Source organism: Aricia agestis, chromosome 12 (assembly GCF_905147365.1).
Source record: "Aricia agestis chromosome 12, ilAriAges1.1, whole genome shotgun sequence".
In the NCBI taxonomy this organism is placed as follows: Eukaryota; Metazoa; Arthropoda; class Insecta; order Lepidoptera; family Lycaenidae; genus Aricia; species Aricia agestis.
The window spans coordinates 9,910,555-9,982,643 of record NC_056417.1 but is presented as its reverse complement, the minus strand read 5'-3'; the positions used below and the strand labels follow the sequence as shown (position 1 = coordinate 9,982,643).

The 72,089-nt window shown below is 37.4% G+C and overlaps 2 protein-coding genes across 3 annotated transcripts; one reads left to right on the top strand and one right to left on the bottom strand.

Annotated features, from left to right (window-relative positions):
* Window positions 1–25,519: 25,519 nt before the first annotated feature.
* LOC121732381 (keratin, type I cytoskeletal 9-like) lies at window positions 25,520–57,021 on the top strand. Of its 2 annotated transcripts, XM_042122248.1 has the most exons (6): window positions 25,521–25,732; window positions 46,754–46,821; window positions 52,469–52,603; window positions 53,917–54,540; window positions 54,646–54,754; window positions 56,908–57,021. In XM_042122248.1, exons 2-6 carry the CDS (start codon window positions 46,761–46,763, stop codon window positions 56,963–56,965), a joined length of 987 nt encoding a protein of 328 aa, XP_041978182.1. In that variant the 5' UTR covers window positions 25,521–25,732; window positions 46,754–46,760; the 3' UTR covers window positions 56,966–57,021. The 2 variants fall into 2 exon arrangements, with proteins under 2 accessions (XP_041978181.1, XP_041978182.1); XM_042122247.1 differs by having other exon boundaries at window positions 25,520–25,732; window positions 53,917–54,754.
* Window positions 57,022–58,968: 1,947 nt separating this feature from the next.
* Window positions 58,969–71,794, bottom strand: LOC121732187 (lysophospholipid acyltransferase 7). The gene is made up of 7 exons (XM_042121981.1): window positions 71,401–71,794; window positions 70,805–71,163; window positions 65,971–66,122; window positions 62,826–63,037; window positions 62,374–62,547; window positions 61,971–62,109; window positions 58,969–59,827 (listed from the first exon to the last, which is right to left on the bottom strand). Exons 1-7 carry the CDS (start codon window positions 71,628–71,630, stop codon window positions 59,636–59,638), a joined length of 1,458 nt encoding a protein of 485 aa, XP_041977915.1. The 5' UTR covers window positions 71,631–71,794; the 3' UTR covers window positions 58,969–59,635.
* Window positions 71,795–72,089: the final 295 nt, after the last annotated feature.

Below are 72,089 nucleotides of genomic sequence, written 5' to 3'. Positions count from 1 at the left end.
CCCTTTGTGTACGTACGAGTGACTCGTACTTGGACGTTTTTTTTTTAATTTTAAATGTCCACTGAAAACTTTTAAACCCGAACAAAGAATGCACTTTGAATGTATCGTAATGCAAAAAATAATTAATAATTTGAAAAAAAATATTATGCTTTGAGCTCTTTAGTGTCAGTTTCACTTGCTGACAATACTACCTTTGTAGTAACATATTTTTAAATGCTTCGATTGTTTAAAAATTATCATTTTAACAAAATACAGTTATAATTTTCTTTTTTAATAAAAGCATATTTTCTCACTACATAATACAATATATAAAATGGATAAATAGACTTATACACACCCTCAAGTATTATCATTTTATTTAGTTACACTCTGTATACTAAAAAGTGACAAGCGAGATATAAAACGACATAAATTATTATGTATAGACCATAAAGTTAATATACCTAGCGGAATGGAGCAACAATCTCGAGCTGTCAAACGTAACCGAAATTGGTTTTCATGTGTGTGAAAAATATGTGTACGTATACACTTACACAAGCATGATTGAACACGAATTCTATGAGATTAAATTGTCAACTTGCGGCACGTGCCGACTGGACGTCAAAAAAAGAATGCTGCTGTAGTTGTATCACACGTCTCTTTTTACCACGCAGTGTTACTGATAGTGACATCTCTCTTGCTCAGGCCTTTGTTTCTCTATTCCGCTAGGTATATTAACTTTATGGTATAGACATTAGTCTAACAAGTCGTATTCAAAGACTTCTATTCTTTGGTCGTATTAAGTTAATGCTCACGACTGTACTACTCAAGTAAACCAAGCACGAAAATTGAAACACAAGTTTCTAAAATAGAATTTAAGACAGTCACTATTTATGCAATACTGTCTACATTTCTAAACGAGATTTATATGAACTGCATTCAAGATTATTCGTTTTATGAAGAAATTGGCAGCGAGCCAGATGGCTGTGTAATTCGTATCTTCATCAATAACTCTTGTAGTGCTTGAAATTAGGATAAAATATCTGCAGCTATTTCTCGTGAAGTAACTTATTCTTTGTTAGCTGGCCCCTAGACGATCAATTGTGTTGTGCAATATCCGGTTTCAATTTTATTGAACAGTTTACTTGACAATTAGATTGAAGGCGCGCGATGTTCAATATCAAAGAGAAAATATACATTAGAGCAGTCTTTCCCAAAGTGGGCGATAACGCCCCCTTGTGGGCGCTGAAGATCTGAAGGGGGGCGGTGTGGTGCCAGAAAAAAATGGGGGCGTTGCGTAGAGGCTTGAGGGGTGATTTATTTCATCTGGATGCATTTCAAATTGAAACAAGGGGGATGCTAAAACATAATTTGTTCTCTAAGTGAGTGGTAGGCGAAATAAGTTTGGAAACCCCTGCATCAGAGCATAGAGAAAATCAATATCACCGTAGATGGCCAATAGTACTACTCAATACGTGATACTGGGGGCCTATTATGAGCTCTTAAATCCATTCACTTTACGTCCTTATACCGTCAGTATAAGGACGTAAAGTGATTATTGGAATCTCGGAATCGGCCCCAACGATTTTCATGAAATTTAGTATATAGGGGGTTTTGGGGGCGATAAATCGATCTAGCTAGGAATCATTTTTAGAAAATGTCTTTTTATTCGTGTTTTATCGATAATCGATAAACTGAAAAATATGACTCTTCCTGACATCTATTGGCGAATAATAATACTATTTTGTGAGCAACTAATTGCTTTAACGACACAACAACAGCTAAAGCTATTCCAGTAGATGGCGTTGTTAAGTAACACGTTATGCGAGAAAAAGGTACGGTTCCTCGCTATAAACAAATTTTGGCGCAACGGAGTTGCGGGCGTCATTTAGTACTTTTTATACATCAATGATCTAGGAACATTAATAACTTAAGTCCTTTCGGCGGGATTTGAACCCGCGACCTGCGGCCTGGGCCTTGAGACAAGTGTCAAGCGATTATGGTAAACGCCAACAAAATTATGTCAAATCGCATACATTTTGTTGGCGTTTACGATAATCGCTTGCCACTTGTCTAGTAGGGCTGAGCGTCAACACCCTTACCGAATGAGAGGTCGTCACGTAATCCATATCCTTACTTCCATTCTCAAATTATAAATGCGAAAGTGTCTGTCCGTCTATCTGTCTGTCTGTTACCTCTTCAGGCCCAAACCGCTGAATTGATTTGCTGAAAAGTTTGAAGATAATTTGAGTCCCGGGAAAGGACGTAGGACATATTTTTCCTGGAAAAATTACGGTTCCGCGCTATAAACGACTTTTGGCGCAGTTTTGGTCTTTATACAAATAAAGGGCATACGCAACTATTCAAGTACGTGCTTAAAAGAACACTATACTATGTAAAATATTGTAGCAAAAGCGCGAGTTTTTCCGTACCGCCATGGCAACGGACTAAATGGATTAGCGGCTTTGCCGACCAAAGGATACGCCCGCCGCAAGTATGAATCCTAATACATTACATCCCCTTCATTTTCATATCCGTTTTATGTTTTAATATTATAACGTACATTGAGTGAGTTTTATTCGATGAAGATTTCTATAGCAAAGCCTTTATTATCTACTAGATGATGCCCGCAACTCCGCTGCGTCAAAATTTAGTAATCGCGCTGGAACCATACATTTTTCCGGGATAAAATTATATGTTCTTTCCCGGGAATCGAAGTATCTCCATACCAAACAGCAAAAGCGGTTCAGCGGTTTGGGCTTGAAAAGGTTTTTTTTTTATGAAATAAGGGGGCAAACGAGCAAACGGGTCATAAGGGAGGGTAGGGATGGAAAGGGAATAGGGGAGGGTAGGGAAGGGAATAGGGTAGGGGATTGGGCCTGCGGTAAACTTACTCACTCGGCGAAACACAGCGCAAGCGCTGTTTCACGCCGGTTTTCTGTGAGAACTTGGTATTTCTCCGGTCGAGCCGCCTAATTCGTGCCAAAGCATGGCTCTTCCACGTATGAACGGTAACAGACAGACATACTATACACACCTCCACGTTTATGATATTAGTAAGGAATTAACGAGATTTAGAGCTTGTTTTGGATAGGTTATCCGCAACTTAACTTGACAGATAGAGTATAGAGAATCTGTCAAATAAGTTGTGTGTGTTTTACAGAGACATATTATACAGATCCAACACATCACATTTAAAAACGATTCCGCTGATGGTACAAAGTACAAAAGCCATAGAAAATAATTCGATATCCAATACCGACCGCGTCAAATTGTCCGCGAATAAACGTTTTACAATAAAATGTTCCCAGTTTATATGCGACCCTTTAAACCCGTACGATAGCAGCAGATGGAAGAAAAGCGTAGATATGGCAGGAATATATTTTCCGGACCAATACGACCTGCAAACCTTCAAGAAGAGAACGTATTCCCTCTTAAAAGGCACCTGCACCTTTTGATCTTGAGAGTGTGTATGGGCGACGGAAGTTGCTTTCCATCAGGTGACCGTTTTGATTTTCAAATAATTGCAATTTTTTTTCTTTTCTAATTTTAAGCAAATCCCGCCTCATAGATCGCACAGGTGACCAGAGCCAGGCCAGCGATTAAGCCTGGCCTTACAGCAGGACAATGTGGCTAGCATTCTGGGTATCTTCCTAATTTAAAGGCAGCAGTCTGGATGACAACCTTTTTTTATATTTAAACTGTTCTTTTTTTTACTTATTATTACGCTAGTTTTTATTGTAATTTAGTTTTATTGTATTAGTTTATGGTTTTAATATAAATCTTATTTACTATTTAATTTTGTTTGTGTAATTATGACAACATTAATTAAATTATATGGTTAGTATCATAATAAATTTTACGCAGCATGAAATTTAATCATAATCTCCATGCCGTATCTATGTTTATATGACTCTGCACGGCAGGAGTCGGATGGTAGCAGAGATTTTTAATCTCAAAGGAATAGAAGTAATGGCGCCGGCAGAAATGTCTGGAATGTGTGGACTTCCTCACTCGATAGAAGGAAATTCACACATTCAATATAGTAGGTAAGTATACCTATTTCTTAGAAAGTTATAGATAAAGTAAAGTTAACTTGTTCGTCGTTAGGTTTCCGTGGTAGAACCCAATAATATATTGTATTTCTATGGGTAGAGGTAGTACTAACAAAAATGTTTTTGAAGTGAAATTTTGTTAAACTTATTCTTAAGACGAAGAAAGACTAATTGCCACTGTATGTCTTCATTTGATTACTTATCTGTAATTAAATGAAGATTCGAAATAAGCCCCATATTTTGTTAATTTTTTTTTTTATTAAATTGAAGTTTAATCATCATTATACGTCTCTGAGCATCACCGGAATATTAAGATTTGCACCCAGACAAATGAATATAGTTACAAGCAATTTGGGAATCAGTTGGTCATTCTATTTTCAAATTCAAATTAATTACAACTTTTTAGGGTTCCGTAGCCAAATGGCAAAAAACGGAACCCTTATAGATTCGTCATGTCTGTCTGTCTGTCTGTCTGTCCGTCCGTATGTCACAGCCACTTTTCTCCGAAACTATAAGAGCTACACTGTTGAAACTTGGTAAATAGATGTAATCTGTGAACACAAATTCTGTGTACATTACTACAAAAACTACCAACGAAAATTGGTTCAAACGAGATCTAGCCAGTAGTTTTTTTTATACGTCATAAATGGTAAACCTTAATTTAACTTTCATTAAATCAACTGAAATATGAAAATAAATCAAAAATCCCTTAATTTCATAAAAATAAATCTGTTTTCTCTTGTGTTACTATTTTCTCTTTCTGAATATAAAGCGTTCTTTTTTTTAAATAGGCATTGTACATGTCGATTATTGTTTCGATTGCATGAATACATTCGATTCAGCTCGACGCATCCTTTACATTACATCCTCGGACTGACATAGACGAGTTCCCTGTGTAGAAAATGCCAACATGGCTTGCATACACTTTGTTACGATGCGACAACTTGGTACAGTCCAGTCATGAATTGTAAATGAAACATAAAACATATTGGTAAAAATGAAAAGAATTTTGGAATGATTATTTTCGATGCTAAAGAAACGGATCACGACTGATTTTTATACCATTTAACTAATTTCGCTAAATATTCCGAAATGCAGCGCTGTTTTATAGGTACTATTATTAGAATAATGAAAACGGAAACTGGAATGCTCTGAAATGCAATTTTGCAAAAAAAGCGCTGAATTGGATCACTGGATTGGAATGATGTAAACCGGCCATTATAATAATTAATTATAAGTTATTAAGTATTGAGATACGTGGCCCTCCCTCCCTCCTTATGTCTCTTCCAAATTTTAAGCCAATCTTTTCAGTAAGTACGTAAAATATAACATTGTTTCCTAATATTCAGCAATACAATAATCTAAATAAATTAAAAATAACAGAAAGACAAATTTTAACCAAAATCCCAGAAAAAGTCGACCATTTAGAATTCATGCAGACCAAACGTAGGGGTATAATTCTAAATTCAAAGCATATCCATATTACCAGTGTCCCAGTCTTCCAATTGGCAGAAAATTCGAGAAGCACATCTCAAAGAACACCTTTATTTTCCTCCGCAATATGGAGCGAGAATATTTTTCGTTTAGAAACATTTACTACATTTGACGTGTGGGTATTTTCCGTGTTACTGAAATACTTTACGTCCAGTACCTACTGGGTTAATGAAAGGGAACCCGAAACTTCTTTTTTATTTTACCTCCAGCAACACCTTTATTACAACGCCATAAGTGTTGAAATCTGCTAAGTTATGTCACTGTGAACACAGTACACGGAGGTGCCAACTACTGGCTTCATTACGGTTTTTATTGGTCGTTCTTTTTTGGGAGTTTAGCACAAGGTATTTAGGTACCCCACTTATTAGACAAGGTAGTGCATAGCTTAGTTAAATAATATTTAATATTCTTAAAGGTTACAAAAATCTTCATACACGAAAATGTTATGACATCTACGAAAATGAAAATATGTGAACCATTTTTGGGATCATTTTTTTCATTATCGAACTCGATGTAGCGCTATTTCAACATTTCAAAAACTATGAAGTTACTTTAAAGATTTTCTTAGCAACCATTTGAACCTTTATAATTATCGTGTGTACTATAATATTATCCGAAATGTAATGAAAAGACACACATAACGAATTAAAAATAAACGATAACATAAAAAGAGCAAAATATTAATATGATCAAGAGATAAATTAAGTTAAATTTACGTAAGTACATAAAAGTACAACAGAACGGCGAAAGCGTACAAAGTCAACATGAATCTCTTTAGAAGAAAAATCGTTTTATAAAATAAAGTAAGTCCAATAATTCAAGACTTCGCCGCCTCTTAGGAAAATGGAGAAAAACGCCCCTAACTCAGTTTAGTCGGGTAGTCGCTTCAGTGGAAGCGGATATAATATCTATCAATTGATGGAACTTCAATAAACGAGAAGAAATTTTATAATCTTTTTCACAGGCAATTTTTCGTTCAATCAACATCCAATTTGATAGTAACAATATAACTTAATGATCGCACTCAGATATTTTGGATATAATAAGTATAGTTAATTAAACAAAGGTAAGTATAAGAAAATATTGTATGCTCTTTATATTTCAAAAAAATATTACATGTGTAGTTCAGATTAGACGTGGGAGAGCCATGCTTCGGCACGAATGGGCCGGCTCGACCGGAGAAATACCACGCTCTCACAGAAAACCGGCGTTTTCCGAATTAGGCTAAACCTCAACTATTTCTGTACTCAATCTTCATCATTTTGAAGTCGGTACCAGATAGCTGAATCTTTAGTTCTCTGACAGAATATTTGAAACTTTTGGAACTGGCACCGACTTCAAAATTATGAAGATTGAGTACAGAAATAGTTGAGTTTTAGCCGAATTCGGAAAAAGGCACTATTAGATAGGAAAAATTTATTCAATACTTTTTAGTTCATATTATAAGGATGTTATTATTGTTTTTACCTTGGAAGTCGGTTTTAATTTTTTGTTAAAAATAATAATTTCACTCTTTTTAGTTACCTACTAACCATCGCGTAAGAAAATACTTCAACCCCTTTTTTTTATTATTAAATAAGGCGGCAAACGAGCCAACGGGTCACCTGATGGTAAGCAACTATCGTCGCCCATGGACACTCGCAACATCAGAAGAGCTGCAGGTGCGTTGCCGGCCTTTTAAGAGGGAATACGCTCTTTTCTTGAAGGTTTGCAGGTCGTATCGGTCCGGAAATACTGCTGGTGACAGTTCATTCCAGAGTTTAACAGTGCGCGGCAGAAAGTTACGCGAAAAACGCACTGTGGAAGACTGCCACTCATCAAGGTGATGAGGATGGTATGTTTTTCGCGTGGGACGATAGCGAAAAGTTGCAGGTGGTATGATTTCGAACAATTCCTCAGAGCACTCCCCGTGATACAACCGATAGAGGATGCAGAGTGAAGCTACATCTCGGCGTAATTCCAGGGGGTCCAAGCTGTTTGAAACACTATGGCAGTCAACAATTCGAGCAGCCCTTTGCTGGATACGATCCAGAGGGAGCAGTTGGTATTTTGGCGCTCCTGCCAAGAGATGAGAACAATATTCCATATGAGGCCGAACCTGCGCCTTGTAGAGTTGTAGGCGTTGGTCCGGACTGAAGTACTGTCTCGCTCTGTTAAGAACACCAAGCTTCTTCGAGGCTAATTTGGCCTTACCCTCAAGATGATATCGGAACTGGACTTCGCTCGATATGTTGACGCCAAGTATCTTAATGCTAGGGGAGATGGTTAAAGATGTGCCCTCGAAACGAGGATAAACGACCATTGGTGACTTTTTAGTGGTGAACGCGCAGACTTGTGTGACAAGTTCGTTTCGACGACCTTTATGCTTTTGTCTGCTAAGAAACTAGTGACCCACTTACATAATTTCTCGCGCAGCCCATATGATGGAAGCTTTGATAGCAGCGCTTTATGCCAAACCCGATCAATGTCCTTCGCAATGTCCAAACTAACAGCCAATGCCTCTCCCTTCGACTCAATTGCCTGAGCCCAACGATGAGTCAGGTATGCCAAGAGATCACCAGCCGAGCGACCCTTACGGAACCCGTATTGTTTGTCGCTTAGCAATCCCTGGCCGTCCAAGTATCGAAGAAGCTGGCTATTGATAATGGATTCCATTATCTTCGAGAAGAGAGAGGTTATAGCGATTAGTCTGTAGTTGGAAGGATTTGAGCGGTCACCTTTTTTGGGGATCGGGTGCACCAAGGTTGTCTTCCAGGAAGCCGGGACGATGCCATTGGATACGAGAGCCGCAAAAGACGCGTCAAGACCGGAGCCAACTCTGGAGCACACTTTTTCAACACAATTGGCGGGATTCCGTCAGGCCCACTCGACTTTTGGATATCAAGGGAACAGAGGGCTTTTCGCACTGAGCGCTGATGAAACCGAATATCCGACATGATGCTCGTGCATCGCGGTATGATCGGCGGTTTCTGCCCCCCGTCATCCAGGGTCGAGTTTGACGCAAAGAGCTTGCCCAGAAGATCGGCTTTGTCCTTTGCGTCCTGGGCCAACGATCCATTTCCTACGTGTAGGGATGGTAGGGTTGGCTTGCAAAAATTTCCTTCAATAGCTTTGGCCAGAGACCAGAATGCACGGGTTCCCGAGGGGAGGCACTCAAGTCTCTTGCCAATTCTATTGACGTGCTGTTGCTTTGCCCGAGTAATCTCTTTCTTGAGGGACCTAGAGGCAAGGTTGTACTCCTTTTTATATGTGCTGGTATTTAAATCCCGAGCAGACACTGCGTTGGCCCAGGATTGGTAAGCCTCCTGCTTCCGGCGAGAAGCTTTTTTGGGGAATGAACCAAACCAGGGACGAAATCTGCCGCCAGTTGGCACTACAGAGGTCGGAATGAAAAGTTCCATCCCCTGCATCACCACATCGGCAACAGAGTTGGCAGTGTTGTCGGGATCATCCGGCAAGAAGCACACGTGCCCCCAAGGATAGGATGCAAAAAACGACCGCATCCCATCCCAGTCTGCTGACTTGTAGTGCCACACACGACGGTATTTAACAGCGCGCTGTCTTAACACCGTCGTAAGTGGCACAGAACTCCTAACTCCTTAATATTATCTTAATCTTGGTAGATGTTTACAAGCCTACCCCAATTTATTTGACAAACTACTACAAAAGAAAGTCGACGGCTCCTGTATCTGGGTGTTGTGGTCTAAGTTCCAACCTAACCTAACCTACTTTTGGACTTTCTAGATTGTGTTTGTTTTGTTTTGGCGGGGGGCTGCGCCCCACCGTCCCCGTCCCCCCCCCCCCTCCCCTTCGGTATCCGTGGCTGAGTAGTTAAGTAAGACCCACTCATCATAGCCTTGTGATGCCTTAAAAATACTTCGTAAACATCAGAAAACAGATAATCTTATCTGAAGATTACGAAAATCTCAAATGCGAATTTCTTCTAAACGGTTCTTTCTTCTATCGATTGGTATAATAAAAAGGGGTAGTCATAGGGGGTTGTATTTTTGTCGTCAAAATTTTTCTAAGTATTTTCGCCATACTAACGAGGTTCGTATATCGGCCTGTATCTGGCCGGGGGTTGATTTTTGAGAAAAGTTTATTTGAGCTTTCTTACTCCCCTTGGCGCCCCCTATCGATTGGTGTATTCAAAAGGGGTGGTTATAAGAGATTGAATTTTTTCGTCCAAATTTTTTTAAGTATTTTCTCCGTGCTAACGAGGGTCACATTTCGGCCTGTCTTTCGACAGGGGTTGATTTTTGAGAAAAGTTTATCTGAGCTTTTTTGCTCCCCTTGGCCCTATCGATTGGTATATTCAAAAAGGGTAGGTAGTTATAAGAGGTTAAAATTTTGACGAAAAATTTTTCTAAGTATTTTTTCCATAGTGCCCCGTTTCCTTCCAACCCGAATGTGTGCCTTACGCTCTGGAGTAAAGGTTGAATTTGTTACTTATGTTCAATTTTGTGGTACTTGAAATATTATGTATTTTGAAACAACATTAAGTATATTTTTTTTATATTAAAATCGCTTTGAAATATACCAAATAAATAAGGACATAACGTGATGACTGATGATATTTTATGGTGTTGTGTGTATATTGTATCCATATACAACCATGTGAGTTGTGACATTGGAGACCCTAACATGGTAGTGATGATGATGATGATGATGAATGTAATTTGCATAGTAGCATATGCTTTCAGTTCTTAAAACAACGCCTAAACCCCCAAACTTGTATCTATAAGGAATCCCGAGTTCTCTTAGTATCTTCGGAACCATAGTATGCCTTGGTGCAAAATCTTGCGTTTTGGTAGCATATGCTTAGGATGCTTCTCATAAAACTAAAATGACTATATGTTTCCATATAAATTTTGAGGAGTTCCCTCGATTACTCATGGATCCCATCATCAGATCACCACTTTTGTGAAAATGGGACCAAATTGGAGTGAAACCTAATATAACAAAATAAAAATTTTGAAAATCGGTTCACATACGGCGGAGTAGTGGTCGAACATACAAAAATAAAAAAATAAAAATAAAAAAAAATATCCACAGCCGAATATATAAACTCCTTGTTTTTTGGAAGTCGGTTAAAAAGAGGAACTAGGTATAATGATTATAAAAATAAGTATTTTGAGCAAATTTAGGTTTTATCAATGCCTTTTTAAATATTAAAAAATATTAAAGAAAAGACAGCAAACTTCGAAGATCCAAGCAAAAATGTGTCTAAAACAAGGTTTTTTGTAAAAAAGAAATTATCGAGCATTTTTTCAGTAATCGTGTTATCGTCTTGAGCATTTAATGTTCATGAACTGACTTGTGTAAAAAAAAACAGTTTTCTAGACCTTACAGATTTTGAGATCTAGGTTTAAGTATGTAGTCAAGTTAGGGTCAGGTGCATTCTTAACATAATAATTTTGATCTGTAATGTCTGGCACATTTGACCTGAATCATGAATAATAATAATAAAAAAATGAATGATAGAGAAGTAGAGACCGTTAGTTAATAGAACCATGAGGCGTTACTTTGCGGAAATGCATTGCTTAAAATTGAGTATATCATTATTTTTAGCAATATTCCGCGAAAAAAAACCCAACCTTCCTCCTTTTCCACACTGTCTATGCGAAATGATGCGAAAATTGAAAATCGAGAATCAAGAAATTCCGTAACGAAAAACCCCTAACTCAGTTCAGCAGACTTCGGCACGGTGTTTGTGTGCGAGCGACTTGACGTATGCGAATTTTAATTGCATAATGTGGTAAAAAATGCTATGCAATAGCTTTGCCGCGGCAGTCCCCGAGTGCCACACATTTTTAGGGTTTCGTACTCAAAGGGTAAAAACGGGACCCTATTACTAAGACTTCGATGTATCTGTTTGTCTGTCTCCAGGCTGTAACTCAAGAACCGTAATGGCTAGAGAGATTAAATTGTCACAGATTATGTATTTCTGTTGCCGCTATAACAACAAATACTAAAAACAAAATAAATAAAATATTTAAGGGGGGCTCCCATACAACAAACGTGATTTTTAGCCAATTTTGCTCGATATAAATGATGACAATAGATAGGCACCTGAAATATTTACAAAATACTCAATTGTATATAAATAAAATAAATAATAAAGGGGTCTCCCATACAAAAACACAATTTTTTGCATATTTTCCTCTATAACGGTACGGAACCCTTCGTGCGCGAGTCCGACTCACACTTGGCCAATTATTATTTTCTACCTCTAAGGGAGTGCAATAGCGGATCAAAGTTAATGCTATTTTAAAAAACAAAATGTTTGCCCCGATCACACTACCATTTTCATTGACACAAAATATTTTTTGGAATAACGTGGACATTTTTAATAACAAAATGCCGTACATCTGTGAATGCGACAGGCGCCACGCATCAGTGGCACAGTCCAATATGTGCAGGTTATTACGAAAAATGCGGATTTCACGTACTTTTAATACCATAGATCAGTGAACAAACGGACATTTTAAGCATCGACGAAAGAGGAATATATTTTTTTATATAAAATAAGATGGCAAACGAGAAAATGGGTTGCCTGATGGAAAGCAACTAACGTTGCCCATGGACGCTCGCAACATTAGAAGAGCGCGCGCTCTTTTGTAACGGCTGTGGTCGCGCGTAACCTAAAATTTTTATACGTGGGAGAGCCATGCTTCGGCACGAATGGGCCGGCTCGACCGGAGAAATACCACGTTCTCACAGAAAACCGGCGTGAAACAGCGCTTGCGCTGCGTTTCGCCGAGTGAGTGAGTTTACCGGAGGCCCAATTCACTTTCCTATCCTCCCCTATTCCCTTCCCTTCCCATCCCTACCCTCCCCTATTACCCTATTCCCTCTTAAAAGGCCGGCAGCGCACCTGCAGCTCTTCTGATGCTGCGAGTGTCCATGGGCGACGGAAGTTGCTTTTCATCAGGTGACCCGTTTGCCCCCTTCTTTCATTTCAATTCAATTGGAGAAACTAAAGGCTTTTGATTCAACATTATTTATTACTTCATAAATATAACTATTACTCTTTTTAAGAGTAATCAATTCATCCAGAAAATTGAATGCATTTTTGGTAAAAACTTAGTTCCAAAAAACCGTTAACTCAAAGTATCGTGTGTGAACAGCGGCAGAAAGAGTGGTCGGAATTTTCTAATCCTAATTCTGATCTTTTCTTCATCTTGTAATGTATTGCAATAAGTGAAATAATACTTGATGTTATCGGTCATCGAAGACTTAGTTTTATAAAATATTATAACATATAATTAGTCTCAATTATATAAAAACTACATAATATAAAATAATACGAGAGTCGCGTGGAGTCTTTTCGACGCCGGTGCCGCGACCAAAACAATTGAGTTTCATGCTGCAAAGGGGGTGTTGAGCAACTAAGAGAACAAGCTATAGAGAGAATGATACGGATTTAACGAGAAATATCGATAATATCAGCGAAAATGTATTGGAGGGAGACGATTCGATGCCACGCGACCGCTTAAAGGTTAATAGGGAATACGCTCTCTTCTTGAAGGTTGGCAGGTCGTGTGGTTCCAGAAATAATGATTGAAAATGCTCAATCTTTGAAATTGTTATAGTATTGTACCTTGTTTACTATCTAAGAAATAGGGTTTTTTAAGTTTATGACTTGTGCCGGCTGTAGAATACGAAATGCCTTGTTGGACAGGTCTTTCTTACCAACCACCTGCCACCCCCGGTGGAACATACAGGGTGTAACAAAACCAAGTGATAATAATATAATACTCCCCACACCGGTTTCGGTGACGGTGGCCAGTTGCATTGAAGTTAGGCCTGTTACGCAGGAGTAATTTTATAGTGCCCAAGTGTGTGCGCAGTACACAAGAGCACTCTCTATTCCTTTCACTCTCATAACCCAATGGGACGGAAGACCGACACGGCTGGCGAGAGATCAGGCGCAGGACCGACTTTTTACATGCCCGTCCGACGCATGGATCACCTTACTTGTTAGACAATCAGGTGATCAGGCGACGCATTGATACTATGGCGCACACATACAAGCCGCGCGCGGTGCCTTTGTATGAAGATATTAACTTACTTCCCCTCCTTTTACTATAACGGAGGCGTTAAGTTCTCTCAAGCGATAATACTTTAGGGTGTGTATGGGTATAAAGAGTTCGAGTATCAAAGTAACAGCGCTGAAAATGTAACTTTTTTTAAACTTTTGTGTGGAAAAATTCATGATGCTGCACTGGGATTGCCAGTACAAGTTTCAAATTAAATTTGCGCTTTTAGCGCTGCTATTTTCACAGTGAACTCTATACAAGGGACATACACACCCTAAAGTGTCACTTAGTTTTATGTGATCTGTATGCTCCACCTTGGGTGGCAGGTGGTTGGCAGTGACAGATTAACCCTTAATAAAATTAAGCAATTGCCTAGGGCATCACGTCTGAGGGGCACCAGAAAAAAAACTGTACTTAGGGCATCATATAGAATATAGGGGGCTGGGGGGCCCACAGCATTGATTGCTTAGGGCATCAAGTAGTCTTAATCCTTCACTAAGGTAAGAAAGACTCGGAAAATTATTGTCAGTTTTTAAAAACAAGAGCAAAAAAACTTTATAAAAATATTAAAATTGTATGAAATTCTGTGTCCAGTCTCTGCTGTTATTTTTATTATAATAGTCTAACCTACTATACAAAGAATATTTGGCCAGACCCAGACACGTATTTTTGGGCTTGTAAAGGTCTATAATATAATAAACTTGTATTACAGCTCGCCAAAAATGAGCACAATTCTCAAATACTTTTAATATAAGTGTAAATAATGACGCGGCGGGTGAATTAAAAGTAATGGTGCCCTAATTTCTCATGAGGATAGCTGTGTACAGCTTAAACCAGCTATTCCCAACCTGCAATCCGCCGGGACTTTCAGTGGCCCGTGTGTAGTTAAATAATTTTAAATTTCACCCCCACCGGCAAAATAGTGCAAATAGGTCGTGAAAGTCGTGAAAATTATTGCCACTTTTGAATAGCTAATAATTTTAACGAACATTCATATTTTAACCCTAACAATTTTTGGTTGCGGCCCGCGACGCGACGCCAAGATCAAAACGTGTTTGAGGCCCGTGTAAAAAAAGATTGGGTACCCCTGGCTTAAACTATGCCCCGACAGCTCGCACCTCCACAGTTTTATCTCGAAATATGCTTTGTTTTTAATGAATTAAATGTTTCAAATGTAATAAAACTATTTTACGGCAGAATCAAAATGTATTTTAATTAGGTGTTTATCATTTCTACGAGTATTTTTTTTTTTATGAAATAAGGGGTCAAACGAGCAAACGGGTCACCTGATGGAAAGCAACTTCCGTCGCCCATGGACACTCGCAGCATCAGAAGAGCTGCAGGTGCGTTGCCGGCCTTTTAAGAGGGAATAGGTTAATAGGTAAGGGGAGGGTATGGATGGGAAGGGAAGGGAATAGGGGAGGGTAGGGAAGGGAATAGGGTAGGGGATTGGGCCTCCGGTAAACTCACTCACTCAGCGAAACACAGCGCAAGCGCTGTTTCACGCCGGTTTTCTGTGAGGACGTGGTATTTCTCCGGTCGAGCCGGCCCATTCGTGCCGAAGCATGGCTCTCCCACGTCAAAATTACACGTCAAGTCACGTATATTATATATTTTTACTTTAAATATTCGTTTCGTTACGTTCTTTATACATACAATTAAACTAATTAATTAACAATTAAAACTAACTTATGTATCACTAATGCATTACGTAGGTATATAAAAGTAACTAGGCTACTTTTTATAAAATATTTAATATTAAATTATTAAAATAAGTTATATTCCTTGGGAAAAGTGATTGTGTTACTATGAAAGCTTAAAAGTTTCGATAATTTTATTACTATTAAATTATTTTATCATGTACTTATGCTTAGTTTTTGAGGTTTCATAACAGGAGTCCACTAAAGCTTTTGATTGGCTGATACGAACACGAATACGAACCAATCAACAGTACTATTGAAAAGATAAACTCCTGTCAAAATCATCGCTAAGCACACGCAAAGTGTACCCCTGGGAGCCCTGGGGTACCGTAAAGCCTTTTTAGGGGCTCTGCACGAATACTAGCCATAATGAGAAAATAACGTTAATGGAATCAGGCGTTACTTTGCGGAAATCCATAGTTTAAATTTAGTTTGTTATTATTTTTAGCAATATTCCGCGAAAACAACTTCCACCTTTAAGTAAATAAGTGAGTGTACGCATAGGCATGCGTACAGCACCTCCCTCCTCCCACACTGCCTATGCGTACACTCGCATGCAAGAACTTCGCCCCAACACCGGAGCATCCTCAGGATGTGCGGTCACATCCTGAGGATGCTCCGGTGTTGGGGCGAAACGCGCGTCGAGGTTTTCAACCTGCATGGTGGTGAGGGGCCTTGCACGGATTTGCCAACATTATTGCTTGTGTGGTGGTGGTGTTTGCAAGTTCTTGCATGCGAGTGTACGCATAGGCAGTGTGGGAATAGGGAGGTGCTGTACGCATGCCTATGCGTACACTCACTCATTTACTTAAAGGTGGAAGTTGTTTTCGCGGAATATTGCTAAAAATAATAACAAACTAAATTTAGAGAAAATAACGCTTTGCTATGAATCAGTATTCCAATATCTTTTTTATGAAATCCATTACGCATCAAGAAAGTCTACGCATCCATTAAAAATGAACTACGGAATGCACTGGAATGCACAATGCACATACCTTTTTCTTTTTTTTTGGGGTTCCAAATTTTACTTTTCAAAGGGGTTCCAAATAACTAATGGTGGCCCCATCTACCGCATGACAAAAATGTATTCCTAGTGCTTCTGGTGTTTTCTTTTAACTTGTGACGGCACTTACGGCCATTCCCAATATTTGATCTATCTCTGGTTTTGCCCTACTAGAGATAGGAATAGCTCACAATTGACATAAAATATATGTCTCCAATGTCTAATGTGAGCTATTCCTATCTCTAGTAAGGCAAAACCAGAGATAGATCAAATATTGGGAACGGCCTTTAGGCTGGTATAGGTAAATGGTCAGTACTTAAGATGTGACCCGGTCTCAAGACGCGATTAAGCTCTGTGATTGGTCAAAATTTTGACAGCCAACAAATCACAGAGCCAGAACCGTGTCTTGAGACCGAGATGCATCCTGAGTACTGACTATTTATACCGGCCTTAAAAATGCAACCCGTTGTTCTTTTTGTTAGAAGACAGCCAAGTATGAAAAGCCTCCCAAATTTTCCATCACACCACGGTAAACTACAAATATTTTCCCCTACTACAGCCAAAGTTTCAACTTCTAGATACAAATATTACAAGATGAAATAATCGGGACGCGTTCGCGCCACTTTGCATATCAAACACTTTCTTTGTAACAAAGTTCCTCTTGAATAAATGGAAATTGTTTCTGGTAGGAAATTATATGTGGAAAATTACACGTGGCGATCGAATTTGTACTTACGCCGGAGGTGACAAGGGTGGTTTTCGTGGTGCATATTGATGTGGGAGCAATAATATGAGATTGCTCTATCGACACAAGTTGGACGCAGAGTGACGGGCACTTAGATATGCTGCGACAGTGTCCTTACGTATTTTAACGCTACCAGCAGCCTTTATTCCCGAAACTGATATCAAACTGATATCAGATTTTTGACACTTTAGAGTAGACATCTAAAATATGAAGAAATAGAATGTCTAAAGTGTTAAAAATCTGATATCAGATTGATATCGTTTCGTGTTTTGAGAAAGTTTGCGTTTGTGATACGGCAAGACACCTAAACGTTGGCACAATTTATCATTTAAGTAGTAAAAAAACGGGTTTACCGTATACCTTATAGAATTATATTAATAATTACTTAGCTAATTAAAAATTTAAACTGTTTTAGAATCCATACAAATTTTATAAATGCGAAAGTGTGTCTGTCTGTCTGTCTATTACCTATTTGCTGAAATTTGGCATGGAGATACATTGAGACCCGGGAAAGGACATAATATTATAGGATATTTACGGTTTTGACGGTTCCCGCGCGATAAACTAATTTTGGCACAACGGAGTTGCGGGCGTCATCTAGTCAACAATAAATACATTGTAGCATATAGGTACCCACTTTATAACATTATACAGTCAGATGAACAAGATGTAAATCTTATATCTTTAAACGACCAATTCTTGTATATCGGCTCCATCCCCTTTCATGAAATTTAGTATATAGGGGGTTTCGGGGGCGAAAAATCGATCTAGCGAGGAATCATTTTTAGAAAATGTCTTTTTATTCGTGTTTTATCGATAATCGATAAACTGAAAAATATGACTCTTCCTGACATCTATTGACGAATAATAGTACTATTATGTCCGCAACTAATTGTTTTAACGACCAGCAGATGGCGTTATTAAGTAACACGAAGTCAATGAGTGTTTGCTATACCGAGCTAAGCTCGGTCATCCAGGTACTTTATTTAAATTGAGATAAGTACGTGCATCAAATAAATTAAAGTAATTATTAAGTAGAAATACCTAAATAAATAAAGACGCATCCCTATAACATCAAAGAAATTCGAAAGTACCTACTTACCTATCATACGAAAGTTTTACTTTGCGTACTACGAATAATAAAAACTAAGGAATCGTAACTCCCATACTATTACCGTTTTAAATTTGGTTCCTTTTGATCTGTCATGTAACGTCAGCCTAGTACCGCTCAAGGTCACCTAAATATTGGAAATGTATTGAAATGTGTACCTGGTACACTTTTTTGACAAGTATTGTGGAGCATGTTTTTTGACGGAGTTACTTTTCCTTAGTTTTTTTTTTTATTTATTTTTTTTAATGAAATAAGGGGGCAAACGAGCAAACGGGTCACCTGATGGAAAGCAACTTCCGTCGCCCATGGACACTCGCAGCATCAGAAGAGCTGCAAGTGCGTTGCCGGCCTTTTAAGAGGGAATAGGGAAATAGGGGAGGGTAGGGAAGGGAAGGGAAAAGTTGAGGGTAGGGAAGGGAAAAGGGTAGGGGTTAGGGGATTGGGCCTCCGGTAAACTCACTCACTCGGCGAAACACAGCGCAAGCGCTGTTTCACGCCGGTTTTCTATGAGAACGTGGTATTTCTCCGGTCGAGCCGGCCCATTCGTGCCGAAGCATGGCTCTCCCACGTATAATTTCGTTTTCGTAGTTTGCGTAGGTATATTTGCTCTTCAACAGGCATTGAAGTTATTAAAGCGCATTACGTATATAAAAATGTCCACACACCACAGCACTTTATTCTCCATGTTTTTCGTGAGTGTCTCTCCATCGCTGAAAACTTTCATATTTTCCAGTAAAATAATTGCGATTAATGCTTCGTTGCAAGTATATTAAGTTATCAACTTGGATGGCAATGTTGTAATTTCATTCGAGCAAACCCACTGCAGCCGGCGGATGGATTCAGGGTTCCGTATATAAACAATGAATTCAATACTAATATTAACTCTTTACTTTCTTTACACGTAGTAGAAAAATACTCGATCTGTGTCTGAACTCTGAACGTTGTACGATTTCTAAAATTCGCTTACTAATAAAAATATTTCCACAACGCATAACAAAATATAGTAATTACTAGCTGTTGCCCGCGACTTCGTCCGCGTCAGCAAAATGTGATAACAAAGATAGTAAAAAAGAGAAAAAAAAATCCCCTTTTTAAGGTTCCTTTATAAAAAAGTGAAATAATATATCCTCCTCCTTTTCAGAAGTCGGTTAAAAAGTAGCCTAAGTTATCCTTTACTACATCAGCTATGTGCCTAAAAAAGTCCCGTCAAAATCACTCCAGCCATTTCGGAGATTAGCCGGAACAAACAGACAGACAGACAGACAGACAGACAGACAGACAGACAGACAGACAGACAGACAGACAGACAGACAGACATACAGACAAAAATTGTAAAAAATGTTGTTTTGGTGTCTGTACCCTATATACATTCATATGCATTTAGTAAAAAACGGTTCTTTCAATATTACAAACAAACACTCCAATTTTATTTATAAAAAACTAGCTGTCCCGGTGAACTTCGTGTCACTTTAAAACCTTCCCTGGACTTCTACAAATATTTTAAGACTAAAATTAGCCCAACCCGTTCAAGCCATTTTCGAGTTTTAGTGTTACTAACATAATTGAAAATCCATTTTTATATATTTGACTTTTAAGTATTATCACAAATCTTTTGTATGGGAGTATAGAAAAGTGTTGTTTTTAGACTTTTTCAGGAATTTTTTTTTTTACAATTTTTCTCTCCGTAAGAACCATCCTCGTACTTCAAGGAAGGAAAAAATGCCGTCTTCATACCCATACGGATGCCCGAATCGGCAATTTGTATGGGTATGAAGACGGATTTTTTTGAGTTCCCAGCATTGTTCTCATAGAAAAAGTTGTTCATTTTGACGGACTCGTTTGATGGTTTCAAGGATACCTAACGATGTTTACACTAACATCTTGTATAGTTATTCGCTATGCAAATATTTTTATTACACACATTATCATCATCCCGTCATGCAAGATAATAATTATTCCATTTGCCATCAGGCAAAAACTTAGTAGAGTAAATAAAAGTAGAGCTACCTTTTAAAAATTGGTACAACACGTTTACTCAATCGAAACAGTCTATGTAAATACTGTACGACCTATTTTTCGGTAAGTAAATTCAATTTGTCGGGAACTTTTTACGTAAAATCGTTAAATCTTATTCTCATTGTGTTTTTACCTTTATTACAAAAATAGATAATTTACAAGAGCGTCATGGTTACTAGAATAAAAAACTAGGCTGTGTAGCCCGTGGCCTAGGGTGGCAGATATCGTACATGGGGCTGCGGATTTCCGCAAAAAAAAATGTTCTACGGAACCCTAACTATTTAGTAAGGGTTCCCTAGAACAATTTTTTTTATTACTATCATGCTCATTTTTGTGGGTAGCTTCAATTTGATAAGACGAACAACATCTTTATCTGCAAAAAATCTCGAAAGTGGTAGCTAACAGAGATAGAAAGGATTTCATACTTTGTACTATTAACCTATCAATATACAAAAAATCTGCTGGCTATGGGTTCTGTTTTAGGGTTGGTTGACTACGGAACCCTACAACGGAACCCTAACCAGCTGTTTTTTTGTATACAGATACGTTAATAGTTACATTAAAAAGTAACATTGTCCTACAAATACAGCAATCCATATTTTAGGACCATCAAGTCAAAGTATGAAATACTTTTATATCTCTGTTAGCTACCACTTTCAAGATTTTTCGCAGATAAAAATGTTGTCCATCTTATCAAAATGAAGTTACTCACAAAAAATTTGCTTGATAATAATAAAAACAAAATTTGTTCTATATGCCAGACACAGATAGGCAGATCTTGTATAATCTATACTCTATTCTATATTATCTATTCTATATCTATCTATACAATATAATATTATAAAACAAAGTCGCTTTTTTCCCTCATGTCCCTTTGTTCCCTTTAATCTTTAAAACTACGCAACGGATTTTGATGATTTTTTAAGTGTTAGATAGCCCATTTATTGAGGAAGGCTATAGGCTATATTTTATGACGCTACGCTAAGACTAATAGGAGCGAAGAAATAGAGGAAAATGTGGAAAAAACGGGGAAAATTATTTGAAAGGGCGGGCCGCTAGTTAATCTATATTGTTATATTTTTGTAAGAGTCTAAAATATGTACAAAAACGACCTTTCCATTCGCAGACGAGATCTAAAAAGGTCATCCACTTGTATGTTACGTTAAGTTACAAAATAAAATTAGAGCTATCTTTCAAAAATTGGTATTATATCTATGGATAATATCTATGGACGCTTCACACCACGTCAGTCTGGCCCCGTGCTAAGTACCTAAAGGACTTGTGTTACAGGTACCAGACAACGGAAATATATTTAATACTTTTATACTATACATATATTTAAGATTTTTATTATATCATACACATATTTAATACACATCCAGACCCGGGAACATTGAAAACTTTTTGTTCCGTCGGCGGGATTCGAACCCGCGACCCCCGGCTTGAGCTACCGATGCGCTCACCACTGAGCCACAGAGGTCGTTTACTTAAAATATAAGGTTTGTGTGTCTATGTATATTATTTTAAATACGTACGACCTATTTTTTCGGTGAGTAAATTCAATTTGTCTGAAACTCTTAACGTAAACTCGTTAAATCTTATTCTTATTGTGTATATTATAATTTACAAGAGCCTTCCTTACTAATATTATAAATGCCGCGGCCTACAGTGTGTCCCAGGCAAGCGGCAGATTTCGTGCATGGGTCGGTGGATATAACATCATAAAAAATATAAATCCTGGATCAAGATTCCTAAAAATTAAAAAAGTGCAGAACCCACTTCTGTAGGCGCATCGCACTTCGCCGCTTTGAATTCTTTGCTTCACTTGACACAGGCTGAACTTCGTGACACTATAACTTGTTTATTCACCTACTCAAAGCCCGTACTTTTCTCAAAAACCGAAACGCTAAGAAAATACGAGCTCCTCAGTCTCTTTGTATCGTCAGTTATAATAGTTGCGAAGAACGTGTACGGAATATTAGTTTAGTTTCTGGGTTATTTTGTGCTCCAGCGGCCGCGGGTTATGAGATTGCGAAATTAATAAGCTCCGTATAAATAGTTTGTTTTTTGGTTGATACGTTTTTAATATAGCGCTTTATTAATGTTTATCGGTCTGTTAGCCCAGTAGCATAGTAAAAGAAGGGGAAGTAAGTGATCTTCATACAAAGGCACCGCACGCGGCTTGTATGTGTGCGCCATAGTATCAATGCGTCGCCACGTACGGCATACAACCAAATCTCGGCGGTGCCAGCCTCTAATACTGGCCGAATGAAAGAAAAGAAAAAAAATGAAATGAATGAAAATGAAGATAACTTACTTCCCCTTCTTTTTCTATGCCAGTAGGGTTAGTTCAGCCTTGTATGGGAAGCTGAAATTAGTTATAGTCAGAAATTTTTTTGCACCAGTGCTTAGAGGAGGTCACAAATAGCTTTTACGAGAACGATAAGGACTTTTGATCCTTATCATTTTGTTAAAAAAATAAAATAAAGGAGATAAAATAAAGGAGATTTGTTAAAAAAAAAATAGAGGAGATAGCTAAAAAAAGAATGGACCTTCAAACCAATATGGCGGCTAACGCACTTGTCGGATTTGGTTGAGTTTTTGAATTTAAGCTATTTGTACTATTATCTTCGTATCGTATTATGTATACAGGGTGTAACAAAAATAAGTGATAATAATTTAGGGTGTGTACGTGTTCCTTGTAGAGAGTTCACTGTGAAAGTAGTAGCGCTGAAAGACCAAATTTTTTTTCACTTTTGTATGGGCAAGGGCCCGAGCGTCACGAGTTTCCCCATACAAAAGTGAAAAAAAAATTATGTCTTTCAGCGCTGCTACTTTCACAGTGAACTCTCTACAAGGAATACATACACACCCTAAAGTATTATCACTTATTTTTGTTACACCCTGTATATTCTGGGCTCTACTGGGGTATGTGGAAAGTTTTAATGGTTTTTGTTTGCTAGTGACTCCTGTCATACCTATCAAAGGGTACCCCGATATGTACAACTGTGATAAGTACAACTTTAGCTATGCCTACTTTGATACAGGCGCGGTCCGAGGGGGGGGTGTCACAGGGGACATGACGCTCCCACACTTGATAGCAGGCGCGGTCCGAAGGGGGGGGGGGGGTCACAGGGGACATGACCCCCCCAAAATCTAATGTAAAATTGAAAAATCTCAAAATCTTGCTAAATAATACAAGAAAATTTCTAGATATCCCCTAACCACTTCGTCCGACCTTAAGACAGCTGCTGTGAACCCAGAACCGTCCGAGGGTGCAGTTAAAAAAATAGTGAAGTGACTACTGAGTGACCCCCCCCCCCAAATTTGAGGCTGCGACCGCGCCTGCTTGATAGTTGATAAACTAGTTGTTGACAGTACCAGCCTGCCTTGTGCCTAGCATAATTACGCCAACGAGATATCTCACTCTCGAGATAATTAAAAACTACGTCTCATAATGTCAAAATCTCAACATTATCTCGCCAAAACTCTATAAAATGTGTTATTTCGATTATAGATCTACGCGAGAAAAAATGTTTGTCATGCTAGGGTCAATAGAGATGAAGAGACAAACCATCAAACATCGAGAAAACATGTAGAGTGAGATATCTCGTTGGCGTATGCTAGGCAGGCTGGTTTTGTCATTATAATAGTTCTCAAGTGTCTGCGGAGTACACAAGATCACTTGCTCTCGTCTTTTACTATCATAAGTCATAACCCAGTGGGACGACTGACACAACTAGCAAAAATTAGACACAGTGCCGTATTTTACATGTCGATTCGACGCATGGATTTTGTGGATTTTATCTACTTTTTTCGAAATTTCATACGAAACCAAAACTTTGAAGTCAAGAGCTGCGCTTTACGCTACCCGACCAAGCAGCTCTTGAGTTATTATTTTTCAATAGCTCGATTGGTCGGACCCTGTAGTCGGACCAATCGAGCTATTGAAAAAAATTACTTAACTAGGCTTCTAAATAATTACTATAACAAACAAACAATTAGGTAGGTACCTACAACATGGTAAGTATAAAAGGTCCCCATGAATCATGATAAGCTACGGAGTTGCCTTTCCTTTGATAGTTATTAGCTTATAAGTTTTGAATAACATACATGTTACGAGGCAAAGTTTAAAATTAATCCCCTTCGTCAAAAGTTCTTGCTCTAACAAATTCAATTAATTATTCATATTAGGCAACCAAGACGGAAAAAATGATAATTATTAATTTTGAACATTTTGTATCAAAATATGATACCCAGTTTACGAACCCAAAAACGATACTAGACTTCTTATAACCTAACCTCCAGCCTCCAGGCTAACAGACCTGGATTAGATCGTCAGTTGTGACTGTGGGTATTGAGGCTGTCCATGAACAACGCGATGATAATCGCTTTCCTTAAGTGTAAGTGATTCGGTTGCTACTTTGAAGACATTGATGTACTTATATAAATTGAGTATTAAAAAATAAAAAGACAGAGTGAGCGCAGCTGTGATGACTGCTGACCTATAGCGTTTTCGGCATTTAGAACTGCCCCGGCTCCGGCCCCCGGCCCGGGGCAGAGCTGCAGGCAGAGCAGGCCGAATGGATACGAAAATAGCCGAACAAAACCGGTGATCCACGAAACACTTAGACTTTTAAACATTTTTTAAATAAAATAAGGGGGCAAACAAGCAAACGGGTCACCTGATGGAAAGCAACTACCGTCGCCCATGATGGACACTCGCAAGACCAGAAGAGCTGCAGGTGCGTTGCCGGCCTTTTAAGAGGGAATATGCTCTCTTCTTGAAGGTTTGCAGGTCGTATAGGTCCGGAAATACTGCTGGCAACAGTTTGTTCCAGAGTTCTACTGTGCGCGGCAGAGTTACGCGAAAAACACATGGTAGAAGACTGCCACTCATGAAGGTGATGAGGATGGTATATTTTTCGCGTGGATCGATGGCGAAAAGTTGCAGGAGGTATGAGTCTGAACAATAATTTTCCCCAAAGCACTCCCCGTGATACAACCGATAGAGGATGCAGAGTGAAGCTACATCTCGGCGTAATTCCAAGGGGTCCAGCCTGTTTGAATCATTATCGCAGTCAACAATTATTCGAGCAACGATATAATATTGTGATTTGTAAACTGTATTCGGCTATTTTTTATTATTTCGTATCCATTAATAGTTTGTCAGTGCAAGCCATAATGACTTTTAAAAAATACTAACGTCAAAAGTTTTGTAAATGTCAAATTGCTTAGACTCTTGACAGATGTCAGTTGGATTAAAAATGTGTTCCTTTATTTGACTTGTAGTAGTACGTTCGAATTGACGTGATTTGATTGGCTACTGGGACGTCAGATCACCTGAACAATAAACTGGGGACAATACAAAAACGTCTTTCAAGTCAGCTGTCTAATTTGCACAGTCGCAGTGATACAATAAATTTATTGTGGTTTTGATTATAAATCTAGTTTTAACACAAGAAACTGACCTTGTGGTCGTATGTTATTTATTTTTTGTATCAAACAGTTACTACAATATATTAGATGTCAGTGAAAAACACAACAAACTGCCAATAGTGTTTTCGTGAGAAGATTATTATTACAGGTGAGATATTTACAATTTTTTCTAGATTTATGTGGACTATTTTATTACTCATAAGGAAATTATACGGAGCAGTAATTAAATCTTAGATTTCACAGAAAAAACCCGTCCGGGATGACGTCAACTCTTTAATGTAAACAATTTACTTTAACCTATAAACTATTACTGTGTTTCCATTATATTAAGGAGACTTCAGACTTCTTACATTCTCTAGTCTATATTACATTTAACTCTAAAAGCTGGTAAACATAATACCTATTGTAATAATTCATTTTTATTACTATCACAAAGACAATGTTGAGATAATGAAAGTTACTTCAGGTGAAAATACAAAAAAAATCCCTTTTAAATTAAAGCAATCATTAAAATTTCTTCAGAGAATTGCAAATATTAAGTTTACATTTATATCTTCGTATTACAAATATTTTGTACTTACAAATGATAACTGTAAACATTCATAACAAAAACAAGCATTGATTAATAAGCTGACTATAAATTGTGTGAAAACAACAGTAGAACAATAACAACTCGTCGATTCATTTGCTTCCTCAATAAAATGTCTAAGAATAAGCATGTCTAGATTGGCTTTATCCTGTGTTTTAAATTGAATACTCTATTTCAAATCAAGAAACCTGAACATATGAATTTGCTATTGCTATTGCTATTGAACCTGACCCTATTTATTTATTGAATATCTCACATCTTGAATTATAGATGTCCATACTGAGTTATTTCACATTATGTTCAAAATAATGTAGCTGAGTTAATCAAAAGTCTAGCCAAGCAGACTATGTATTTTACTCAACTGCACAGAGGTGTATGTTTGTAAAGTTTTTATATTATGTTGTGCTTAAATTAATATTTCTGGGCACTCTCTAGAGCAGTGTTTCCCAACCTTTTTCTGCCACGGACCCCTAGGAAATCATGTACAGTTTTAGGGACCCCCTTAATAAAATAAACAGTAAAATAAAAATAAAAATAAAATAAAATTTATTAGACACTACATAAAAATCAAGTGAGGTGAAGCGCCTGCTACCCTATATAGGTTAGGAAACCTGTAGTTAGGGCTAGCAGTCTCTTTTCCCCTAAATACAGAACATACAATTTTTATACAGTATTAGCAATAGTTCCTTAATTACAATAATATGTTATAAACTTATGTATTCTAAATGGCACAGATTTTGACTCAGTATAGTTATGATTTTATCTATTTACCTTTTATAATTTAATACAATTAAATATTTACCTTATTTTATCTTAGTTTTAAAATTACATAATAATATGGATGTGGAAGAGTAGACAGAGTTTGTGGGTCTGTGAGTATTATGTGCAATTATTATTGAGGAGTGGTTACTTTATTGTATTATGTAGATATAATTTTAAAAAATAATTCGAGTATGCAAGTTCCATTATACCATGAAATTTTCAGTTTCATCATAGGACATTTTGTGAAGATAGGTACGAATGAGATTTTTGCAGGTGGAAAAGGTTGTTTCATATATTGGTACATTTAGGTTAATTTTATTGTAGAGGTAAGGGCCTAGATAGAAGAAGAAACGTTTGGTGAATGATACCCTTGGTTTTGGAATCTGACATATTTTATCTTTGCGTCGCTTGCTGAGTTCTACAAAAGCGGTCTTTCTATGTTGTAAGAGTACTGTATGAGAAATAAATAACTGACGAATGTTAAGGACGTTAAATTTTTCATACAGAAGAGAAGTTGGGAAACGTATTGGCTGATAGGTAGCAACCTTTAGGATGGCTCGGTGGGCGATTTCTAGAGGCCTGAGTATGGTTTTTGCTGAACCACCCCAGGAGGTGATACAATATGTGATTACAGGTAGACACAGGGCGTAATAAACTTTGCGAATTATTAACTGGTTCGCAACATGTCGCAAGGTTTTAAATATATAAATTAATTTTCGCACACGGGCAACCAAAGTATTTATGTGGCTTTTAAAGTTTAGGAATTGGTCGATATTAACTCCTAAGTATTTAATGTTATTAACTGACTCCAATTTCTGACAGTCACATGAAGTTTGGGTTGAATTCGGTTGAGGGACGCAGCAGTGAGATTTTATTGTGAGCGGAGATGTTGGACGGGATTTCGAACTGACGGAATATACTATGAATTTTGTTTTAGTAGTGTTAAGTGTTAGGGTATTGGACTGGAGCCATGAGGAGGTCATTGAAAAGCCATATTGTGCTGTTTGTTCTAGATCCTTCCAGGTATCTGCGACAAAGGTGAGTGCGGTATCGTCCGCGTAGCAGGTCACTTTAGCATTGGGTATTTTGAGGTTACACAAGTCGTTTATGAACACGAGAAATAATGTAGGCCCTAATATGCTGCCTTGTGGAACGCCGTAGCGTATTGGAAGTTCATCACTCCTGTGCCCGCCGATACTGACAAGTTGAGAACGATCCATTAGGTAACTTTTGAAAAGTTTAAGCTGTTGGCCCCTAACACCCAAGATCTCAAGTTTTTTTAGGAGTAAGGCTATAGGAACGGTGTCAAACGCTTTCGTTAGGTCGATAAATATAGTTAAAACCTTCTTATTTAGGTTTAATTTATCAACCACAAAATCAAGCAATTCGTGAACAGCATTACTGGTAGATTTTTGGCGTCTAAAACCAAATTGATATTTAGATAAGAGTTTAAACCTTTCGAGATAATTAACCAAACGTTTGTTAATGAGTTTTTCAAGGACTTTGGATAGGGCAGTCAAGATGGCAATAGGACGATAGTTGTTTGGCAGAGACTTGTCTCCCCCTTTGTATATGGGATGTATAACTGCTTTTTTAAAAGCAGTGGGAAACACCCCTGTGTCAAAGCAGAGGTTAAACAGGTGACAAAGAATGGGGGCCAGAATAACAGAATACCTTTTAAGAAAAGAGGAAGTAATACCATCCCATCCGGCAGCTGCGTTTGTTCTTAATGAATTAATAGTACCAATAATTTCGTCTGTATCCGTGTGTTCAAGAGTAAAGGAAGAGCAAGTGGATACTGAGAAGGATGACTTAGTATTACTTTCATTTTGGGTCTGCATCATGACAGGTATGTTGTCGGCAAGATTTTTTCCTATATTAACAAAGAATTTATTTATATTGTTACAGGATGCAGTAATCGTGGAAGAGGTATCTAGGAGATCCAAAGAGGGGTTTGTTGGTTTTGTCGAGTTAGTAACTTGTCTGATGGTATCCCATAGTAATTTTGGATTGTTACTCGCTTTTGAAATTTGATATGCGTCATGGGTCCTCTTGCACCTTAGTAATATTTTTGTGCAAAATTTTCGATATCGCTTGTATGAGTTGATAAGGGCTTCATTATTTGGTGACTTTTTACATTTCTTGTGCAATGCGTCTCGATGTTTTATACAGCGTAGGAGACCGGGAGTAATCCACGGTTTTAAAATCTTTTTGTGACTCGGTTTTTGTTTAAATATTGTTAAATAGTGTTTAAAAATCTGAATATGTATGGTCCAGAGATGACACCGCGGACCCAGGTTGGGAAACACTGCTCTAGAGCGTTCATAGCTCATCATTCAATTTTGTATCACTTCTCTCCTAATATAAGAAACTTTCCTTGGAAATCTAAAAATATTTCAAGACTAGAATTAGCCAAATCAGTTCAGCCAATCTTGAAATTTTAGCGAGACAAAAATGCCAGATCAATTCTTTTCTTGGGAAAAGACTTAACAAATTGGGGCACTATTATGGTATTTGTTTTCTTTTTTAACATGTTTCTAATTTGCATTTTCATATGAATAAAGATATATTTTCATGTATTAAATAAACAATGGGATTTCTAACACCTACAGATATGTTTGATGCAAAGATATCTTTAAAATAAAAAGGTTAAAGATATATAATAATTTATTATGTTGATTTTGCTTTAATATGATAGTAATGCCACTGGTTAATGCCACTAGTGTTAAGAACAGCAGTAAAAAAGTTTAAAACACTTATAAAAAAGTTTTTATAATTAACATTTTATTGTGCTTTATTAAACATGGTTTTTCTTCACAAATAACTTATATACCTAACTGTTATATTAAATGTGCAACTGAACTTCATTTATAAAGTATTATAGGTCATAAAAACGTCTAGCTTTGTGAGGAAATACTTCCTTTTGAGTAGTAAATGCCCAGTGCCCGACATTATGGCGCTCTGCCAGCGACAGTTTGCTAATATCGCGGTAGACGAACAGATATAAGTCACGTTTTGCCAAAATGTTCAAAATAATGTGCAGCAAATGAGGCTGCCATGGATGCGAGTAAACGCTACGTACTGCCACAGTATATATATAAAAGACCACCTTCATACTAGAACGTGCTTGATCGGCATATGCACACATAAGCGTGATTTTAGGTACTTAACCTAAGAGAGAAAATTAGCAATTTGTCTCTGATTTGACCGACTTCAAAGACTGATTCAAAGAAATGTATTGTGATTAGTTCATGACAAAATAATTTGTACAGCAAGCAATTATATTTAAGATTTTGTGATACACTGGCGTGTCCAAAATATATTTTGTCGCGTCACGTTTGCCACAGTGGCAAACATACTATAGGTTCGCCATCTCTGGCATATAGTTAAGACTAGATGACGCCCGCAACTCCGTTGCGCCTAAATTCGTTTATTGCGCGGGAACCGTACATTTTTTCGGGATAAAAACTATCCTATGTCCCTTCTCGGGACTCAAAGTATCTCCATGCCAAATTTCAGCAAAATCGGTTCAGCGGTTTGAGCGTGAAGAGGTAACAGACAGACAGACACACTTTCGCATTTATAATATTAGTACGGAAGTATGTATAGTATGGATGCGTACATAGAGTTTATGACCAAGTTGAGTAGTTTGAGAAGTTTATTAGAGTTTGCAGTTGGTCGGTAATATGTTCGCTTTGAGTAATACCAGGTATGCCTACAATTTGTGTCTGACTGTCTCTAACTGTAATTTCTTCTTCTTCACGATTTTTTTACTACTCTATATTGATGAAATATACAACGTGTATCAAAACTAAGTGAAAGTTCTTTAGGGTGTGTGTATGTGTCCCTTATATAGAGTTAACCACTGTGAACGTAGCAGCGCCGAAAGAGCAACTTTTTGTTTGATTTGTATTTTGTATAGGCAAGCGCAACCGCGTCATGAATTTGGTGGAAAAAAGTTACACTTTCAATGCTGCTATTTTCACAGTGAACTCTTTATAGGGAACCCATACTCACCCTAAAGTATTATCATTTATCACTTAGTTTTGTTGCATTCTGTATAATCTAATTTACTTGCCATTAGTATTTACAACTCACTCACTGTATCTAGTCTACACTATTTATCGAAATAACAACAATATCTCCATCATTTCTCCGTACAAATATTCGTCATCAACCCGCGTTTCATAGTTCATACAACTCCCAAGAACAGTTTGCGCCAACCGAAAACATTTTCGTTTCACAGAATTGTGCATATGTAAGCAAAACTAAAAGCGATCTAGGAAGGTTTCGTATATTTTACACTAGTCGCATGGAACTCTGATTTCGGCGTAAATTCACGAACGCGACACTTATTCTAGTATTCCGAACAATACGTGCATTTGTAAAACATGAGCATTGAGCATGCATTATATGCGAATATAATGTTATTGCCTTTGTATTCTCTGTTAAAATTATCTTGGTCTTGATGTACTTAAACAAAATTGAAGGTAATTTAAATTTTTAAGTACGTATTAACTAAGTCTTCTAGCTGATTTTTGGGCTAACAATGTATGGGAAACTAGTAGTTCCTGAGATTAGCGCGTTCAAACAAACAAACTCTTCCACTTTATAATATTAGTATAGATATGTATGGGACATTAAACTTACCTAAATATAATTTACTAGCTGTTGCCCGCGACTTCGTCCGCGTCCACATCAAAGTGAAGAAGTATCAGAAGTAACATAGGATAATTTTCTTAAATAAATATTATCCTATGTTACTTCTGATACTTCCAAGAGTATGGTATCAAAGTGCCATGATGATTCGTCAAGTAGTTTTTGCGTAAAGGGGTAACAAACATCCACGCTTTCACATTTATAATATTAAGTAGGAATTAAGCTGTGATTAAACATGCATAGCGTAAAGTATTGTAATATTTTGTTCGTAATATTCTATCGTGTTTAAAATAGCAAAGTGGACGAAATTTTTGCATAAAAATAGATGAAGGGCCAGACAGGTCAGTAGGTACATAATATTTCTATTAATAACGTACGTATTTCCTGCGAAGATCGGATGTTATGGAGTATGGACTATCAAGAGTAGAATACAATATATATTAATTAAAGATTTTTGCTATTTTAGTAGAGCACACCCTAGTCTCTATAAAATTATAATTTGCAAGATATAATTTCCCGATTTCCTACGCGCAAAATGGAGTCCCACGGATGATGAAAACTGCTCATGTTAAACTTAAATGCCCTGCACAATTTCTAGCTGAAAATTTGATCTAGACACGCGGTAGCGTGTCAAGCCACAGAACTTCGGGACAGATTTTGATTTAATCTATTAATAATTATTAATAGATTAAATCAAAATCTGTCCGGAAGTTCTGGTGCCTATTCAATGCAAAACAAGCAAGATCATAAACTGTAAATTGTCAGACATACGGACATTATTGTAAACTGTGATAACTGATGATGAAGGAGAATATACAGATTTCGAAACAAAAACCATTGCTCCATAAACAAACTGCGAAGTTAGATATCGCTATAACTTAGTTATCTAAGGTCAAGGCGTATGTCCTTCGTGAATATTCATAGTTTGTCTGTAGATTAGTCTGCGACTTGTGTCAAACTGACTGTTGCGCGCAACTTCGTGGTGCCGAAATTCTTTCAATGAACCGTAATTTTTTTCGATGAAAACTCAGGCTATGTTCTTATAGGGAATCTTAACTTGCAAGCAGTAGCGGCGTGTGTGGGGGGGCGACTGCCCAGGGCGCCAGATAAAAAGATGCGCCGCATGCATTAGGCAAACAAACACCGCAGTTTTTGACACTGCCAGAAGAAGCCGAAGAAAACTCGTTCAGGGCGCTGGTACTGCTAAAACCGGCATTGCTTGCGAGTGTACAATGTCCATGGGTGGCTCTAATTTCTGGTTCCTTTGCTTATGGAAAGAAGAGTTCTTTTCTTCTTTGTACTCTCTACATACTTAAGTTTGTTAATTGTTATGATAAAGATGATAATATATTGTAGTTGGAATAATATAATTGTTAATTAATAATTATACGTACAAACTAACTAGATGACCAGATGAACTTCGCATCACTTTTTTTCTAATATAAACCTTCCCTGGACTGCCTCGAACATTTCAAAACTAAAATTAGCCCAATCGGTTCAGCTGTTCTCGAGTTTTGGCGATAGTAACAAAATTATAAATTCATATTTGTTTACACACGGTGCAGTGTAACAAAACTAAGTGATAATATTGTACTTTAGGGGGTGTATGAGTCCTCTGTATAGAGTTCGCTTAAAAGTAGCAGCGCTGAAAGAGTACTTTTTGTACAAAGAGTAATTTTCCATACAAAAGTAACTTTTTTACTTTGACCGCCCAGGGCGCCAGATAAAAAGGAGCGCTGAAGGCAAACAAAAGGGGTGCCAAATTTTTTCAGCACTATCAGCACCCTGGGCGCCGAAGAAATCTCGCCCAGGGCGCTGGTAGTGCTAAAACCGGCCCTGCGCTTGCCCATACAAATCACAAAAATTTATTTATATTTTATTTTAAAAAATGTATTTAAAGAGACACACACCCTAAAGGCCTAAAGTATTATCACTTTGTTTTCTAATACCTTGTATAGACTACCAAATACAGTATGTATTTAGTATCTACCAATGATATTCTATGTTACTAACGTAACTAGATTGGAAGTTTACGGTAGCAACGCGTTGCCACTTCGAAGATGCCTGCAGGCATATCTCACATACATAATGACATAACGAATATATGACTTGACATTGTCTTTTGAACAAAAAAGTGGTTACGCATTTCTGAGAATCTTTTGTAAGACATTGCTACTCTAGTATTTTAGAAACTCATTGGTATCTACTATTTAGTAGTCACTCGGAATACTTATATATCTGTATGGTATTTATACATTGTAGGTGGCCATACCATCTTGGATTTCTATTAGACGTTTTCCTTGTCACGTCACGATGAACCAACGTATACGGTTTCAACTACTTTCCTGTCAATCCATCAATATCTTTGACGTGGGATTTGGAAGCTTTTCACAATCCCGCTGATGGATATTTCATCATTATAACGAATATGAGCCATAATAATGACAACGATGACCTTGTAAATAATGACAGAATGCATACAAGGGTACTTCCGATTGATCGTTTCGATGCATCGCAAGTTGCAACATAATGCATATTATGAACTGGTTCTTTAGAAAGAAAATACTAGAAACCCTCATTAGCTTATAGCTATCTATGTCCACACTATGCAATTTCATATTAAATTTTCGTCATCATCTTTTTATTCAACTTTCGTTTGGCATATTTCGTAGGGCATATTCAATAATTGAATGCGTCAAAATCCACCCGCGTTGGAAAGAAAAGTGTCATAGTGTCGCGGGCATGCCTCACGTGCGGTGTTGACTGCGCTATAACGCATGCCCTTGATGAACAAAAAAAGGCACAGTGTGGACAAAGCTATTATATAACCAGATGATACCATTCCTCTTGTGATGTATCAAAACGATATATTGCAGAGCGCGGCTGTCTTTAGTGTTACTTTGTTATTATAGCTTCAAGAATTTACGTGCAGCTTTCTGTAATTCTAAAGACATGGTACCTACTGATTTAAGTGCGTATAAAAACCCAAATCTAAAATACTCGGTTGACCGCACGCCATAGTATCATTAAGCTGAACTACGTCAATAAACTGGCTGACATAATACTCGTACTTTACCTAGACATTGGCATAATAAAGAATTATGGAGATTAAAACTTCATTTTGTGGTACAGACTACGACGTCGAGGTGAAAATAAGGTTATAATAATCGTGATAGGACTTAAAAAGACAAAACTCTCATTAAAACTAAAAACAAAAGAATTTGACAACTGAAACACATGTTGGTGAGTACATAAAACACTTGTTAGTTTCAAATTATTACGCATAATACTTCTATAACAATGCTCAACCAATATCTAAACGTGCAGAGAAATGACAATTTCGGATACAGCTAAAAACATAGAACGGACAGACGGGCAGTTAACACGTAACTTGAAGTGATATATGAACACACGAGTGGCTTGGTGCCGCTGTCACTTCAGCGCTCGCAAAAAGATAAAAAAGGACCAAAATGCGAATCGCAAGTGGGCTGGCGGAAATAGGGAATTTAGCGAGTGAGACTTTTTATGTCGGCCAATATATCTCCCGTATCTACCCCGTTCCTGCTCTATGTAATCCGCCATTTTCAATCTAGTTTTTTTTAATCACGCTTCAGTTGGTGATTAGGTAATAGGTTTTGTTGAATTCTGCCATTAATAGCAACGATTAATGTGTCTGTTGTTTTACTTCACCCTACTTTTTGTCTGGAGTCACATGCGGTTAAGTATTTTTTGGAATCGCTGAACGAAACGACATATAATATTCAGAAGTTCAAACGTTGCTCATTAAATTCTGAACCGGCATTTATTCAGAAAGTCTTAGAGTTTCTGTATAAACGCCCTTTAACGTGTGCATTAAGCTCACAAACAAAATCAAAGCTATAAAGTGGAAGTCTCGAGATTCCTGGAACAGGGAGATAATTACGCAATTTATCTTATTAAGCACAATAAAGCTCCTCAGAATAATTACTGAGCTTTTATAACTATCTAAGTTAAGTTGCAATAAACACACTGGAACAAGAGTCAAGAGACCCGGGACCCCGTGGTAATTAGACTTTTAAAGTTAAAGCCTCATGCGGTATACTCACAGCGAGTTATGCGTTCCTGGTATAATGAGAAACTTCGATGAGTTCTGGATTTTAAGCAGAACTCATGCAACCCTAATACATTCTTGAAGAGACAGTTCTCATGCTATGGTTTGGGTAGATTTTGATGAAGGTAGAAGAACGTAAAACTTGGAAATTCTGCTCATGCGGATTGTTAGGTATAGGTTAGGTAAGGTTATCCTACATTGAGGTATCTTTTTGCTCTCTTTCTGTGAAACCGCCCTTTCGCAGAAAGAGGCCGCGGAGCGGAACAGAGAGGATGATCCATCCTCCGTTCCGCTCCGCCTGCGTAGGACAGGAGTACGGAGGCATCGCTATGCGAACCTCCAACTTCCGTTCCACGGGGCTCCGGGTCAGGATGGGAACTTTGGTGGAAGTCCGGTCCCTTTTGAGGTAGACCGGCTGGTCGTAGAGGGAATCCTGTGTTAGACAGATCCAGGACATCCCTCCATATACGGCTGAAGGCAAACCGCAGGTGGTTTTAGTGGATAAGAGTCCCACATACCCGTGCTTCAGCTTTTAACTGAGGCACATCCCCAACCCGGGGCACCCATGATGGGTTTCCCCTGCGCAACAAAAAAAAATCTTTTTGCTGGTGTTTGTACTATAATTGCCCTAAAAACGCGATTAATGCCCTTCGTAGTTCACATTCAACTCCGAAATTTCTAAAAATAGTTGGTTCCCCCGCTTCCAAATCATAAATAAATTCCGGTCATCGCTTAGACATTTTATGGATCGGATTTCTATTAAAACTGGTGGCAATAAATATGAGGTTTTATTTAAAAGGACCTGCCGTTTCGGCTTCGTGGCGTGGCCAACCGTGGTCGGATTTTGGGCGACCCCTGGCTCTGTTCTGCATGATTTACTTTTATGTTTATCGCACCCCTTATGTCCGGAATGACATCAAACCTACCTGGAGTGTTATTGCAGGTACTTTCGGAAGTATTACGTTCTTAGTTTATGCTCTAGTTTGGACCATGATAAGTAACCGTGGTTGGAAAAGGGTCATGCATGCTCAATGACGTTTGTAGCTTGATTTGGTTCTTGATGAGCAAACGTCAAGAAGCCGCATAAGGCTATAGCAAAATTTTCTGTGTAAAATTATTGTCTTTTCTTACCATAAGCCTTTTGTAGTGTGTGTTTCCCTCGTGTTACCAAATGATTCAAAGAGGATACCAAGGCTGAATTCCGTATAACAATTAGTCATAATGCACGTTACAAATTACCCAGCTGATAACATTCCAGAAACGACATGGGTTAAGTCAACAATGTATCGAATTGTAACCAAGTACGGATAGTACGCAGACAATGAATTAAAAGAATATCACAATCATAGTTTGTATGTCGATATAGTTGTAACTGGTTACTGGTAGTAATACTTACAAATTTAATTTATATATTACTTAAGTTTCATCCTATTTTTGCTCTGTCCTTAAGGAATAAATTCGCTTAAAAGAAACATAAACGAATCATGTTCAGATTCATGATGATTTTGAAATTATTGATCCCACAAAATATCATACGCCAAGGCCATGTCGGCTGAACGTTAGCTTTACTGGCAAAGTAAATGTTATGCAATAAGCTCTCAATATTGGGTTTCAAAATAAGTATTATTATATATATATATTACATTAGGAACCAACAATTCTTGATATATCAAGAATTTTATATATATAACACATTCTGGTATATACTTAACCATAGTGATCGTATCCTACTCATCTCCATGAAATTGAAGTATCCGCGTCCAAATAATTGTAAAAATCAAATACAATATTTTAGTATTTTGCCAAAGCTCGTATTCTGTATATATTAATTTATTTATTTTATTTATTTATTTAAATCAGGCTACGTAGGCCCATACAATATATACCTTAATGACTAACATACATAAAAATTATACAAACTTTTATGTATGTTAATATGTGAGCCAAAAACTTTGTATCCGTTTTGACGAAAAATGGGGAAACGTAGGTGAATGAAATTTTGCAGTTATACGAGGGCTGCTATTTATGTATCCGGAACTGGCCACTTACAAGAACAATATTTAAAAAGTAATTACAACATTTGAAAATATAACTCTTTGGTTGAAGAATACATTTTGTTTCATGTGACTGTCAATTATTTTTCCATTGTGGCGTCATTTTGAAAATTGCGTGTCTTCATTTGCCATGGATTTAACGCGTGAACATTTTCGTGCAATGATTTACTACGATTTTCGGCGTGGGCTAAATCAACAACAGTACTTTATTCAACTCACCGCAACTTTTGGAGATGAAGCACCATCAAAAACCACTGTTTATCACTGGTACAGTGAGTTTAATCGTGGGCGGTCTATGCTCACGGATGAAAATAAAGAAGGTCGCCCAAAAACAGCTGTTGTCCCACAAAATATAGATGCTGTGCGGGAACTAATAATGCGTGATCGTCATGTTACATATCGCGAGATAGAGGCGTCCTTAGGCATAAGTATGACGAGCATACATAAGATATTACACGAACATTTGGCTGTAAAAAAAATATGTTCGCGTTGGATTTCGCACAACTTGACAATCGATCAAAAACGGGCTCGTGTCGATTGGTGCAAAAAAATGATAAAAAAATACAACCGTGGTACGTCAAAAGCCGTTTATAATATCTACACAGGTGATGAATCTTGGATCTATGCATATGACCCCGAAACTAAACAACAGTCAACGGTGTGGGTGTTCCAAGATGAGCCGAAACCAACAAAAGTTACTCGTGCAAAAAGTACTTTGAAGCAAATGGTCGCCTGTTTTTTTGGAATTAATGGACATGTGGCTACAGTGCCATTAGAGAATCGTAAAACGGTTAATTCTGAATGGTATACGACCATTTGTTTACCAGAAGTCTTTGAAGAAATAAGAAAGGACAACCGACAACGCAGAATCATATTACATCACGACAATGCTAGCTGTCACACCTCAGCTGAAACAACTCAGTTTTTGGAGGGTCAAAAGATCGAATTGACTGGTCATCCGCCGTATACAGCCCTGATTTGGCACCTAACGATTTCTTTTTATTTCCATACGCGAAGAACAAATTACGTGGTCAACGTTTTTCGAGCCGCGAAGAGGCTGTTGATGCGTTCAAAATGCACGTTTTGGAGATACCTCAATCAGAATGGAAAAAGTGCTATGAAAATTGGTTCCAGCGTATGCAAAAGTGTGTCGATCATCGCGGCGAATATTTTGAAAAGCAATAAAACCATATTAAATGATATATGTTTGTTTCTTTTTTTAATTCCGGATACATAAATAGCAGCCCTCGTAGTTTATATGGTGAATTGGTGAAGGAGTGCATCGAGCTAATATTATTTTGAAATTATGCTTTTATCACACATTTTTTAACAAATAAAACATATCACACACTAGGAAAAATGACAGATTTTTGAGTGACAAGCCTATACATACGAATTATACTCTTTTATTTATGGTTGAAGTCTGTTGACAACAAGGTGACAAATTGAAAATGGATTATAGTTTTTTTTTATTGAATCTTAGATACTATTAGACAATGCTTCACGGCCAGTCTGAGATTAGCTAAGTCCCAGAGACAAAAGTTGAAAAAAATATGATAGTCAATATTTTTTTACAAAATATAGGTAGTAGTCCTAATGTCGTTGAAACTAAGGTCGAATTTCGACAATTGGGCGATCTCTAGTAAGAATAGTATCACAACATAATATTAATGGCTTCCCCAGATGCATATTTTCAAAATTTTATTAAAGCTTTTTAAGATCACCTGTCCCACTTTTAAAAGCATCTCATCTGATATTCCGCAAGGATTATCCTTATTGCAACTGAAACGGATTGCTGACGGCTGATGAACAAAAACAAGGAGAAACAGGTTTCAATAAGGACACAAGTTGGTCATAATCCGCAAAACGTTTACTTCCAGTAGTTGGTAACGAGGTTATGCGAACAGTTTCGGACGAAATTGCTCCAGGACTCCGGGTGTCATAAACTTGGCGACGGACGTGTGCAATACATGTGTCGTCGGATAGTTTGTATGCACCCAGTGGCGTACTAAGGGGCAAGGTGGAGCGACGCCCGGGGCCCCCCAAATTATTTTACGATCAAATTGTTTCATTAAATCTCTCATTTACAATCTAATTCTTCAATTGTTATTAAAATGTAGCTGTAAGTTGTCCAAAGAAAATAAAATTTAAATATCTACATTTTGAATGTTTATTAGTCGTCGTTTTTAAGAGGTATCTGTGAAATAATAAGTGTTCAAGTAATTAGATTTTAAATTGCAAAAGTTAATAAAAAGACCTAAAATTTCCTAATAATATACGACTCTAATCAGATTTATCAGATTGCCCACATGAAATATACGTCTTTCTAGTTGCGTTGCCACTTGCCTCTGACTAGGCCCTACTTTACTTCTTGCCCCGAGGTCCTCGGTTACCTAGCTACGCCACTACATGCACTGCTCAAACTTTGTTAAGATGTTATATTAAGTTGGTGGTATTATTTAAATACTAGCATGTTCATTAGATGCTGAATTGTAGGAGATGAAATATTTACCCGTCGTTAAAATGCTAGGTCTTCATCACGAAATTAACAGTCGAGAAGCTTTAGAGCTAGGTTAACTTACGAGTAAGATAAGACAGTCTTAAGACAAACTATTGCTATACAAAACGCATGAAGATGTGTTTCGTAACGATGTCGTCTTAAGATTGTCTCATGTCAAGTCGTAGTGTCAAGTACACCTTTATGATTTATACTAACAATAATAAATACTAACAATAAATTTAATATAAACTACATGAAAGATAATAACAAGAGGCCCCTATTGGTTTATTAAAATCACAGCGATGCCTCTAGGCTCCGGTGCGTAAAACATGCAAATTTAATTAGCAACTACTGCCTTGTTTTCCTGCAATCAATTGAAATGTAGCTCAAAATTGTTTAGCGTGATCGAAACTTGGAGTTGATTAACAAAACTTCATTCTTTGATCAATAGTTCACTGGAATGAAAGAATTTCACTGAACTTGGAAACGCCTTGAAAGAATGAGAATATTGCTGACTTTGAGAGAGAATAGCGGTAGTCTTATACGTGGGAGAGCCATGATTCGGCACGAATGGGCTGGCTCGACCGGAGAAATACCACGTTCTCACAGAAAACCGGCGTGTCGCCGAGTGAGTGAGTTTACCGGAGGCCCAATCCCTTACCCTTTTCCCTTCCCTACCCTCCCCTATTCCTTTCCCTTCCCTACCCTCCCCTATTACCCTATTCCCTCTTAAAAGGCCGGCAACACACTTGCAGCTCTTCTGATGCTGTGAGTGTCCATGGGCGACGGAAGTTGCTTTCCATCAGGTGACCCGTTTACTAGTTTGCCTCCTTTTTTATTAAAAAATAGTCCATATCAAAAATCGGATATGAATCGTTCTATTTTCAAATGTAGAGTAAGTTGGTGCTAGTCATGTTAACTGCTCTACGTGATCATTATAAGCTAACAAACACCTTTACGATAGATGCGTTTTACTTCCACTCTATATTCATAACGACCATAATTCTTATCTCGCGTCTCCGCATTATAGTCAGGGAGCACTAGGACAATTTTTTTATTACTATCAAGCTAATTTTTAGGGTTCCGTACCCAAAGGGTGAAAACGGGACCCTATTCATGAGACTTCGATGTATGTCTGTCCGTCTGTCTGTCTCCAGGCTGTATCTCAAGAACCGCTATAGCTGGAGTTCTGAAATTTTCACAGATTGTGTATATCTGTTGCCGCTATAACAACAAATACTAAAAATAAAATAAAATTAATATTTTAAGGGGGCTCCCATACAAGTTACAACAAACGTGAATTTTTTGGCCTTTTTTGCTCCATATCAATAATGGCAACAGGTAGGCACTTGATATTTTCACAATATGTTTACTTCAATATTTAAGAATAATATTAAAATAAAATAAAAAATTAAGGGTAGGTAAAAGAATAATATTAAAATAATATAAAAACACAATTTTTCGCCTATTTTTCATCTATTACGGTACGGAGCACTTCGTGCGCGAGTCCTACTCGCACTTGGCCGATTATTTGTGAGTAGCTTCATTTTGATAAAACAAACAACATTTTTATTTGTGAAAAATCTTGAAAGTGGTAGCTAACAGAAATTTCATACTTTGATTTGATGGTCCTAAAATATGGATTGTTCTATTTGTAGGACAGTGTTTCTCTTAAATTAAATAACTATTAACCTACCAATATACAAAAAATCAACTGGTTAGGGTTCCGTTTTTGGGATTCTGTAGTCAACCAAGTTTTGTTTGCTTTCTATCTCTGTTAGCTACCACTTTCAAGATTTTTCGCAGATAAAAATATTGTTCGTCTTATCAAAATGAAGCTACTCGCAAAAAATTTGCTTGATAGTAATAAAAAAAAAATTGTTCTAGGGCTCCCTGACTATTATATCTAAACGTGGGAGAGCCATGCTTCGGCACGAATGGGCCGGCTCGACCGGAGATATACCACGTTCTCACAGAAAACCGGCGTGAAACAGCGCTTGCGCTGTGTTTCGCCGAGTGAGTGAGTTTACCGGAGGCCCGATCCCCTATTCCCTTCCCTACCCTCCCCTGTTCCCTTCCCTACCCTCCCCTAATACCTTCACTGCCCTACCCTCCCCTATTACCCTATTCCCTCTTAAAAGGCCGGCAACGCACCTGCAGCTCTTCTGATGCTGTGAGTGTCCATGGGCGACGGAAGTTGCTTTCCATCAGGCGACCCGTATGCTCGTTTGCCCCCTTATTTCATAAAAAAAAAAAACGTGACGTAAGCTCGGACGTAATGTTGCCTGTGCCTTAATCGCGTGGACTTCAAGAATTTTTAAAATCTCTGTGATATTGTCATGATCTACGAATAAAAAAAACTAAGGTAGAGTAACTGTGTCAAAAAATTTGTCCGCGAATCTATAAAATGTGACCCGAATACATGCATAGTGCATACTTTATGCATGTATTCGGTACACAATTTTGTGTAAATATAGAAGTCACAATCAATGTCAACGGCTTTATTTCGTAAATTTGAGGTGTTTCGTTGTTATTGCCATATCGCAGTGTGCGAAAAGGAACCAAATTCAAAACGGTTGAAGTATGGGCGTTACGTTTCCTGCGATACGGCCTCTTACACCATCAATATTATCACGGAATCATGATAATATTGATACGTGTAATATTAGGCCAATCTTCGATTTTTCCCCCATAATGCCACTTTTTGCTGGTGCGGTGGAGCGACATTTATTATGTCATCGGCACGCTGTCTGTCGTCGCTCACGGCGATTTATACTCTCTGCTAGTCGTAGATTTATTCCTATGCCATCGCTCAATGGCTGATTCGATATTCAAGTGAACCAATCTGACACTGAGGAATGTACAACGCTGAGCGGCAATTATGTACGCTGACGTTTTGTTTTCCAAACGCATGCGACGATCAGCAATATACTTCGATGAAATATTTCTGAAATATTTGATCGAAGGCAATATTGAAGTTAGTGATGATGGGTTCTTTTCAACGTTCGCACAAAACAATAGAGCTAAGTAAACATATGATGTGAAAGATATGGGTTCCGTACCCAACAAATACTTAAAACCTAATAAATTAAACATTTAAGGGCTCCCATACAAGAAACGTGATTTATTTGCCATTTTAGCTCGATATAAATGATGGCAATAGATACCTGAAATATTCACAAAATACTCAATTGTATGTATACTTTAATAATTAATAATAAAATTCAAATAAAATAAATAATTGAGGGACCCATACAAGAAACACATTTTTTCCTTTTTTTGTTCTTTAATGGTATGGAACCCTTCGTGCGCAAGTTCAACTCGCACTTGGCCGAATTTTTTAACGTTGCGAAAAATATGTTTCATACTAGTATCTACAATACATTTGAAAGGAAAAATTAAGGATGATTACAGTGAAACGGGTTCCAAATCTTTTCAAGAATTATTGGTAAACTTATGTAGTAACAATTTAGTAATGTGTGGTAAAACCCTCTTTACAATACTCACATAATATCTCCTATGTTACCAAAATTACGTGTCTATTCTGTTCCGTATGTAGCTTCCGGTTTCTAGCCACTTACCGGTGAAACTTTTGCTTTTGTGATGCAAAATAAGAAAACAAAAATATAGACACGGTTTGAATTCGCCGTTCACACTGTGGCTCCTTTGTAGCGGCGCTTTGAGTCTCAACGGGCGTAATATCACATCAAGACTTGTGCGAGGACCGGTTTAAGTGGAAATCGATATCACGTTCTCTAGCCCAAGTCCCAACGCAGAAGTCTTGTACCGAAACCTGGCGTTTGTATTTCGATAAGGTTGCATGCAGTAATAAACCTTTAATTCAAAAAGGATATTGGGCAGCAAGTATACATATGTATTTGTGTAAAATCAGTAAAATCTTCATTTCGCACTTAAAATTTCAAATTGACTACAAACAGCACCGAATTGGTCCATTTTTTTTTTTACCACGCTTAACGCTTTTTGCCTTTTCATACCTAATACCAATTCAAGTTGACTGGTTAATGATTTGTCGTTAACCATTAAGAAAATTACTCCTTACAAAAAAGTTAAAAAATCAGGAAAAACAGCTAAATATTGTTATTCAAACAAAGTTATATAATAATAATATCTATGGACGCTCCACACCACGTCAGTCTGGCCCAGTGCTAAGTACCTGAAGGAGTTGTTACGGGTACCAGACAACGGTAATATATTATTTAATAGGTACTTTTATACTATACATATATTTAAGATTTTTATTATATGATACATATATTTAATATACATCCATGACCCAGGAACTTTGAAAACAGGGATTCGAACCCGCGACCCCCGGCTTGAGCTACCAACAGCCCACCAACTGAGCCACAGAGGTCGTCAAATAATATCTGCGTAAACTCCGCTTTTTTGTGGCTTCTTAATGCGAAATACATTTTCATTGTAGTTGCCTTTTCAATTCCACATTCCGACGGAGGAAATTTCTTCTATTATAACTTGAGGCATAAGCCGCCGAGGAATTTCCATTACCTACGACTGGTATTTGAAAAATCTCTCGCTGAATACATTTTCACCATTGCTCTTTGCTAGTAACAGGAAGCTATATGGCGGTTGGCGTCTTATAACACGGATGCCGCATACCGCATACATTTGATATTATGATATTACCATCTCTTTCTCTATCTTTCTCTTTCTGGCTGTCCCTTATTCGTCAATTCTTTATTGCATAATATTATATTGCGCGAAAATTGCATCTTTTGTTGACTCAAATGCTAATATTAGCGTGAGAATTACTTTTTGATGTGATGGATTGATATTTGATACGGAAATAGATGGTGTATAACAATGGGTACTGGCACTGATAAAAATCGAATCGTTGTTTACTATATTTTAGTATCAGAAGTGGTATCAGACTGATGGAAAACTAGCTTTAATATTGACTTATATCACCACGTACTTTTTTCCCTTCGTGTCCGTATTTTTCAATTACCTACATCATATAAAAGCTGCTCTCATGATGGATTACTATGATTGTCGCCATGATCGATTAGATGATTTCGGCATGCACAAATCACTTCGATCACGGGTAGTCATAGACAAATATGTCCCTCTACAGTCTAGAGTCTAGAAGCTGCTCTGGAGAGAGACATGACTTTTGCTATTATACACTGCAGAGTGTCTACACTCTCTCTACAGTCTACAGACTGTAGAGCAATGCCAGCGAGATATTACGTAAAGACAATACAGTCTTAATCGTTTGTATTGGTCGTTCGCGTGAGAACGTGGAAATGCATAAAACATCCCTTATCCTTCCTATAGCGGTTGCCTAGTTGCCTTTCTTAATTATTTAAATATTTTCTGTACCCAGCACGCTGTTCAATATCGAAAAATCTCCCAGGAATTTCACAGTGCCGTTGATACTTAAGAATTTACAGTAAATTCAATCCGGCCGTTGCTTTTAATTAACAGAGACGGATTCTCTAACTTTTTCTCTAGACAAAGAAATTTTAAGATAATTAAACTTAACTTTGTTCGTTTGTAATTTATGTGTCAAAGTAAAATTGTCTTAATAATTTGTAATGGAATATCAGCTGTATAACTTAAAATTTAATGCTGCAAGGAAATACAGTGTCGCTAGAACATTATTGCGAAAAAGAAAGTATTGCCCATTCTCGTCATTAAAAGTATCCTTTACCATTTCAATTCCATTTAAATTGATTAGCTGCGTATCCATTGAGCAGCCTCAGGCCGAGCAACCTCGACTTGAAGCAAGCCGAGGCTGCTCACTGCGAGTCATAGGCTCGAGGCACGTTACGGATCAAAGTGAGGCATGTCGCCTCACCTTGGTCCGAAATCAGTGTAAAGCAAGAACGCAATGACACCAGACGCACGTAGAGTAGCTGCTGCTTTAATAGTCATTAACACTATAAAAAAAAGAGAAAACACCAAAAAACTATACAAAAAAGGTAGTAATACTTCTTGTTCAACGGATCCCAAAGAACACGATGACATTCGTACAATTTTATTAATTTAACTGCAGTTTCGTTGTCCATTGCGACCTGAGGCGACTCGCCCGTCTCCACCAAGTGCACGGCTCGGAGTGAGGATTCTTTGAGCGCGCCAAAAAACCCGACCAAATATATTGTCTCGGCCCGTGGCAACGAATTTGCCACATGGCGCGGCTGAGGCAGCGTCTCCACTTGTGCGGCCTCGGGTCGAGCAGCTGCCTCGCCCTGAGTCTGCCATACGCAGCTATTGACTTATTAATTTATGTATAGTGCGTCTAGTATGGCGAGAGTGTGTTCTGTCGCTACCTCTACATATTTAATTAATTAACCGCTAAACTGATTTTAATGAAGTTTGGTGTATAGATTCTTTGAGTCCCGCGGAAAGACATAGGATAAAAAATAATATGTATGGGTCCTGTGCGATACTTGAATTGTGGATGTCTAGTATTTCTACTAATATAAAATGATGAGTTTTGCTGTCGTAACTTAATTTAAACTTTCTATTTACAGGTACACCATGGACTGGAGGACTTCCTTACTTCTCTTCGCGTTAATATACTTCGCTGACGGATATTCGAGTGAGTATTCTGTAATTTTGCTGCTCAAAATTTTACTTAACCGCACTTAGTGTGGAACATTAATCACTTAAATGTAATTAATACAAAATTTTGACATTAGCCCCATTTATTCATAATTAAATGTCTCTGAGTACGGCGGTATTGTGTTCAAAACTTAAAAGTTAAAACTTAAAACCCAGTTTCTCCAGAGTAAGTTATGTTTATTATTATTTATTTTAAGGGCATCCCCTGAGCAAACGACCTTGGCCATACAATTGCCGCGTTGCCGAGATTGCGCCAAAATCCTTTTTTTTTTTTTACTTATCTTAGTTCAAAATTGACCTAAAAAAATTCAATTAATTCCAGATTATAAATTCCATTTTCCTAAACTCTTATTATTCGTACTAAACATCACATTTCATATCTGTCGAGGACTTTGAACTAAGAAACAAATAGAGAAACAGGAAACATGTATAGAGAACCTTGTTTTTAATCAAAGCCTTGTTGGCTGTTGCCATGTATGTCCTCAAATATTGTTTTTTTTTTTTTTTTGCAGCAAAGTAATATAGCATTCCTTTTATATGGCATCTTCCTCTTTTATTTCGAAATTAAAAATTATAAGCAGTACCCCAATTCCACTGCTGTTATAACTTATAATGCTATGCAGCTTTGTTCCTCGTTTGATTCAGTCCGCTTCCTATAAGCTACGAAAACGATATTCTCGTCACACTTGATTTTACTATTTTACTAGATGACGCCCGCAATTTCGTTGCGCCAAAACTCGTTTATCGCGCGGGAACCGTACATTTTTCAGGGATAAAAAGTATCCTATGTCCTTCTCCGGGACTCAAAGTATCTTCATACTTTTCAGCAAAATCGGTTCAGCGGTTTGGGAGTGAAGAGGTAACAGACAGACACACTTTCGCATTTATAATTTACATTAGTATGGATATGGAAGTATGGATTGGTACCTTAAAATAGCACTCAGCAGAATAATCCTTTTACATTAATTTGACTCAAAAAATATTTGGTTAAATGCGGTAAAAAAATATAGAAGATACAAGATTTTGTTTTGCTTTGTCGCGCTATAAAATAACTGTTTCTAAGATCCCAAAAGATGTTTTAAATATCAAGAATCTCTTGGTAGTCATGTAAAAAAAATATGCCTGCTCATGTTGGCAAAAATCGTGACTTAAAATTTAGCTCAGCCTTGTACCTACATTGTTTTACCTTCCTCATAGCGTAGGCTTCATTTTCGTAGACAGGCTCTATGTGAAACTAATTACATATACAGGGTGGAACATAGAGTAGCGATAATGCTTTATTATGAGTTTCTTGTATATACAGTTTATTGTTAAAAGCAGCGCTGAAAGAGTTTTGACTTCTATGTTTCTATGAGTAATGCCTCAACATCATGAATTTGAAACGAATGAAAAAAGCAAACGAGCGACCTGATAGAAAGTAACTACCGTCGCCCATGAACACTCCAAGTATGATTCTTCTGACTGATGTATGCTCGCGTTGGTGGCCTTTTAAGGGGGAATACGCGTAATGGTCAGTTCATTCCAGAGTCTCTTTATGTTACTGCCTGTATAGTGTATAGTTTATTATATTATGTAGTATAATGTAACGTACGTACGGCAATGTAGATAAACATTTCCTGTTATGTACTTGCGTCTCGTATTGTGGTCTCGTTGTTACCTTGTGACCTTTACAATGACCTTTTGAACGAATTTAACATTGCCTCTTACTTCTTAGTATCATTGTCCTTTTGAATCAATTGTACCTGTGATAGCTGTGTATTCCCGCTAAGGGCCCTTCCACGCGACGTTCTTTACGCTCGTTTGTATCGATATTCGATAACGCAAGTTGAACGCTCAGCAAACGCTAGGTAGCCGACACGTTTTAAACTTTATATCTGCAAAAACGCGATGAAAACGCGCAGAAGACGAGCGCATCAGAAACTCGCGTCGTCAGTGCGCAAAAAACGTCGTGTGGAAGGACCCTAAATAGAATCCCACAGGAACGGTACATTTTCCGCAATGAAAGTAGCCTAAACCCTCCCACGTGGTCTACTCTACATCTATGCGCCTATAATCGTTTAGAAACGTTTTCTGTCCGATATTTGTATAAGGTTTTTCTTACTTTGTATAGATTAAAAAGTTTACTTCATACATTGTTAGCGACAAAGGTTTTATTGAAGCAAACAATTTCATAATGAAAGTCTTGTTACACAAGTTCTAAAATAATAACATACTGTCGTACTCAGAGACGAATATCTATATATATAAAACTCAAAGGTGACTGACTGACTGATTGACATAGTGATCTATCAACGCACAGCCCAAACCACTGGACGGATCGGGCTGAAATTTGGCATGCAGATAGATGTTATAACGTAGGCATCCGCTAAGAAAGGATTTTGATAAATTCCAACCCCAAGGGGTTCAAATAGGGGATGAAAGTTTGTATATAATAATACTTCTTAACGCGAGCGAAGCCGCGGGCAAAAGCTCGTTAATACTTAACTGTAATTAAATGATGATTTTAACATAAGCCCCATTATCTTTCAAATTCTTCATTAAATTGGAGTTTAATCATCATTAAACGTCTGAATGCGGCCGTAAGATGAAGATGATAATAATGATAAAATCAATGAACATTATAATCCCGATGATAAAAGGTGATTACGTCGAAAACCCAAGCATTCCATACCATTACTTGGCACATAAAGCGCGAACAAAACAGTGAGTTATGGGCTATGGCTCCTTATGACACTTTTTTATAACATTTTATTGCCTTCCGAGACACTTGCTGAGTTTTCACCCTCAAGGCCCGAAATATATCATGCTGGGTACACTGTAAAGATTTTTTTTTACATTTATGTATTTTTCGTGTATTGGAAAGACACGTCCCGTCTTTATTGTTGGCGTAAGAGCGTTTGCGCATTAAAAGCGATGAAGTGTAATGTTTTGGCATTATTTGGAATCTGCGTGATATAATTGACTATTGTGGATTCCTCTCACTTTAAAGAACCTTTCCCTAAGGTCAATTGTCTTATAGCAGTATTTTAGGGTCATGTCCTGCATAGCATCTGACTAACGCTTCCACTTGATCAAGACATTAGCTTAGGCTTCTTACAGACGAACGGCACTTGCCAACGGCAGATACAACTGCAGGCTGCAGCCGTTGACGTGTCGACGGCTGCAGTTGTATCTGCCTTAGCTAGATTGTGATTTAAAAAGTTACGACACAAGTTGCACAAACAATCACAAACGCCCGGTTTCTTAGGTTTCTTGACAGGAGTTTATCTATTCAACAGCGTTGTTGATTGGTTTACAATATTTTAGTGATAGCCAATCAAAGCGTTAATGAATTAGGAAGCTCAGAAACCGGAAATATAAAATGTAACGTTTTCAGCGCTGCGTGTGTAAGCGACACATACACAGCCTGATTTCTGAAGTATTACTATCGTAGCGTGTATGGCACCCATAAGTGGGTGCCATACACGCTACGGTCTATCGCAGAGGTCCACCTGTGCAGGTACCAGTTATGCCTGCGCATGTAGACCGGAATGTGTGTGGGAATAAACGTAGGTTACACGAAAACTTTCCCATCAATCTGATCCATCAATCCGGTAGACCGTAGCGTGTATGGCTTACAGTAGTTTTGTTACTCTATGCGTGTCATTATATTCCCCCCCCCCCCCCCCCCCTACAACATAATATCCGCTTGCGTCATTGCACAAATTAAAAATTGGGCAGCATAAATACATTTTTGCAGCTGGCTTTATTAACTTCTTGCAAATCGTTTTGCTTTCGAAGTTTCGCGAAGATTTCTTTTGTGCTCGCAAAAATAATAAAGAAACATTTTTATTTAGCCTCCCCGAGTTTTCTCAATCATTTAAATTATGAGTGCAGAGTGTAATTTACAAGTTCTGTGACAGGAACCTCTGTAATATACTAAGTTTAACGATAAGGGAGAAAAACAATTTGGTGGCGAAAACTCCTAAGTTCGGGAGAGATATTGGTCCAATGTATACGAAGAGTAAGGATCTTTAATTTGAAAAAGTAACGAAAGCAACTTGATATTATATTGACGACTAGCTGTTGCCCGCGACTTCGTCCGCGTCAACATAGTATATTAACAAAGATGGATAGTCCGCTAACAAATATGAAAAAAGTAAAATATATCCTCCTCCTTTTTGGAAGTCGGTTAAAAAGTAGCCTAAGTTACACCTAGCTATCTACAAAAAAAAATCTCGGCAAAATAGCTCCAGCCGTTTCAGAGATTAGCCGGAACAAACAGACAGACGAGACAGACATACAGACAAAAATTGTAAAAAATGTTGTTTTGGTGTGTGTACCCTACATACATGCTACATATTTTTGATGTCACTTGTTTTTCAACTTTTTTTACAGATATTTTTGTGATCACTTAACTTGAATATAATATTGAAGATTTTGATATAACTTTACTCTTCATTAAGGTAATTTTATTATATTATTCTCGAACTCTTTCGTCTCTTCGCTCTGCATTAAGAGGAGTCCCCTGTTTCCTCCCTGGATAGTGCCGGTAGAGTTATAATTTTTTTCCTGAATATCTACGACCACTAATACAATGTCCCTATGTTTTCTTTTTTTTTCCATAATTTAATTATTAAATAAGATATGAACGTTCAAAACCCCAAAAAAATGGCCAGATTTTCCGCTGTGTTCAAACATCCAGAAAACAGATTTGACTAGATTATACAAAAAAAAACTGGAACACAGCTCAAGCCTTTCTTTAATCTTTAATGAAAAAAGTACTTAAATCGGTTAAGTTTTGGAGAAGGAATCAGGGGACAACGAATCGTTGATTTTCTGCAGTTGTCTCTATCGCGTTCTGCGTTATAGGCTTGAGGTAAGGGAGACAGCTATAGATATTACACGTAAGTACTTTTTTTTCATTCTCTAGCCCCTGGTGTATCCTCTTAATTTCTTCGACACCGATACTCGATCCCGATGTCGATACTGATAGTTGATACTCTATAATTTGTTCTGGAAATACCCTATCGGAATGGCCCCTCTGTTCGTTGCTCGTGTAATATTAACTCGCGGCGCGAACCCAATATGGTGTATGCAAATTTTCCTACAAATTCCCAGTCACGGCAGCGAAGAAAATTTTTTTCAGGAAATAAAATATATTCATGATACTCGGAAGGTGGATCTCGATTATTCTGAACACGTTATTGGAAATAATCCGTTTCAAACGTGATTACTATTTTACATTCGGAAATCCAAATGCATACGGGAATTTAGAATTGGAGTTATTGGAGAGATCGGTGCGAGATTTTTCCTTTATGATTCCTGTCGGTGTCATGATCCGTTTCTTGGAAACATGTTTTTTGTGATAAGTTAATTTTCAAAAGGCAGACTTATTCAACTTGTCATATTGAGAAAAGATGGACAATGGACATAGTCTATGTTGTAAACATGTTGTGCCAAAGTGCTAATTTTGCCTTGCCTGTTTTTATCAACCGCTTTATTTGTATGCTCTTCCTTTCATCAATACGCAGCACAAGAAATATAGCCAAACGGCTAACCATTACATATTTTAACGTGCAATGGTGAAATCGGAGCAAACTTTTGAAGTTGAAATGCCTAATAAAATATTCTTTTTTTTTCAGAATATGGGCGCACTTGCAGAGACATTGGGTGTCTTAACAGCGAAGTGTGTGTGTTAGCAGAGGACGCGTGTTCCTTCGGACAGACATCCAACTGTGGAACATATCCCACCTGCAAGAAGAAGTCCCAAGTTGAAGGTAAATAACTTTATTATCATATTAAGTCTGTGCAGTCAGTCAGTCTTCTTACCCGATAGAAAAAGAGCGCACTTTTAGGTGAAAAAAATTTAGCATTGCGCGGTCGGAATCTGATCTTTATAGTGTCGTAGCATGAGCCGTTATTTCTTTAAACGGGTTTTTGGTGTGGTTCTTCTGTTGTACTAATATGTATTCTGTGGCTATAGTTCCGTACCTACCTCTGATAGAAACTTGTGACTCGAATTTTTTTATTTTATTTTCAAAATGGTAAGAAAACTAACACTTTTAAGATTGTCTACACCTACACTCTACACTACAGCATAGGGCCTTGTTACACATATCGAGAAGAGTGGCGCGACAATGCTCTTAGCCAATCAAATTGGCGAAAACACTGTCCGGCCACTTTACTCGATAGGTGTAAGTGTATCTACCACCTGTTCGAGAACTAACCCGACAAGAATAGTGTAAGGAGAGGAGAGGAGAATGAGTGTCTTGAAGCCAAAAGATGGAAAAGTTAAAATGTTGACAAAATAAGGATTCATCTCATAAAGTTCACAACTTATGGAGATTTGCAGTATATAGTGCAAATTCTATGAAGCGTTCTAGCTTGTCGTTATGAAGGTGTGATGTTCGTGTCATTTAACAGCTCTACAAAATAATGATCACGCAGTGTGTTATTCCGTAAATTTCGATGTGCTACTTAGCTGTAAGCTCAATTACTAATGGTATGGGGTGTGGGTTATAAAGGTTATTGAGGTGAGGCGAGCCCTTGAACAAATAACATGAATCTATTCAACACAAAAAATAGAATGCAAAAGCTTTTACTATAGTAGGTTAATCGAAAGATTTTAACTAAGGTAAAATCCAATTTTTTTTTTAATATCTATGGACGCATCACACCACGTCAGTCTGGCCCCGTGCTAAGTACCTAAAGGACTTGTGTTACAGGTATCAGACAACGGAAATATATTTAATACTTTTATACTATATACATATTATATTTAAGATTTTTATTACATTATACACATATATAATACACATCCAGACCCGGGAACATTGAAAACTTTTTGTTCCATCGGCGGGATTCGAACCCGCGACTCCCGGCTTGAGCTACCAACGCACTCACCACTGAGCCACAGAGGTCGTCATAATTGGAAATTTAAGAGTTTTCATACAATATAATACAACTACAATTTCATACTAATGTTGGCATTGGAGGTATGGCGTAGTCTGCCCTACTTACTTGCAGTTTAATAAATAAATATCTGCCAGCTACAAATTTTATACTTACATAATATTTTTCCTACTTCCAGGATCGCACTCCGAGCCAGCTAAGCCGTCAGCTCCGAAGCCAGTGCCGCAGTCACCGACTAGAGACGACTCTCCGCCGAGCTATCCCGCCCCCGCCCCGCCCACTAACAACAACTCGCCGTATGGTGGCAGCGGTGGGAGCACTTTCGGTGGCAGCGGTGGGAGCACTTTCGGTGGCTCCAACCCATATGGTGGCAGCGGTGGGAGCACCTTCGGAGGCTCGAACCCCTACGGTGGAAGCAGCCCCTACGGTGGTAGCAACCCCTACGGTGGCAACTCGCCGTATGGAGGTCATTCTAGCGGGGGAAATTCTCCGTATGGAGGCAACTCACCTTATGGCGGCAGCTCGGGCGGCTCCACTTTTGGAGGATCCAACCCGTACGGTGGCACTGGGGGATCAACTTTCGGAGGCTCCAACCCCTACGGTGGAAACTCGCCCTACGGAGGCAGTTCGCCCTACGGCGGATCTTCGAACCACGGCGGCTCCAGTTCCACTGGCGGTTTCGGTTTTGGAGGCTCCGGAGGCAAGAGTCCAGTAGACAGCATCCTGAGCACGCTGAACAACTTCGCCAAGGGCCAGGGTGGCCAGGGCGGATCCCTCTCCAGCATCTTCGGCAACGTCCTCGGTAATTTGTCCAAAAGCGGCAATCTGAATAGCCTCTTCAACACCAGGCCCATCATGGAGAATCCCAACTACTCGTCATACTCTAACCCCCGAAATTCTCCATCAGGCAACCCGCCGGTGCAGCCGCCCAACCAGAATAGGAATTACAACAAGAATTACGCCCAACACAGTGGCGCCACCACTAATAAGCCGGTTTCCTACGGCTGGAACGTTGGGTAAATACCCTGTATATGGCGAGGCTTCTCTATCCACGCATTGCATGATCTGCTTAGACTTATTTTCCACTAATTTTAAGACAGCCAAGTATTCTGATGGCGAGCCTAGCTTTATTATCTATGTAGTGCTTATTGTTGTTTTTTCTTATTATTATTTTTTTTTATTAATAGGCATGATGACTATTTTTTTTTTCTTATCGGTAATTGAAAGACACTTAAAAAATAGAAACATCGTTGAAAGAATGACTCTGATAGCTTAAAATTCACCAATATATGACAATTCAAATATCTCATAAAAAAGACCTGCCCGAAACGCTCCATACAAAGTGCTACGAAAGTATGACGTCAATCTTTCGTAGTTTGTACGCATCGGGAGACAATTTTGTTCGACAGGTATATTAAATATTGCGTTTATGAAAGTGGTTTCATAACAAAAGTTGTTTTGATTGCATAAGTTATCGAATTGTATACAAATATTAAAATTTTAAAAAAAATCGACTTGAATATCCAACTTTGAAGGCGCTTAACAAAAAAAATACAAATGCTATCAAGCTGAAATTTTGGGAACACTTATTTCTTACCGTGATTTCTTTATTTTTTTAACAAAATTCGCTAATCTTTGACCTTGTCATCATCCCTATTATTATAATATCACGCACAGAAATGTAAAAATCTGTAACACTGCAATATTATTTCGCTATCAATTGACTTGCCTGTTTATATGAACTCTAACTTGGTGAAGTGAAAGGTAACAAATTATGTAGCACTATAACAAAATAACATGGACTTCTGGTTATAAATATAATAACTTTGATTTTATAAACTAATATTGTAAAGGTATATGAAAATATCACAGTAATATTATGTATGAATCTCAAAGAATCTAAAATTTTTAAATAAGATTTATACCACCACCAAAATGTTTTTAAAATATGTATTTTACTTTTTGTGTAACTTGCCGAATAAGTTTGCCGTGTTTATAGGCCTAAGTTATTTTCTAAGTCTAACCAATCAGTAACAAGTATCAATGTATTTTCCGATGTGGCAATGCTAATATGAATAATTGAATATTAATAATAATGTAAGTATACTTTAAAAAGTAAGTAAAAATATCAGTTGCTCTAATATTAGAAGGTTCTTAAGCGCTGCAGGTAAATTACACTTTACAATTATTTGCAACTAGCTTTTGTTGTTGTCGAGTCTGCACTGTATATAATTTTAATAATATGCACGAATATTCTGTTACAATGTTTTACCTACTAGTAGTATTTAAAAATTTTTAAATATTTTTATAAGTATTTGAATTTAGAGTCCTGATTTAAGAGATTATTTTAAACCACAAGATTTCTGGTCACAAATATTAGCACTAGATTTTTATAGATGACTCAAAAGTGCTAGTGAGAAAATAACATTTTTATATTTTACCTATAAAACGAAAACTTTGAATGGCTGTCATAGAAATAATAGCATTTTACGAACCAGAAAAGCCCCTTAATAAGCAAGTTTTAATTAGATGTCAATATATTTTTCTTTGTCTAAGGGTCAATTCAGACCGCAACGCGACGCATAGACGCATTTCTAAATTTGTATGGATTTGACAGAATTGCAGGAGCCAGTCCACACGGCGCGTTGCGTCAGCGTTGCGTCGACGCAGCGCTGCCGTTGCGTTGTTTTACATACAAATAACCAATGTGTTCACATGGCGCGCTACGTTGTGACTGCAGCGCGCAACGCACATATGACGGACAGCGTTAAGACTGCTTCGTAATAACGCTGCGATGACGCAGCGCCCGTGTGGCCGGCTATGCGTCAAACGGCAGCGCTGCGTCGACGCAACGCCCGTGTGGACAGGCTCTTACGCAATTGAAATCTGTCGAAGTACAAATTTATAAATGCATCAACGCGTTGCGTTGCGGTCTGAATTTACCCTAACATTTTTTTGCTAGGCAAAGTCCAAAGTAAAAATAGTCTTCTAAGAAAGGGGTGAGCATAATAATTACATATAAAAAAACTACTACATATAGTAGTTTTTTTTTCATGATCTGGCCACCAAAGAATGTTACTTTCTAAGAATTTCAAATAGCTTTAATCGTAATACTCAATACCAGTTTCTCAGGTGCCATGCCTAATACCATTATATTGTATTTTTTCAGCGTGACAATGCTTGTGACGTACCTCATACAACAGTACTTCCAGTGTTTTACCGTCTGATACTATTTATTGTGCCTTAACATTGTTTAAATGTTCTAATAAATGTTACCATAATATACCAGTGTTGTTACTAGCCTTTAGTATAGGTTGCATGATTGAGTTTTTTTTTTTGTTATTAAGTATATTAGAATTAGAAAAAAAATCAGATAAAAAACAAATAGGTTATATAAACACTTAAATGCTCATTGTTTATATAACCTATTTGTTTTTTATTAACCAAATAGGTTATATAAGCAATTGCGGTTTAACTTAGAACAATGGGTACCTGAATTCAGGTACCCATTGTACCCATGTACAATCATTTTGGGTACCCAAAATGACTGTAAGGAAAATAAATAAAAGTTTCAAAATTTACCTTGACATTTTTTAATTATAAATATAAATTACGTAGTAAGAATGTCATGATCCATTAAATGCATTATATAATGACACAGTGTATATATTACGAACTTATTACAATACACATCTACAAGTCATACAAGATACACAATATCTTCATTGAGACTAATATGAATTGCACATTTATCACTAATTGAGAAACTTTAGTTTCTAAGGAAATAGTTGAAGACCGTAAAGGAGTGAGCACACTGAGACGGGCGGTGCCGGGGCTCAAAGCAAAAATCCGCCTCCACACAATTTGTATGGAAGCGGATGCGCGTATCGCACACTGTGTCAGGGCGCAGCGGATTTCCGCTTCCATACAAATTGTAGGGAGGCGGATTTTTGCCGTACCAAGTAATATAATGTAACCCGAAAACTACACAGACATTATTTATAATATAAATATGGATATCTGAATGTCAATAGACATTTTAAACAATCCCAATTTTTTTTCATCCAGTGTTTATAGTAGTATGACTAATTATAAATTTCATTATGTTGAGAAGTTTACAGTAATTCGAATTATATTATCTTTGTACAGCCTGGCCCAAAAGTGTAAATATTATTTAAAGTGTTGCCATACTTAAGGATTTAACGCCAAAAATAATAAAAGACACCTTTTTTGTTAACTCTTTGCGGCAAAGCTGTAAGTTATAAAACTTATCTTAACATTCCTATAACCCTTTTTTCTGTAGCCACATCTTAAAGATTTCAAATATCGAAATCTCAATACACCACGAGCCTTTTGATAATATTTAGTATAACAAAGTCAGGGCCCCCGTAAGGGCTACTGGCGGTGTGCAAAAAAAGGATTTTGGCGCCCCTTTAGTCAAATTTTTTGGGTCCTTGGTTTTGGCGCCCCTAAAGATGGCGATTTGGCGCCCCTAGAGGATGGCGCCCGTGTGCATTGCACACATTGCACATATATGGTACCCTGAACAAAGTATACTGATACCTAACAATAATTGATTTAAAAACACCCTAAATTCATAAATTATGTAGCCTTACAGACTTTAGTCTTATTTTCAACCTGTAATCATTCTAACGTTTCCATTATTATATATATCAGTTTTTATTCCTTTTATTAAAATAATTTTGTCACAACTTTACATACGGTACAGTACAATATGACTTTAAATGAGGTTCTGTGCAAAAAAATTAACAAGATTAAAAAATGATAACAATTTCAAAGCAATAATTTATAGTAGTAATACATGTTTTGGCACACTACACTAAGACATTAAATTAAAATTTTGTAAAACAACGAATAAAATAGTTTTACATTTTCTGACAACTTGTAAACAATCCCGCGTGTTAGTTGTTTATTTACATTATTAAATTATAATGTTTATCGCCAAATAAATACCTTGAAAGAGGTATGATAGCATACTCTTGTATCATCTGTATAGAAACAAAAGAATGTGCATAATCCAAATTTGCACTACTAGCGCCCTCATGATTTATTGCCAGCAGCCCTACCATGAATTTAAAGCTATAGTATTTATCGATACTCGATATCGACTACGTAAATTTTTAGTACTTATGGCAAATTTTACAGTGCCTCTAGCGGTCACTTGCGGAACTGAAATCGCCATACTAAATATTTACGTAGTCGGTATCGAGTATCGATAAATACTATAGTATTAAACTCATGGTAGAGGTAGAGGTAGCTACAATAATTCATGAAGGTTTCGATCAAACTCTGAGATTGTACCCCATTTCTAAAACCTAAAGGTACCACTCGGGTAATTCAAATAAAATGCCACTTAATGGCACAGGTAATAGGTTTGATTTTGCTATACGCCACTACAAAGCAGCGGTGGCGTGTGCCGCTGCGGCAAAATAAAACCTATTAGGCTGTGTCATAAAGTTGCATTTTGCGCTTGCGGTAAAGATCGAAAAGTCACCTTAATACTACCCAATAAAAGAGTCCCCTTGAGCAAATCCTAAAGGATCCAATCAACCATTTAAACATGATTTCAATGTGAAAAAAAAATTACAGGAATAAAATGGACCCATAATAAATACAGATAAAACTAGAAAACAAATTCGTGACCTCATTTTAGCCCATTAAAAATGTGTTAAGCCACTTAAATTTTTGTTGCATTGATTTTGTTGCAATAAAAACATTATAAGTAAATTAAAAAATAACCACAAAAAAATAATGAAAAATCTCAAAAATAAAAAAATAACAACATAAATAACATTTGAACACAAGTTATAAATTCATAAAAAATATTATACTAAAAAACTCACGATAATTATAAATTGCAAGATTTATCTTAACTCTTACGCCCTGTGTACTTTCTTCAAAATCAGTCCAAGAATGAGGAAAACGAGCCATACACCATACCAATAGTGGTACAGCGAAGAATAGTATATCCATATACGATCAAATGTCAGAAGCAGGAACGCTGCCGCTTGGTATGACTCGGAGTGGGAACGCAGGAACCACATTATAAAACCGATGACTTTCTTTTTCTGTAATAAAAGAAATAGGTTTTTTTACATTCAATTTCATATTTTTTTAACCTGCTTTCCTTAATCATGGCGTATATCTAAACTATATTATACTATTTTATATTAAGCCAATTCAGTTAATAACCCATCGACTTCCAAGTGGCACCCAGGTACCGCATAACAATTGAAAAGCTATTGTGTCTGCAATTGCCACGATCGAGGTATTAATTATATATTAATATACATAGCTATATTATTCTGTTTGTCTTGTCCAATTGTCCAGGCCCAATTCACACCGGATCGGCAGCGGCGCGAAGAGCACTTTTAGTGTGAAATAATTTTAAACTTTATTTACATACATAATATGTATGTAAATAAAGTTTAAAATTAGTAGTAGTAGTAGTTATATTATAACTACTAGTATCGCTTGAAAACTTCAAAAGGGCTCGAGGCGCCGCGGGCGGTCGCGCGGTACCTCGAGGCGCCGCGCGACCGTCGGCGGAAAGTGCTCGCGGCTTCCCGCGACCGCGCGCGTCGTGGCTCGAGGCCTCGAGGCACCTCGAGGCCTCGAGGTGCCGCGAGCACGTTACGCCGATGGACGCGGGGTGCACAGTGGATCGAAAATCGAGTACCATAGACATAAGAACTTGAATTTCCAGATGTCATTCTTTTGGGCTGAAATATGGTCTCCTAGTTGTTATTACATAATAAAATGTAAAAAGACGCAGCTACGTGTAATAATAAGGGAGTTACAATTTTTTTATGAAAGTAAAGAACACGGATCATTTAACAAAAAAACAATAGAATATGTCAAGTAGTTCCAGACAATTTAATTTAATTCAGTTGGAAGTTTTAAATTGTTACTGGGGACACTGGATAAAGAGAGGGTTGATACATTATATCACATTATATTATTTCTTTCTTCTTTCTATTTGAATTAAGTTTTTATTTAACCAAAATGAAGTACAAATAGTGCCGTAATACAAAATATGCCAAAATGTGAGTAATAATTAGTACTATAATAGTGTGTGAGGATATAATGCGATTCCAGAGATATCATCCTCATTTTTCATGTCGGCTCCACACTCAAATTTCTTAAAAAAATTATTACTCCCTTATTATTACACGTAGATGAGCCTTTTTACATTTTATTATGTAATAACAACTAGGAAAACATATTTCATCCCAAAAAAATGACATCTGGAAATTCAAGTTCCTATGTCTATGAAACTCGATTTTTGATCCACTGTGCGGCGCTCTGAAGGTAGCGCGCGGCCGCCAGCGACTGCGAGCGTCCACAAGCGGCCGCCCGCGGCGACGCGAGCCGCCTCTGCCGGCCTCGCCGCGCCTCTTCGCGCCGCTGCCGGCCGCTGCCGATCCGGTGTGAATTGGCCCTAAAAATATTTTATATAGTTCTAATGCAGGGTATCTTAGAAGAATCTTAAAAAGGATAAATATATTTGATAATGTTTTAATATCAGATTGCATACAGTGGTTCCAACATGAAAACTTTTAACAAATTCAAGGTAAAAGAAGTTACAATGTCTTCAATGTCAAACAAATAATAAAACCAGTAATTATGGAGACGATAAATATCCATAATAACATGTCGTGATTGTAAATAGTTTATGTAACAAATAGTGAATTAGCATTATATAGCAACCACATACATCTACTAAAGTATGGTTGCGGATCATCAAGAAATTCATACCTGCTCTACTTGTGTCTAGAAATCGCAAACAAGAAAAAATACATGTGGCACTCGGGGCCTGCCGCGATAAAGCTATTGCATAGCATTTTTTATCAACTTATGCAATTACAATTCGCATACGTCTAGTCGCACATACACAAACACCGTGCTGTAATCTTACAACTGACAGACAGAGACGGTGTTTGTGAGCATGTCAGCAGTATACAGTGCCGATCGTAGGGCGTTAGGTTTTGGCGTTACGGAATTTCTTTATTCGGCCGCCGCACTCGGATGCCGCGATAAAAGCTATGCAATAGGTAAATAAATTGGTACCTCATTTGTAATGGAACCATACGAGCAAGATATCAGTATTTTTGTATGAGACCAAAAGACATTTTTGTGCAAATGAAGAAGACAAGTAGTGATAGATGATACGTTAAGGTCACAAAAACAAGACAAAAAAGAAATACAGACCATCCCAGTAGCATTCTTGTAGTACAGCTTGTAGAATATATCCTCGGCCATCAAGTAGAACGGACAGAAATAGATGCAGAAGAAGTAGCCAGCGTGGAAACCATGCCAGATCACAGAGACAAATAACGCAGCATGGATTCTGAAAATAAAAATAATATGTTATGTAATTATATGCATATATTTTATGTAAAAATATAATGCCTTCATAATTAATGTTTTGCAGTCACTTACAAATCAATAATAGTACATTTTACAGCAGGTTATCTAATTCCCAGTGATATAGCAATAATTTAAAAGATGTATCAAAAAATTTTTGGCTTTTCAAACAAATTTTTTCTACACATATATTGAGATCCACTGAGCCCGGTCATGTTTATGCTGTGTTAGTGTGTGAGTTACTTACTTCAATGGCACAATAGGGAACCGTTTGTAGACGACCATAGCGACCCAGTATTGCACAGCCTTGTTCCACACTTTCATGGAGTCACGAAGGGTTACAACTGTCTCACAACCCCAAACATCCATACACTCAATAGTGTTGAAGTCATATTTAGTAACTCTTGCTTCTTCATCAGACCTGAAAAAGAAGATTTCTGTGATAACAGGGGTGACAAATTATACAAATATGTAATAACATGCAATAAGAAATGTTTATTGTATTAACATAATGCTAAAATAAACAAACCCTGAAAAACCATAACCCTGATAAAAATTATAATTAAATACACCACCAAAATTTTTCTGCAAAAGTTTGAAACAAAGACAACTATGTTATCGAAAATAGGAAACAACAGAAAAATTATTAAATTTTATAGAAATTAAAAAAAATGTAAAATTAAAAAAACAATAACTCACATATTCTTAAGCCTCATATATCCAACTGTAGGTCCGTGTCCAGATCTGTTCTTGCCATCAACAGGATATGCGCCCAAGCCACATGCAGTACACGCACACTCAGCCAGTGTCATACCAGAGTAGAGACGGGTGCGGAAAGTAGCAAATAACATCCATGGATACATTATACGGTAAAAGAATGTCCTGTTTGCATACTCGTCTGAGAATACATACTGAAATGAAATAAAATATAATTCATGTTTAAAAATATTATTTTTATGCCACAACTGCAACTACCAGAATCTCATGGCAAATTTGGATGGGAGATTTTCAAAAAAATCCTTAATCATTGGATATTTTTTTTACATTTGCATGTGTCACACACAGAATCAGCCACTATAAGGAAAAAAAAAGTATCAAACTTTTTGCTCCAATTTCCCCAGTATTAGTAACGTCAATTTCTTTTTTCCATTTTTTGCCATCAGGTTCTGATAGAACCATAATTTTGAAATTAAAAAAAATACAATAACACATCTATTACTTTATTACTACTACAATTTCAGGCATTATAATATTGTTTATCGTGCAGGAATTCAATTTATTTATTTTCTTAAATAAACAGAATTTGATCTCAATTGAAAGCAACCAAAAATCTATCTCAAATAGCTGTTTGAGAAAAGGAACAAACAAACACATTAATAAACAAATTGATTAATTCAATTTTATTTAAAGAAGTGTAGGTATAAAAAATTACACACAGAATATTATGTAATTGGGCATTTTCAAAAAAATGTGTACCCCTGGTTTTTACCTTGTCCCTTCACTTCGCTACAGATTATTTGTAAAAAATTACATACATACAAAATGTTATTTTGTAATTTTAATGTAGGAGCAAAAACAAGTTTTCTTTTATTAAAATACATTCACGTTTGTATAAAATTTTATTTAGTATGAGATTTATAAGGGTTTTTAAGTACCGAAAACTATTAAATTCACCTGTCCCCTTCCCAGAAGTTGTAAGAAAATCTTTAATAACTATTATTTTTCTTAAAGTAAGTTGCTTAAAAAACATATTTTAGATTCCTAAATATTTAATGTATCAATTGAATGACTTGTTATTGAAAAATCTAACATAATTTAACTACAAATTAATTAAAATTATAATCATGAAAATACAACCCGACCGGAATGTTCTGTTTAATGACCGTTTTTTTTTTAGTTTTATAAACATACTACAAAAATATTTTCGGCACTAAATGATAGCACTATATTTCATTGTACATCGAGAAACTCCAATTTGAATTTAGTAGTTAAAAATCTGCTACAAGACGCGGACGCAGATTGGACGGTTCTTCAGGAACGGTTTATTTGTTCAGATAAGTGACCATATTTTGTAAGCATTATTATACTTTCTCTAACTATTATTACTGTTGACACGTTGCAAAATTATCTAAGTATTTAGTATAAAAAATGAAATTGTGATAACTATTATCGGTTATTTACAAACACTTTAAAAGTAAAAGAAAGTAATATTATGTGACTACCGATTTGTGACTTTTCCTATGGTCACATATAATGGAACGGACAAGTCACAACAGGCGGAAAGCATAAGGTTTAGTTCGCATTTTAAATAAATCATTTTTTTATTCACAGATTTTATTAAGAAAATTGGAGATTTTTAAACTGGTAGGATTAACATACAAATATATTTTTTATTACTTATGTGTTAAGGTGACGCCGCGTTAAAGTAAAAAACCGTTTTGGATATGTTTTAGATTGCTAGTTTTCTATGAAAGGCCGGCCCGGCCTCTCTCAGAAAACAAGCAATGGAACAGCAAAAAATGGAAAGGGCGTAAGCGACAAAATAGTTTTGTCGCGTAATTTAAAAACCATAAATACATTTCATATAAGCTATGGGCAAATTAAAGTGTAAAAGCTTGAACCAATCCACGTACATTTTTGGAAGCTTAAATCACTCTTCTCTGTTGGAAAAATATCAATCACTTTTTTTACACAGGTTTATTTGATTGATTATTCTGTGTTATAAAAGTTGACCAATCGTGTTATGCTATGGGTAAATCAAAGACAAAGACATGATAAATACTGTCAATGAACTTTAATTTCTTAGCTTTAGTCATTGAAAAATCGATATCGCTACAGCCAAATTATCAAGGCGTCGCCTTTACTTAACAATAACAAATATACTATTTAAAATTTAAGTACCTGAAAGTTTTATTTTTTAAATAATTTCCACTACTTTTCTATCAGTAAAGTTGAAAATCATTTTGTGTCATGATATTTTTAGATTTATAATAACTAGACATCTGATTATATGCATTTGCATACTTGCATATGCAAATGCATATAATGTCACTTTTTAGGCGATAGTGCATATTTTGGCAATTTTTCGTTGATAGTGCATATTTCGGTATTCCATGGGCATTAAGATGGCAATCGGAAAATGTTGGTAGACAATTATTATTGGCGTATAAATAAATAAAAACTAAAAAGTCTTTATTTCAAGAAATTAAAAATTATGGATTTTATGAAATTATAAAAATAAGTAGTGCAACAATAAAAATGTTTAAATAAAAGGTTTTTGTGTTATAAAAACTCCTTTAAATATGTTAAATATTACTTACTCATGTAAAAAAATCAAAAATAATAAGTAAAAATAATAATGGGTAGGTCACATAGTCACACTATGAATTAAAAATAATTGCTACTCTTGTTGATCCTTGAAATTATCTATATTTTTTAATAAACAATTAAATATGCATTTCACTAGATTAAATAAACGAAGGAACCCATTTATTGCTGTATTTTTTTGTATTAAATTATATTTTACATTTAGTCGCACAACGGAATCTGTTTCGTCGAAAATTCGATTTTGTTTCAATAATATCAGAATTATATAACGTTTTCGGCATTCTTTTTAACTTATTCCATTAGTTCAATATTTTTCCTTGTATATGACATTCAAATAAAGGTAAATAAATGACCTTAAAAAATATAGATATATTTTTGCAAGGGTACACGTTTTTTTGAAAATGCCCAATTGATTAGCATTAAAACATTTTGTCATTTGCTTTGCATTGTGTGCAAGTTATATATGTAATTTTAGTAAGAAAAAAAAGTATTGTTTACTATTGATTTTGTAACTTACTTCGAGTGGGAAGAATTTCGCCAATGCGAGATATAAAGTGACATACAAAGGAACAATTCTCAAGTTGTCAGCAGTGAAGCGCATATGGTCAGCATACTTGCTGTACGGTCGGTAGAAATAGTCATCGAAAGTGCGGTATCTATAGTACGGACCTGAAATAAAAATAAATATGCTCAGTATTATGTCCAGAATAAGTATTAAAACACTAAATTACGAAAGAACAGCTTTATTGAGCTAGGTAGCAAAATACACTGAAAATATTTATGTACCCACTTAGTTCATCTTATTATGTCAATAAGAAAAACAAGAATGTACCCACATCAACCAACCTACAAAGTTCACACAAAATATTAGATGTGTATCCTACATACCTCCCCCTTAAGTATGTACATAAGTATAGCATAAAAAACAAACTAATAATAATAATTGAACATTTCACATCATCAATAATATTGAACCCAAAAAAGTAATTTTCTAAACAATACAATGTAAGCAGCATTCAATAAATATAAATCAAAATAACAATTTAATTTTTTGGTATTCCTAACATCTCAGCCCAAGATTCTTCACTAGGAATTTCTATAATATCTGGCGACTCATCGTTTCTCGAGATATTAGAATCTCTCCCTCCATCCGTATCATGAGATGAGTCCTTATCATGTGATGTGATTTTTATAATTTGATCAATATGCCTGTCGATGATAAGCCCACCTTCTGTCTGCACTTTATAACTGGATGGACCCGTTTTCTCCACTATAACTCCAGGTAACCAGTTTGGACCAGAGGCATAGTTTCGGTATCTTATTTTACAACCAACATTAGTCTCTCTGTTCCGTCTCTGACAATTGACATGTATTTGTTTATCGGTTCTTCTTCGTTGTATATGGTCTGGATGTAGGGTATCCAGTAAGGTACGTATCCTCCGATTCATCAAGAGCTCTGCAGGACTCTTTTGTGTTCCAGCACAAGGTGTTGCTCTGAGACCTAGTAGCATATTGGGTATCTTCACATCCCATGTTAGGTAATCCATTTTACGTATTTTATCTTTTACAGTCTGGACCATCCTTTCAGCCAATCCGTTGGTAGCAGGGTGATATGGTGCTGTGGTAATGTGTCTTATTTTGTTGGAGTCTAAAAACTGCCTCATTTCTTCAGACACAAAAGCTGTACCATTGTCAGACACCAATATCTCACACAGACCATGTGTCGCGAAGACTGTTCGTAGGTGTCGGATGACCGTCGCCGAGGTCATATTGTTAACGATAAATACTTCAGGCCATCTTGAGTACGCGTCCACGATGATCAAAAAATTTTTGTTCTGAAAAGGGCCAGCGAAGTCTATGTGAATCCTGGACCAAGGTCTAGTAGGTGTTATCCATTCGTGCTGTGTTCTAGGTGGCATATGCCGATGTTCCAGACATTTGTTGCATTGACTCACTAGTGCCTCTATATTTTCATTTAAATATGGCCACCAAACGTAACTTCTTGCTAGTGCTTTGGTCTGCACAATTCCACTATGCATCTTATGCAATGCTCGTAACGTAGCTTCACGCAAAGGTGGCGGTACCACTACGCGATTACCTAGCAAAAGACAGCCATCTTGTAATGATAATTCAGAGCGATGTAGCCAGTAGGTATGTAGCTCTGGCTCCCTTACTCTTGTAGGCCACCCTCGTAGGACATAATGAATTATTTGAGACAGTGTTTTATCTTTTTGTGTCTCTGTCGCAATATGCTGAGCGTCAAATGGGAAGTCTTCTGGTTTTTCAGCCATTAATAATATTTCGCTCATTTCCTCTTCAGGCTTTTCTGGCACAGGCTGTGGCCACCTACTCAAACTGTCAGCGCTACCTATCTGTGCTCCAGGCTTGTATACTATATTATAGTTGTGTGCTGTTAAAGCGATTGCTATTCTGGTCAAACGGGGTGATAATATAGTCGGCATCGGTTTTTTGGGGTGAAATATACCAAGAAGGGGTTTATGATCGGTGACCACAGTGAATGACCTGCCAGCCAAATAGTTGTGAAATTTTTGTATGCCAAATAAAATAGCTGTTGCTTCTTTGTCAAGTTGTGAATATCGTCTCTCTGTTGAGCTTAATGTTCGTGAGCTCATAGCAACAGGGCTTTCTTTTCCACCATCAGTAATATGAGAGAGAACCGCTCCAACACCATACTCCGAGCTGTCACATGTCAATAAGAGAGGTTTGTTTAAATCATAGTGCACGAGTGTCATATCAAATGTAAGAGCTTGTTTAGCTGTGTCAAACGCAATTTGTTCCCGTTCCATCCACTGCCATGCCTGTGATTTATCCAAAAGCCGATGTAAGGGCTCAAGAATTGTAGCTTTGTGAGTGATAAACCTCTCGTAAAAATTATACAGGCCGAGAAATGCTTGTAATTCCTGAACATTCTTGGGCTCTGGGATTCTGTATGGATTCGACCTTGCTCGGTGACGGGTGGATGCCATCACCATCAATGACAAACCCCAAGAATTCAACTTTTTCTTTTGCAAACTTACATTTCTTCTTATTAAGACGTAGTCCCGCTGTTTCGATGCGTACTAGTACCTTGTCCAGGCGTTTCAGCATTTCTTGTATGGTGCTACCAGAGACAATAATATCGTCTATCAAAACTGCTACTCCTTTGATGCCTGCCAGTAGAGCTGTCATCATTCTTTGGAAAATGCCCGGGCAGGCCTTTACGCCAAATGCTAGCCTGTGTACGGAATACAGTCCTTTGCAAGTATTCAATGTCAAAAGTTTTGCTGTCTCGTCGGTGACAGTAACTTGAGTGTATGCCCGATCTAGATCAAGTGTTGTATAGAATTTCCCGCCACCTATCTCAGCGAACACCTCATTCGCTGTAGGCATAGGATAGGTATCTGATTCAGTGGCTTCATTGACGGTACTACGGTAGTCCCCGCAAAGTCTGACTTCACCAGATTTTTTAATAACTGGTACAATCGGTGTTGCCCACTCTGAGTATGCCACTGGTCGTAGGACGCCTTCAGATACCAGCCTGTCAATTTCATTCTCTACTCGTTCCTTAATAGCGTATGGAACCGGGCGAGCTTTCAAAAATTTTGGTACAGCACCTGGTTTCAAATGTATGGTGACAGGGTCCCCCCGGTAGGTACCGAGACCGTCCTTGAACACTTCACTATGTTTAGTGATAATACTTTCCAGCGCAGTAGAATCTCCATTAGAAAGAAAATTTATGTTCATACTTATGCCAAGATGACCGAGCCAGTCTCTCCCTAGTAGGTTGGGTCCGGTACCCTTGGCCACTAGCAATGGGAGCTTGTGTTCGGCGTCCATGTATCGAACAGGTACCACTGTCCGCCCGAGCAGATGAACAGGTGTGTCGGTCCACGTGCGCAGTGCCAGTGGCGCAGGTTGGAGGCGATGCGGCGGCGGCAGGCGGGGCAGCACCGCGCGCCACGTGCGCTCGTTGATCAGCGTGTGGCATGCGCCCGTGTCCACCTGCAGCTCCACTGGCGCGCCCGCAAGCACCACCCGAATGATGAAAGGCGGCACTCGACTTGTACTTTGTACCGCATAGATGCCATTCAAATTTGCAGATTCCTCCTCCTCCGTAAAGTTCATTTTGTTTGCATTTTTCTTGGTCATACAGATTTTTTCCAGGTGTCCGACTTTCTTGCAGAACCGACACGTCGTATTGATGAAACGGCATTCGCCACCGTGCCTGTCTCCACAGCGATAGCACAGTCGAAAAGAATTTCGAGGAGCAGGCCGCAGTGCTGCAGTAGGTGGCGCCGACGTTCGCGGAGCAGGGCGGGGGCGCAGCGCGTTGACATCCAAATCCATAGGTTCCGGCGGCGGCAACGGCGATCCAACGGGTGCAGCAGCCAGCGCGGTTGCTCCTGACGACGCCTGCGCGCCACTGTAGCTGGTGCTCTCCACTACATGTATCATACGCATGTCTTTTACGGCACTTTCAGATGATAACATGGCGTCGACTACGTCCTGGTAAGTAAGATTGTCTTTTTTCAGCAACTCGTACTGCAATTTCTCGTATTTCATGCCACACACGAGTCTGTCCCGCAACATTCGTTCTAAGTCGCTGAAATTGCAGTTAGCACTTATCCGTCGAAGTTGAGCTATGTACTCGGCAGCGGATTCGCCACGATTTTGATCGCGTTTATAAAACTTGTACGACATAGATATCTCATTTGGTTTCGGACTATAATGTTTGGTTAGAATGTCTATGATTTCATTGAATGACACATCGGTTGCTTTTCGCGGAGTAATTAACGCCAGTAATGTTTCGTACACTTGCGGACCGCACACCGTAATAAAATTGGCACGTTTTACATTGTCCACTATGATTCCATTTGCTTCAAAACAAAACTTTAGTCTATCGATATAGTTGTCCCAATTGTCTGTTTGTGTATTGTATTCACTAAATTTTACGCATTTTCGATCCATTTTCAATTTTACACTTCGTCGCCACTATTATGTCCAGAATAAGTATTAAAACACTAAATTACGAAAGAACAGCTTTATTGAGCTAGGTAGCAAAATACACTGAAAATATTTATGTACCCACTTAGTTCATCTTATTATGTCAATAAGAAAAACAAGAATGTACCCACATCAACCAACCTACAAAGTTCACACAAAATATTAGATGTGTATCCTACACTCAGAAAACTTGAAAAAAAAATATTTTGAGTTGCGTTCACATTTTATATAAAGGAAAAACGAAAGGAAGTGATGTTACTTACTGGTAAGGTATTCAGCACTTTGTTTATATTTTTTACCGAATCATTAGCATAATTTACTATACAATGGTTTCAAATCATATTTACCAGTCAGTAAGCCTATGTAGTTGAAGCAATAGTGTAGAAGGTCTTCTAAACTTGGATTAATCAATTCCGGAAACTCCTCATCTTTCACATCCTTCTTTTCTACATCTTTTGCATCCTTCTTTTGTACGTCTTTGCCATCCCTCTTCTCCACATCTTTTCCGTCCTTTTTTCCTTTGTCACGTTGATTAGCCGCTAACCAAGAGCCATTCATTTCAAAAGCTACTCCCACTACTCTCAGCACGATGATCATTTCAACAAGATTTGTATGGCCAGAGTGAGATTTCATACCAAATTTTTCTCCAATTCGGAACACAAATAAGTAACTGAACATGAAAAAGAAGGCCACCACATGACAAGATCTGTAAGAAAACAAAAATAAAGAACCATTCTGTTATGCAAAAAAAAAAGAACAATATAGTTTAGAGCTAAGTCTTAACTTTAACCCATCAATCCCCAAGCGGCACCCGGCTATCGCATAACAATTGAAAATATATTGTGTCTGCGATACCCACAATCTATAATTCTATATCGTTGTTATAATTTTGTCTTAACATAAAATATACATAAATAGCGTAACAAAGTGGCAATTAACTTACTTAATGTGCGAGTTTTTCACAGCGAACATTCCCAAAGCCCCCGATATAATAGGATGCGCGGCATCGTAGCCCGACACCGTGATTACCAATAAAAGGCCCAACGCTGTCCCGATCCATTTCTTAAGATCAACTGTCTTAATATTTCTATAAACGGGCCCAATAAAAATGCTAAATAGGAGTAGTAGCAAATAAATAATATCGTTCTTATTTTTTAATATGAACGCGAGCATGATTGTTTTTCTAAATCACAATTTACTTTTTAGATAATCCTTTGATAACTGCGATCCTACAGGATATTTCTAGAAGATTTTTCATGCAATTCACATCACTACAGAATAATTAACTACAATAATTACAAAAAGTTTACTAAACACACGACGCAACTCAGCGGCGAGACGCCAAACATAGATGATAGACATATAGACATTTTTTTTTTGACGTTAAAAGAAAAGTCTTTAAATAATGACATAAGTGCAGTGGTGCCAACTTTGGTTTAGGCTGCGTTTCCACCATAAAGTTAATATAGGTACCTAGCGGAATAGAGAAACAAAGGCCTGAGCAAGCGAGATGGCACTATCAGTATTCAGTAACACTGCGTGGTAAAAAGAGACGTGTGATACATGACAGAAGCACTCTTTTTTTGACGTCCAGTCGGCACGTGCCGCACGTTGACAATTTAATCTCATAGA

Bases quoted from the DNA above. Each gene is read 5' to 3' on its own strand.
- LOC121732187 (XM_042121981.1), bottom strand. From the start codon at position 71,630: ATGCTCGCGTTCATATTAAAAAATAAGAACGATATTATTTATTTGCTA. The intron at 71,164-71,400 runs GTAAGTTAATTG...GTTTTCTTACAG, and splicing joins GTGAAAAACTCGCACATTAA to ATCTTGTCATGTGGTGGCCT. The intron at 59,828-61,970 runs GTCTGTATTTCT...CTTTTATTACAG, and splicing joins ACAAGAATGCTACTGGGATG to AAAAAGAAAGTCATCGGTTT.
- LOC121732381 (XM_042122247.1), top strand. From the start codon at position 46,761: ATGGACTGGAGGACTTCCTTACTTCTCTTCGCGTTAATATACTTCGCT. The intron at 46,822-52,468 runs GTGAGTATTCTG...TTTTTTTTTCAG, and splicing joins CTTCGCTGACGGATATTCGA to AATATGGGCGCACTTGCAGA. The intron at 52,604-53,916 runs GTAAATAACTTT...TCCTACTTCCAG, and splicing joins GAAGAAGTCCCAAGTTGAAG to GATCGCACTCCGAGCCAGCT.